At 40.2% G+C, this 66947-nt stretch overlaps 2 protein-coding genes across 2 annotated transcripts; one reads left to right on the top strand and one right to left on the bottom strand.

Moving 5' to 3' along the window:
- Nucleotides 1–14074: 14074 nt before the first annotated feature.
- On the top strand, nt 14075–41446 carry WDR48 (WD repeat domain 48). Its single transcript, XM_082281458.1, has 19 exons — nt 14075–14156; nt 22238–22378; nt 22678–22756; nt 23041–23123; nt 23239–23368; nt 26904–26992; nt 27863–27964; nt 28320–28544; nt 29892–29966; nt 30310–30412; nt 30715–30812; nt 32406–32513; nt 32899–32995; nt 33496–33591; nt 35679–35784; nt 37213–37300; nt 37843–37919; nt 38632–38824; nt 39429–41446. The coding sequence occupies exons 1-19, from the start codon at nt 14109–14111 to the stop codon at nt 39522–39524; spliced, it is 2034 nt and encodes a 677-aa protein (XP_082137584.1). The 5' UTR covers nt 14075–14108; the 3' UTR covers nt 39525–41446.
- Nucleotides 41447–44586: 3140 nt separating this feature from the next.
- GORASP1 (golgi reassembly stacking protein 1) lies at nt 44587–54576 on the bottom strand. The gene is made up of 9 exons (XM_082277695.1): nt 54486–54576; nt 52452–52532; nt 51231–51434; nt 50493–50579; nt 50024–50154; nt 49342–49483; nt 48696–48840; nt 48246–48401; nt 44587–46686 (listed from the first exon to the last, which is right to left on the bottom strand). Exons 1-9 carry the CDS (start codon nt 54546–54548, stop codon nt 46403–46405), a joined length of 1293 nt encoding a protein of 430 aa, XP_082133821.1. The 5' UTR covers nt 54549–54576; the 3' UTR covers nt 44587–46402.
- Nucleotides 54577–66947: the final 12371 nt, after the last annotated feature.

Raw genomic sequence — 66947 nt, 5'->3', positions numbered from 1 at the left:
ACTGGATCCCAGGGATCAGCACCTTATTCTCCTCAGGAAGCTGTAGAGAGCAATGAGGTCGCCCCTCAGCCTCCTTTTCCCCAAAACAGACAAGCCCAAAGCCCTCAACAGCTCCTCTCAGGGCATTCCTTGCAGCCCTTTCACCAGCTTTGTTGCCCTCCTCTGGATACACTCAAGGACCTTCTCATCTTTCCTAAATTGCAGGGCCCAGAACTGCCCACAGTGCTCCAGGTGAGGCCACACCAACACTGAACACAGCAGGACAATCATCACTTCTGACCAGCTGGTCCTGCTATGTTTGAGGCACCCAGGTTATAAAACCATCTAGAAGCACATTGAATTAGGAAAAGAGTAATGGAAAACAAACACAATAAAGATCAACTACTGAATCCTGATCTACCCTCTGCAATTCAGGTTACAGAAAAGATATTTTTTCCTTTGCCTTTCCAGCTTGGAAGCGTCAAAATCACATCTCTGTCAGAACCCTGACAATCATCTAATTGTTTCTCACTGTAGATTAAAGTATCAGCAGCCTTGCACCTCAGCTACTGTTCCTCTGTACTTCCTGAAAACAGAATTTAGTTCCACATGTCCAATCTCTAAGGCTCATCAGCTCCATCCCCTCCACTGTGCAAGGCCAACACTGAATTCGGCTCAAGGCTGTGTCCAGTTGCATTTTCATTTATTCTACTTGAGGCTTAAAACCCTGATAAAGGGGAAGGGTGGCAATGAGATGCACTGAGGTGACTGAAGGCAAATCCCTGTAAGCATTCAGTTACTAATGCCTGAATTTACCACACTACTGTAGATGACAGCAATTTACAGGACATCAGTTCTCATCCACAGAAGATGAAGAAAACTTTGACGCATTACAGGAGGATTTGTCCTTTGTGCCTCATTTCAAAACTGATTGCTCCCATTTAATAAACACTTTTGGTCACAGCCAAGTCTTTAAGACAGTCTGCATTTTTGATTGCTGAGGTCCAGGCTGTGCTACTTCTTTTTCTGAGCTCACATGTGGACTATGTTAGAGAACCAATACTCTCTTGTAATTACAGCTCTCTTCTTTAGATGCAGATATATTTATTTAAAAAGAATATGCAAGCAAGAATGATTATGCAATGATTTTGTTGGGGTTTATGGAACTCGGGAGGGTTTTTTTTTCCTCCTCTGGGACTTCCCAAGCATGTTCAGATCGGATCAGGAACCGCAACTCAGAGATCAGAATTTACCATGGTAACAAAATGGAAGTATATAACCAAAGAACTGTTACTTAGCCAAACCACACAGACCCATTTCCAATTGAAAGCTCAAAAGATAAATTGAAAATCAAGATGTTATTTTTTTTTCAATTTTTAATAATTCTAAGAAGATCAGTTTTATCTTCAAAGCAGTTTTAAGGACAACAGAGAAACTCAGCATTTAGGGAACTACGATGACTGAAATGAAGCAGAGGAAATGGTTTTAGCAAATACAAACACCATTTTAGTACTAAGGGTTTCAGAGCTGAATTTAAAAAAAAAAGAATCTGACAAAAGCAGTGATCAAGAGCAAAAAGATGCAACACATTCCCTTCAGCAACTGTGACCAGAAGTCATAATAGGACAAATATTCATGGACATTCATGAGAAGATTTCTTCAGCAGACCCCTAGCAGAAACATACCTGTGCTCACATGGAACACCAGACTTCTTCACCTTTGATAAATTGCCAAGTATTTATAGATTGTGACTCAGGTTAGGAAAACGAAGCTAAGAAGATTTGACTGAAAAATTCTTCTGATACAAAGGAATAAAATTATATTAAAAAGACAGAGTGACTACTTAGAATTCCTGAAGCTCAGCTAAACTCAACCACCACATCATATACTGCTGAATTAGCTGAATGTTCAAGGCAAGACACTGAGGTAAAGTGTTGCCCTTAGAAATAATTTCAATTTTTGATGGGACACAGAAGTTTCCCCAGTAACCAATTCTGAGAGGGAAGATACAGAACAAGTTTTCTTAGAAGTAGCCTAAGCACGAGACTTTTTCTAGAACGTGACAGAACAAACTTGGGTGTGTAACTACAAGTTAGTGCAAAGAAATTGTATGTCAATACCTACTATGTCAATATGCTGCTGAGACAGATGCAAGGCTACAGTTCAGATCTGTTAATTGCCAGTACAGCACATAAAAGAAACTTGCATTTAAATTCAATTAAGAGTTGAATAGGTTTTCATATCTCTGGTTCTGTAGTAGAGACCAGTCCATCAATATCAGATATAAATGCCCTGGTACCTTCAGTTACTAAAGTACTGCTTTCTACGGGATCAAGGATACATAAACACATCTTAAAATTCAACTTTTTATTTTAAATTAAAGTGGGAATGACTTCGTTTTCTCATCTTGAGAGAACTGCATTCAGTGTACAAAGCTAGGCATTGTTTGAGGTTAGTCTTGCTGGCTTAAGGGTACTGCGAAAATGGCACAAAATATTTTTATGTCAAAACCCAAGGAATTCCAGATATACTGATGAAATGTACTGAACAAATGATGTGCAAAGTACTAGAAAGGGATGAACAACGAGTCTTTAAGTAAAACAGACACTGGGAACTGCGAAAGTACAATTTGTTACTAAAATTTCTTAAGAGAAAGGGTTTTCAGACAATTTTCTAGAACTGCCAAAAATGAGTGTATTAATGCAATGTTTCAGAGACATGGATTACAAAACGCTTGCTGGGGTAGTGACTAATCACTAGAGATGATAACTAACAAATTTAGACTTTTAGATTGAAAAACAAAATACCAATTCAAGCCTTATACACAACTCATTGATTTGTCTCCGTTTGTGTGAATTTCAGAACTCTTTTCAGAACCCTAAAAGCACAGAGGTCCTTTTAAATGCAGCGAGGTAACAGCCATCAAACTATTGACTGTAACTTATCCAACAATCCACAAAAGTAGAATTGAAACTGATAAAACTGCTCGGTAAAATACTATCAAAGTCAGTAAGGGGCAGTTGTGAGAAGTTTCTCTAAATAGGAAAACTAGTAGGAACATAAATACAAAAATGTCCTTATTTGTGTTTCAATCTAGTTTTAGCATGGATTATAACCAATTCTGAGTCCCAAATTACTTCTATCAACACCCTTGTCAAGGGCCACCCACTGATATTTCCTGTGACCACTTGGATCTGGAAAAAATAAAGGGTAAACTAACTGTTAGTTTTGTTTTAGTGTGCATTTAGTATATTCTTTCACATGGGAATAAAGAATAAAGATGTGTTCACCTCTTCACCTGAAATAAGAAAAAAAAAAAAAGAGAAAGCAGCTCACAGCAACACGTTATGAAACAGGACAGGAATTCTCTCTTTTCTGTTCTGTGCCTTGCCAAAAGCTTCTGCTATCACCTATTCAGTTTCAATAAGCAGAAAAAAAAATTCTGTTTCTGATCACCATTTTCTTCGATTTAACTGCCAGTGATGGTGAACAGATCTAACAGATTTAAGTTCTTAGTAAAATCCAACTTGGACATTTTAGAGGACTACTGCTGTTTCTTAAATACAAGGCCAGCACTTTGTCCCCCACTCTCCACTTCTCACTCATCACCCCATTCCAAGGAAAAGTTTTGTGTTTGGATGGGTTAGATAAAAATCTAGCAGTGCAGTTTTTCAGGATGGGGTTTTTTTGTTTTTTCTGTTCTGGTGGTTTTTTGGGGATTTTTTTTGGTGCTGTTTGATTTTTTAACACGTGCAATAGACGAAGTTATTCACAACATCAATATCAAATCATATCATATGCTCATTACTTCCAAAAGCAGAAATATATGCAATGGGCTAGACTGTGCATTACTGAAGCATCCTGGAAAAAAAAATCACTCACCAGCTTCGTTGTGAGAAAAACATTCCAGATTTGTGTTGCTAAAGAAATTTCAGTATGCCAAGTTCAGTGTAACTAAGATTAGGCAGTACTACAGCCAATTTGATGAATACTATGCATAAGGTGATATAACAAAACAGAGCAGTCAGTAATTAATATGTTAATAATTAATATGACAATAATTAATATAACATGACAAATATATCAAAATGCAGTAAAATGTTTTACTGACATATGTAAATCGTAGGAAGAGCTACATGTTTACAGCAATATAGTGGTTCTACATTAATGACAGATTTTCTTAAGTAGATGCTCCCTGTACCTAAAATAAACCCACATCTAATACTTAAATACATGTAGGCATATATTTTATATATATAGACATACACATATATACATTCCCAAATATTTTGATCAAATAGACATAGAATTAAATGAAAATAATCAGCAATTGAATTTTCTCATAGTGTACTAATATTTAGCAAAACCAAAATACTTACAATATCCCCTTCAAAATAAAAAGCCTTCACACAGATTTCTGAAGGTAATGTTGGCCGGCTTTTATCTCCAAGGGGACAGAAAGTCTTGATTTTCTCACCTTCACCTTTCCATTCCCAACAACATCATTTCTCCCTAGCCAGCTCCCATGCAGAAAGTTTTCTCTTGTATTGGGATGCCTGGGGGAGGGGTGGAGGGAGGAGCTTGGTTGCTTTTCTGAAAACAGTAAATGAAATTTTGTGCTCTCATTAACAACACTGTAAGAAAGGGAAAAGTGCTTGGGCAATACTTTTGAAGAATAATCACCTAAAAATCAATCAATTATTTTCTTTCTGCTGAAATCACAGCTACATTTATTAAAAGCAAAGATGGATTTTTGTTCATTTGGAAATATATGTGTGACATGGTAAGAAAGCAAAAGGTCTCCTGTTTCACATTTCATTCCAAGTTCTAAACCATGCAGGCATGCATTAAACATTGGCATAAAATTTGCCTTTCATTAAAAGCTTTTGGTTAGAAATTTGAGTATATATTACTATTTTTCATTCCTAATTTCTACATTTAATATTCCCAGGCTCTGATGTATGTTCTTCAGATCTCATACAGACAAAATCTGAAATTCAAATATACTATCTATTATAGACAAGATCAGAGCCCAAAATACATTCAGTAGCACACTATGCCATAACTTCCATTAACACATACGAACCTTGTTTGAGCAAAATGAAAATCACAGCATTTATCCTCATATCTGAAATTACTTATTTTTTTTTAAAGTGATGCATACAGCCTGCTAGTAACAGATATTGGACAGTAACACACATACATTCATGGTAAGCCCTAATGCTAAGTACAGTTCTTCCTCTTAATTACATCAACAGAACCCATTACTGTCTAAAGTAATTTTTTTCTTTATTAAGTAGAACACAAATCTTTCCTATCATCTTTCCTGATGATAAGAGAGTTACTCTGGGTTTTGCTGGAAGAATTCTACCAAAGCAACTACGCTGTCCTTAAAAGCCAGGCAGCACTAATGCACACAAAGAAACAAACAGTGATTAAACATTTTTCTGGATAGGTACATCTGAAGATGTTTTTAAAAGAAATAAAACTCTAAGTGTTCTGTGGTGCAAGCAGCAACAAGTCATTTTAAGTTCAGTGTAAGTTATTTTGCTAGAAAGCAAGATTATGTTCTCAAGACAAGTTCAATTAAGAGAGCAGAATTTTAAAGATCACTCAACCATCACTCTGTAAAGGCATTGCTACATTTACAATCCTGTACCAGCTAATACCACTAAATGCAATAAAGACCCCTACCTGCATGTATTTATTCTGCTGTATCTTCTCCATCCATTTGTCCCTGTGAAAAATGGGGCACAGGGGATAAACACAGACTGCAACACAGCAAAAAGAATTGCACTCCTTCCGTACACTGTAATATTTAATATCCAAAAAGCGAGTGCTCAGAGAACAAGATTTTTTATCTCCAGCAGTTTAGGACTTGCAGCTAACCACAAAACACTTAGACAAGTTATTTTTCTCGTGCTACAGTGGAAAATTTCCTTTCTCCCATTAGGAAGGCAGTTTCTTACAGTGGGGAGAGGGCAGAAAACCAGCCTCAGAGTAATGACACAGTTTTCCTCCCATTTTCATTCATTATTCCTGTGGAAATAGGAGGAGGAAAATGGAGGAAATAAAAAAGCTGAAGTTTAACAACAAAAAGATAATGTTCATTATATAAATTACTAGAATTAAATTCATTATAGAAATTACTGTTTATTTATTCACCATGCTCTTGACATGGCTCTGTTTCCTCCACTAACTGAAAAGTACAGCACTTTTATTTTTCCTTTTTATTGCCAGAGCACAAGACAAACATTTCTTGTTGGTAGCATTAGCACACCACCATTAGTTTAATGACTAAGAGGGTACAGATGTCAAGAGCTGAAAAAAACAGATTTTTGCATAATTAAATGTACCCTGTAACTGTGCCATAACTCTAAGCATTAGTTACTGCTTTAAATTACAGATCAGAAATGCAGTCATTAAAGATATCAAGGCACCTGACAATTCATGCACACTGCATGACCCTCTTATCCTCAGATTCTATCCAGCCACCTCTTCCACTAGCTTCCACCTACTGAGAAATGCTCTGGGGTACAATCCCAGAAATCTCCTGTTCAGTGGGATAACAGACACACCACCCATGCCTCTGTCTCAGAGGGAGGAGGGTTCATGCAAGGTCTCTCTTCCTATTTTTCCATTTTTAGGAATGAGACAGCTATTTCACATATATATAACAAATTCAGCATGATTTACCTCCTTTTCCTGTCTGAGACTTCCCCTCAACAACTCGTTGACCACGGAACCCCTGCTGTGAGACAGTTGAAATTAAGATCATCAAAAATCTCCTTCTCACTACATTCCCCTTCAAGATGCAACTGTATTATTAAGATACTATGTCTCAAACTGGCTAAAATTACAAGCAGGACACAAGATTCCAGATGGACACAAGAGCGAATGGAACAAGAATCTCAAACAAATAAGTCATTGCCATCAGTTGATGTATCTGTAAATCTAATCCTGCAATTTACACACTGACCTATTCAATAGTCTCTTCATGTATGATTTATACAAGCACAGAAAGTTTTGAATAAAGAAGTGTTTTACAGAGACAAAATAAATACATTTATCAGAAATTTAATGGGAAAAAATCAACATCACTTTACTTAGGGGCTACAAACATCCAGTAACTTTGACCATAACAGTTGGAAAGAAAATTAGTTGAGCCTGAGAAAGATATTTCATATTTTCAAGAAATGGATCCTACAAAACAAGATCATACAATCCATAACTAGATCGTGTCATCCACTGACAAAGAATGCTATTGAATTTGATATAAAGTATCTTTTTGAGTGTTTTAATTTAGGTCAAGATTCTCAAAGAGACAAATCACAACTGTTAATTACAGAGTTTATGGTTATCGCTCACTGTCCATTAGCCAGCACCAACCACAAGTGAGTCTGAGACAAACATGGCGAGGTCAATGATCCTCCATTAGAACCAGCAAATGCAAACCACTGTTCACACTGAAAATCCCACAAAACACAGAAAATTCAGCTGTGCACATAACAGCAAAGAGGTGTGAACACAGACACCAAAATACTCTCCTAAAAGCAAAGTCTCAGACCCTGGAGAGCAAGGAATGGAAATCATGTCAGAGGGAGCACAGAGAGATTTTGAGTTTTGTTAAAGATAGCTGCACCACAGAAAGAGAGGTCACCTCTTTTGGGCATAATAAAAATAAAAACAAATCATAATCATAGCAAAAAGCTGTGATGAACAGAAATCAGCTGTTATTTTTGCTTCCTTACAACATGCAATGAAAAAAGTTTTCCAAGCAACTTTAAAATCAGAAAGTTCCATTAATGAGGAGGAGCTGTTTAGATGTTGTGAACCTGCAAAAGTGATTGCATGACAGACAGAATTTCTCAACAGAAAATCATAAAGACTTGCAGATGAATGAGACCTTTAATACTGGATGGTTCTTCAAGCTGAAGTTAAAACTAGCCAAATGCAGACCAATAAAATGGCACAGGTATTTAACAGGATGGATAATTTTGTACCGAAAAAACTTGCAAACACCTGTGGCCTTCTCAAATACTCAAAATAATTACTGTCTGATCACAGCTGACCTTTGATTTTGCATCCCCACCTTGCTTTATGTACAGATGTGCACAAGGAATTCAGAGCAGATTTTCAGAGGGCAATGATTTATTATAACAGATCTGGAGCTGTGCAACAGTTGCTAACTCTGATGCTAACAGCTCATAAATGATGTTTCTTACAAATTTATGTTAAAAAGGTACTTCACTGCTCAGCAATAAAATTTCATACTCCTTGGTAATTCAAGGATTTGTATTGGAGACACTTGCAATGAAAACTATTTGCAGAGATTTCTGTTTACTGAGGCTGCAACTTCAGAGAATTTGCAATTGTCCTTCCTGTCTGTAACCTAAACTGGCATACAGAGAGTGCAATGCCCACAATTTGGGAAGCACTATAACCTCTGGAATATCACATTAAGAGTGATCTCTAAGTAATGCACACACATTTATTACAGTGCAAACTCAAATGCATCCTTCGTGGGCTGAACTAATTCAGCTGCTGGCCAGAAGCTTCAAGATTCCCCTTAATTTTAAGGGTGACTAATATCAACTCCTAGATGAGATTCCAGGAATGCCTTATAAAATACCATAACCCTGGAACGAGAACAAAAATAATAAGGGACATCAGGAAAAAAAAAAAAAAAAAAAAAAAAAAAAAAAAAGGTAAGAAAATACAGAAATACATCTGCTTTGTTACACTTGGAACACAGATTAACTAAATATTACATATTCAGTAAAACCAGAAGCAGCACACAGAGAAAGAAATATAAAAAATCTCCAAAGGCATGATTCCAGAAAAAATGAGGGGCTTTGGCAAATTAACTGTGAGATAAACAAAAGGAGCAACTCAATCTCTCTTAGAAAATAATCTAACAGTGTAAAGTACATGCTGTATTTATCAAGACAATAATGTGCATGATTGCCATTTCCCTTTTTTCATGCTGCACAATGAAGTAAGAAATCGACAGACATGAAATTTGGTATTTGGTAAATAGCTAATTGACTTTACAGAACGACAGGAAATAGCTTTTATGGTAAGTTCACATTAAACACATTGTTACACAAAGTAGCTTTCTGCCTAATGACCTAATGCACACTGAAGAAGTCTGAAAATTATCTCAGTGCCTTAAGTTCAAGTTATTCCATCTGTTTCTTCTTAGTGTTCTGAAAAACAGTATTAGTATTTTTTGAAGCATTTTACATTTCTCCAGAGTAAGATGCTAAGAGCAAAATACTGCTGTTACAATCTCTGAAAGATTTCCAGCACTTCTGATGCAGTCTCGTTAACACAGTTTATGAAGTCTCACCTCTTATTGCATGGCCCCAAACACAACCATGAAATGAAAATGCAAGAGCCCTAGCAAAGGTTGATGTATTTGGTTTCACACCTATTTCTTACTTTACGTCCCTGAAAGATTAAAGTCTAAACTTCAACAAGCCAAGAATGCGACTCATAAAAAACTATGTAAAAGCAAACAGCTTAACAAATTAAAAACAAAGAAACCATAGAATTATAGAACAGTTTGGGTTGGAAGGCACCTTAGAAATCATCTAGTTTCAGTGCCCTCCTATGGGCAGGTCATCCAGGGCCCCATCTAACCTGGCCTTGAACACTTCCCAGGGATGAGGCTTCCACAGCTCCTCTGAGGAACCTGTGTGAGTGTTTCACCACCTTCACAAGGAAGAATTTATTCCTAGTACCTAATCTAAATTTGCTCTCTTTCAGTCTGAAGCCATTCCCCCTTGTCATCCCTTTTCCTGTCACTACATGCGACAGGAATTTCTGTACTTGTAATTACTCTCTCCATCTTTCTTGTAGGCTCCACACTGGTGGGGGAGTGAACGAGTGGCTCTGAGGGGCTTGGCTGTTGGCTGGGGTGAAATCACAACAATTACCCATTCACCAAACCATCCACTCACTGAATCCATCACTCTCCTGTTCAGAGAGAAGGATGCTGTGGGAGACCACGTTAAGGGCTTTACAGAAATGACATCCAGAGCCCTTCCCTTGTCCACTAATGTGGTCACTCCATCACAGAAAGCCACTGGGATGGTCAGGCAGGACTTGTCCTTGGTGAAGCCACACTGACTTTCCTGCATCACCTCCCTGTTGTTCGTGTGCCTCAGCACAGCTTCTCGGAGGATCTGTCCTGTGATCTTCCCAGGCACAGAGAGACGGCTGACAGGGTGGGAGCTTCCAGGGGCCTCCTTTGTACCCTCTTTAAAGATGGGCACAAAATGTTTCCCTTTTCCCAGTTAGCTGGGACTTCACCTGCCTGCTAGGACATTTCAAATACCATGGAGAGAGGCCTGGCAACTACATCAGACAAATCCCTCAGGGCTTTGGGGTGCATCTCATCAGGTCCCATAGACTTATGTACATTCAGGTGTTGTGAATCTGATTGTTACTTACACTGGGAAGCATTCGTTACAGCAGTGGGAAGTGTGTGATTTAAGACAAACGTGAAATGTGTTTATTGTTTTGGGTTTTTTTCAAATATAAGATGAAAGCTTGTTTTGTTCCGTTTAGTCGTGCTGGCTTCAGGCTAATGGTAATTGTTGAAGTGTTTCAGATGCTGTCATGCACAAAGTATGGAGTTTTATTGGATTCTGCGTTGGAGAAGAATGAGGCAGTGAGAAGTTCTCTCTGTAAATACTGAGCAAAGTGCCTGACTACATTTCAGTATGCATTAGTCCATTAAGAAGTTGATGACTTCTCTTAACACAGTCATTTTCATGCATACACTTAAGTGATTTATTGTCTTGTCTTAGAGGTATTGAAATTCTGGTATTAGTTTTGTGTTAGTCTTTGATAAAATGAAATAATTTCATTCTTAAACCCCAGCCATCATGTTATTATCCATAATCAGCAATGGATTATTCATTTCATAAAGACAATATTGTCTTTAAGAGCAGTCAGCATATTTTGCACATTTGATTTGAAATTGATTTTGCTTATAAACAGAGAACCTTTGCTTTTTACATTTCTATGCCATTTAAAAACATGGTTTCCTCTTTTTTTTTTTTTTATGTTATGCATCAAAGAACTTTTAGTGGATTGTGGCTGCTATTAATGTATATAATGCAGTGTTTGTTCAACCTGTCAGATCAACAGGTCATTAATTTAAGGTGAAAAAAAAGTACAGTGATCCCTTTGTACCACAGAACCATTGTGGTCAGAAGAGATCTCTGGAGATTGCCTGGTCCAACAAAGATCACATTTACTGAGGGCTGCTGAAAACATGAGTATCATAACAGGGATCATTTTCTGGCTTCTGTGTGTATGTTTATCAAGCCTGAACTAAAGGCAGTATTAGAGAAAAGAAACATGGTAGGTAAGGTTTTCTTTGTTATGCAGGAAACGTTCTAGCCTTTCATCATGTTTGTGTCATTTCCTAGTAGGAAAGTGGTAAGATGAGCTAGTCTATAATATTAGCTGTTTGCTTTAGGTTTTGGAAGAGAAAGAATATGATGTTTATATGAGTCTAGGGATTATTTTTCAATTTCCACGAAGATCTGATCTTCTTAGGCTAGATTGTGAATTTCTGAGAGCACTGCAGTGAGCAAACTGCTGCTGAGCCAAAAAGGAAGTGGTGGAGAACCAAATAAGTCTCAGGAGTGAAGCCAGGATGTTGAGATAAGGAGAGAAGGAAGAATGGAAATGCCCAGAATGTAAGCATTGAGCGAATGAACATCATAATAAGTAAGACCATAAAGATTATATTTTCTTAATAATAGTAACTTCTAGATTGCTGAGGGGTTTCCCAGCTTCCTCTGTGTGCTGCTGCATTCTCTCTCGTGAGGCTTAGCAGTCGCAGAATTAAAATAAAATGTTAAAAGGTATTAGAAATACACTGTAAGAATGATTTGGAGCCTGAGAAGTATGATTTTGTCCAGTGGAGAGATGATGGAAGGAAACACGACAGCACAACAAATAGTTAAGAAGAAATGTGGAACAAACTCATCTTCATGTCCACGGGGAGTGAAACAAGAAGTAACAGGCTGAGACTGCAGCTCAGAAAATTCAGATGAAGCACAAGAGAAACCTTTTTTGGCAGTGAGAACAGTGAAGCAGTAGAATATGTTGGAGATGAAGGTTTTGGAATCACCATCTGTTGCAGCTAGGGACAAAACAGATATCTCCAGGAATTACATCAGTAGAGTTCGTGCTGTTTTGGGATAATTTAACTAATTGGTTTAGGACATCACTTCCAACCCCATTTTTAAAAGACATAATTATACAACTACAAGAAGAAAATGTTTTGCATAAAGAAAGGCCTCTCTAATCCTCCAGGAAAAGCAGTAATAGGTTCTCTACTTGGGATAAGAGCTACATAAATTCAAGAAATAGACATGCATTTTAAGATCACATAATCACTGAAAAAATTCCCAAAGGACATGGTAGATTCTACATAGCTTGAAAACAAAAGCATTGTAGGCTGTATATAATTTATGGGCATGACTCAGATGCAAGTGTTTGAAATTACTGTATTTAGGCTGTGCTTTATGGGATGTGAAACTTGGTGATCTAAAAGCCAATTTAAATGTTTTGTGTGACTAAAATCTCCTGAGATATCATATTCTACGTCTGCATAAGCAAGGTATTCATGTAATACAACCCAGTATTTTAGACTCCATCATGTCCAAAATCTGCTGTAAAAGCCACAAAAATACATTCATAAAACAATGTGCAATGAGCCCAGTCCTTGCAGTGGTTCTGTGGAAGTGGTGTGTGTCTGTAACTGCAACTCTTGCTTCTGGGTTAAAGGAGAGAAATTATTATTGCAGCATTAACTTTGTCTTAAATTTGCTTAATCTAACCAGTAAATCCTGGATGACAGTTCAGATATTAGTAAGAAATTCTTCACTGTGAGGGTGGTGAGGCACTGGCAGTTGCCCAGAGATGCTGTGGCTGCCCCATCCTTAGAAGTGCCAAGGCCAGGTTGGACAGGGCTTGGAGCAACCTGGGACAGTGGAAGGTGTCCCTGCCCATGGCAGGAGACTGAAACTGAATGAGCTTCAAGGTCTTTTCCAACCCAAACCATTCCATGATTCTGTGAAACACTGCAGTTGAGGAAGGACTTTGGCCAAGGCAGGTCTCATTTCACAACCATACCCTCCATTTGCAATTGCAATGAGGGCACTCTGCATTCTGCACTGCTAGAAAAAGTGATCTGTATCAAAAGAAGCAAAGTTTAAATCAGCAGAATTAATAAATATCCTTATCTTCTACTTAGCCTTGCAGCCAGCATTGAACAATAGGAATACCTGAATGCATTGTTTCATCCTTAACCCTTTACATGTTATCTCTCACAGTATTCTTTTTTCACTAATTAACTACTAGCACCTTTACTGTTCTGCCACAAGGAAGTAACCAATGTAACAAAAACGTGTGCTAACAACAAGAGTTCTGCACACAACTTCATACAGCTCTTCACCCAGAAGATACAGGAGATACAAAAACCCCTGAATTAGAAGGGATCCTCAATGATGATTAAGTCCAACTTTTAAGAAAATGCCCCATACGGGGATCAAACCCACAACCTTAGAGTAACCAGCACAACGCTCTAACCAACATCCCTACTTCTTATTTGACAGGAGAGCAACACTGTCCGTCCCACACACAGGAACTTCTGGCTACTATTAATGAAGTACAAAACTACTGACAAAAGACCGTCTGATTATTACTGACAGCTGAAACCGCTGATTTTGTTTATTCGAGTGGGCCCTTTCTATTTCAACGTAAGCTTTTTGCTGCCACTCGGAACGAAGCTAAGCGGGACGAACACACTGCAAGAGCATCGGGAGCTGGACGGGGACAACGCAGGAGCAGCAGGGCCTGAGAGGGGACAGACCAGACCCGACCCGCCCTGAGGCACGGCTCAGGCGAGGCCTCATGAGGCGCCAACATGGCGGGCGCCGCGTCAGGGCGGGAACCCGGGGCACGCCCCCCTTGACCACGCCCCTTGGCCACGCCCCCTTGGCCACGCCCCTCCTTCTGCTCGCATATAAAAGCCTCGCGCGGGCCGGGTGAGGGGGCCGGTACTTCCGGTCGGACATGACGCCACAGTGTCAACATGCAAGATGGCGGCGCATCACCGGCAGAACACGGCGGGGCGGCGGAAAGTGCAGGTGAGGGCACGGCGAGGCCAGGACGGCTCAAGGGGAGCCCGGAGCTTCGCGGGCCACGCCAGCGGCTGCGAGGTGTCAGGTGTTGGGGGTTTCTACGGCAGCGCAGTCGCCCGCTCTCCCACAACAGCGTTGCGGTGAGGGGAGGCACCGCCGCACGCCCCCAGGGTCTCTCCCCCGCCTCCGCTGGCCGCTGTGGCGGGGGCGAGCGGCCGCCTGAGGCACCGGGGGGGGATGAGCTGCTGCTCGCTGCCGAACGGGGTCGAGTTCTGCAGCCCGCAGAAGGCAGAGATGAAGCAGCTCAGATCAAAAGCGGCAGAGCGCGGGGGGAGGTAAATTGAGACCGAAAGAGCGGTGCCCCCGGACCTGCTTTGGTGTAACGTGAATTCCCAGCAGCGGCAGAGCTGCAGGGTCCTGCCGCCGCTGTCTCGGCTGTGTCCGGTTCCAGAGTAGGTTTAGATTAGATTTTAGGAAGAAATTCTTTACTGCGAGCGTGGTGAGACGCTGGAGTAGTTTGTCCAGTGAAGCTGTGGATGCCTCTTCCGTGGAATTTTTCTAGGCCGGGTTGGACGGGGCTCTGAGCAACCTGGTCTAGAGGAAGGTGTCCCTGCCCGTGGCAGGGGGTTGGAACTGGGTGATCTTCAAGGTCCCTTCCAACCCAAACCTTTCCATGACTTTGTGATCTGCTTCAAATCCTATTTCTGCTTAGTCTGTGTAAAACACTCTGGCCCTTTGCACACACGAGCAAGGACCAGGGTTTTTTCTTCTCAAATTTCTGAAGTATTCCTTCCCTGCTCCAGGCAGCATTTGTTGAAGGAAACCCATGGCACAGGCAGTCAGAATGTCTACAGGGTGCAGACATTCTCAGCGCACTTGAGGAAGAATTAAATCCTGTGGTTCAGGCTCACGTATAGCTACGAGTAGATTGTTGTAGCCGTGGCGGACACTGGAATTACCAAAGTGTGTATAAAAAGTCAAGACTCCTTAACAGTAGAAGTCATGAAAATGGTTTTATTTTATGGTCCCCAACACTTTTGTTCTTGTTTGTGATACTGCCAGCCCTTTAAATGTTTTTACAGCTTTCACGATGGAAGAGACTTAATGCTTTATCAGTGTGGAAAGCTGCCTAGTGGCAAGTGCAAGTTTGAGCTGTACCTATCTAGTGTGATCAAATGACATATTGATTAGGCTTGAAATAGCATTAGGAGCTTTCAAAACAGAGGTCGGTTTGGTTTTTGGACACATCACTTATCACACAGAGGAAATGTACATCTCTTCAGAGCATTTAGTGTTCTCTGTGGTTAAGGGAAGCACTCTCAATTCTATGTAAAGAATTCCCTTACCTTGCCAGAAAAAAAACTGGATATGCTTTAAAATACAAAGAATCCAGAGTATAATATCCCTTTGTTGACTTAATTGCCTGTGCTATAAATGAGTTTTTGTAGGTTACACCCCTAAGGAGGGGGATTTTATTATATCTTGATATTTGTTTGATCTACTCCTATTTATGAAGTAGTATTTCCGTGACAGCAGCATGCATCAAAGAGCTCATTGTTATCTTTTCTTACTACTACATTTGTTCTCCAGGCATTGCTTAGCTCAAAAGCTTGTTTTTACAGGTGGTTTTGTGCTGGTTTACGATGTTTTGTCTGCTCTTATTGTTCTATGTGGTATTTTTTCACTTCACGTACTAGTGACACTGGATGTACATGACACTGATCTGTGTCTCAGCAGTGCATTGTGAGTTTAGATCTAGGTTGGTTGTGTTTCCCAGAGAAGCTTCCCATCCCTGGAAGTGGTCAAGACCAATTTGGACAGGGCTAGGAGCAACCTGGGATAGTGGAAGGTGTCCCTGCCCATGGCAGGGGGTGGAATGAGATGATCTGTAAGGTGCCTTCCAACCCAAACAATTCCATGATGAACATTTATAAAGCTTGGCTAGAAGCTGGATTCTTTTCTTGATTCTTACTATTTCACCTGCTTGGCTAGTGTCAGGAAATGAATTTTAAGTAGCTGTTTTATCCATCAGCTGCTAATGGAATGATAAAACCACTCATGATTTATTTTACTCCCCAATGGCTGAGCATTAGGGTGCTTCTACATAAAGTTTTTGAGATAGAGTTGGAGAAATTTGTTCCCAAGCTATGAGGCTGGAAGAGGAGGCTTTTACAAAAGACACCTCTCAAGCATGGAGGAACTTGGTTCCTTACGTGGTAGGAGAGCTGGTTGAAGTTTATGGAAATCAGAACTATTATTAGCTTGGATGCACCTGTTTTACTGGTAAGCAAAGCCATCCAAAATAGTCAGTTTAGGGTGCTTCTGCATATAATTGTAGTTTCTAAGGGTTTAATCAGAGTGGATGTTTTAGGCCTCAAAGTAAATTCCATGCATAGAAAAAGGAAAGAAGTTTAACTCTTTAAATGGGAGTCAGGCAGCTTAGCCCTGCCTTTCTGAAGGATGCAGGAGCAAGGCTGTGTGATTTGGGAAGGGAAGGAGGATGTAGAGATGTGTCAGACGCTGCTGTTGGCTGTGTGCTGTAGCTTTCAGATGTTGTCCTGGGAATTAAGTCAAGGTGAAGCCACTTTTCAGCAGGTGCCTTGAAGTAGTTGCCCTGGAGGGGTAGCGTTGTAACTGCTCTCCCAAACTTGCTTCGACCAGAATAAATTTACCCCTGCACTCAAAACCTGTTGGCAACACATGTGAATTTTGCCATATAAGGATCAGCACCCTTATGATTGGCATGAATTTTAAGGACTTTTTGTCTTTAAGTCTTGTACAGAATAAGAAAATCTTATTCTCCATCCCTGGAAGTGTTCAAGGACAGGCTGGATGGAGGCTTGAGCAACCTGGTCTAGTGGAAGGTGTCCCTGCCTGTGGCAGGGGTTGAAATGACATGGTCTTTAAGGTCCTTTCCAACCCAATCCATTATGATCTTTTTGAACTGATTTTTTCATATTTGTGCACTAATACTGCAGCTTACTAGATTTTTATCTGTTATTTTTATATTTTTTACATAATAAATGTAAAAATTATAGTTACAAATATATTTATTTAATATATAATGCTTAAGCAAACAAATAGCCAGTATGTTGATTCCATCATAAAAGGATAAAAATGAGCTTCTTAATGCCTTCCATTACTTTTATTCTAGAGCCTGGAGACCTGGATAAAAATTCAAATAGTCACCTTAATTAAAAGCCATATTTTTAGGGATGCATATGCTCCACCAAGATAGTAAAGCAATTTGTTTTGTTTTACTAGGTGCTTTACTGCTGCTTATCTCATTCTTGATGCAATTCAGATCTCATGGAACCCTTCCATGATTTTGAGAAATACCTTTTTTTTTTATTGCTCACTTAGAAACAAGGAATGAGTGTCCTTGGAGCTCAGCTGGTTCCTGTTTCCTCTACATGGTTTGGTGGAATGTTTTAAAAGCAGATTTTACCCACTATGAAGATAAAATCTGTTATAAGGCATGTAATGTAGCAAGGGTAACATGATCCCACATCATCTGATACACTCATCCATGCAGGAAACACACTGTAAGTCCTGCAAGAAATTTACTTGGCTTTCTGTGCCAAAATGTATTTGTTGGCAGTAGCTTTATCTCTGGAGCTCTTAGGTAGTCATTAAAATGGTTAATCCTGATCCACTTAGTGTACTGAATCCCATAAACTCTTTATAATGAGTGGATGTTTGGGATGTTTGTGCACGGATGCTGTGGAAGATTCTTACTCATTATGGGGGTTTCTAAAAGCTGCAGCAGTGTCGATGTGAAAGCCTTTGGTTGGTAGTAAAAGCTTACATATCCCACAAACCCTGCCCCTCCCAGACCATGGTGGCAATAAAGCCATGGTGATCTATATCCCAGCCATTATCATGTCTGTGGTTTGCCCCAGGCTCTGTGTGCCCTGAGGGAAAGGGCACAGCAGGGATGTGCTCCAGCCTGTCCTGTGTGGAGCAAATGCCACTGAGAACTCAGAGCTCTCACTTCCTGCAGGATCATCCTTTCCAGACAGAATCTGGTACTTTATCTGCAGTGAGAAAATCTGTGTGCTTCAAGAGCAGAGGTGAATTTTATCACAGCAGTTTCTCCTCAACCAAAACTTTACTGCATTTGTATTACTTAGATAAGTTTGTGTACACACATGCTTGAATATGTACTTTGTTTTTGTATTTGTTTCATATACATACTAAATCTACTAATATTTCTTAATTCTATGCTAAGTGACACTCAGAAACCCAACCAACCAAAAAAGCACTTTCTCACCATTTTTCCCCCCAAATAAGAACATAATGGAGAACCACATATGGATTATCAGCAATCTTCTGTTCTTATTAGTGAATATTTTGATTTTGTGGGCTTGGCTGCGTGTCCAACATTCTTATACAAGTGTCAGCCCTTTTAGTCAAGTTGCTCTTATTGATGTATTTTAAGTTCCCCATGCATTTCAACAGCCTTTCAACAGATTTTGTGGAGCCCTTAATTTTCCCCTCTATGTTAATATTGAATTAATGCATTTAAGTACAAGCCTGGATGCTTCTCGTGTTATACCTCCCATTCCAAAGGGTTCCATGTGGTGTGCATCAAATGTCTCATGGGGTTATTTTTAGTTCAGCCATGTGTGCTGTGTGTTTTGTTCTAGTTTTGTTAATATACAAGACATTTATTTCAGCCTCAATGACTGGTTAGCAGGAGTGGACCATTTAACACTTTATTTTGGATGAGAAAATACATTTATTAAGTGTTTTAAGGGTAAGCAACTGGCAGTTACTTGGATATCCATAGGTTTCCAAAATGAGCTGGAGAGTACATTTTTTCTGTAATCCTTTTCAGCTCATACTGTTTTCAGGACAAATGGTTTGCCTTGTCCTTAGCCAACTGCTCAAATTGCAGTGTTCATTTGAAATGTTGGTGTGGTGTCCCATCAACTTGCTGACCACAGAATAATTTTCTCTCCTTTTAATTTTCTCTTTGTCCTCATAGTATTGGAAACTTAAAAAATAAAAAATTAAAGAGACCATGCTTAACTTGGATTAGAATTACTTTTATGATTGAAAAATATCTGTCATTGTTTCTTGCCATGGAAGAAGTTATCATTACCTAATAAAATAGATATTTATTTTTCTTCTTACCAATACTCCTTCAGTTTAAGACAGTTTATCAGTACGAGTATACTATTCCTTCTGTGGACAGTAAATAACACTTTGTAAAATTGTAAGTCTGAGGAGAGACTAAAGTAACTGGTTGAATTCTGTGACCAGTAGCAGTCACTACTGGGGAATTTTGTGTCAAGCTCTTTTTGTTGTTTTGCCATATTTTTTTTTCCATCAAATATCTCTTGTATTTACTCCCAAGATTTTAATCTTGTTTAATTCAGTTGTTACAGCAAAGTTATTTTCTCAAGTTTCTCGCAGGGAGAAAGAAGAATGATGTTGGGTTTCCTGCTCAACTGCTGCTGAGATCCAGCTCAGATCTACCATGGAACAATAACCCTGAAACAATATAACCTCTCTTTGTCCCAGTTCTTTTAAAATAAAAACAATACTTGCCAAGAGATGTTTGACTAAATTAATATGTGGAAGTCATTAAAGCGAATAAAGGGCAAATTAACTTTGAATATTTCAATACTGGTGGTAGTGAGAACTGGTTGTCAGTCTCTCTTATGTCTTTGTGTGAGGGAAAAACAGCATTTGGTTGAGTTGACTTTAATTCCATCAAGATTAATGTAGAAATATGACTCAGTTTCCAAAGTCCTGTGAAAGTTTTAATCATATATGAAAAGTACCTTATTTACTAAAGTAAGCCATCATTTGGCGGTTTTTTGCATTTTTAAATATTTATGGCTGTGTTTTTCTTGAGCTCTGTTAAATTAGAAAGAGTAACATTATTGTGTGCAAAAAGCATAAGTGTTACCATGCTTAGGTGACTAACATAGTTTGACAATCTAACTTACAAGTGGAATGAAGAGCTCTTAAATTATACCTGAAAATATAACAAATATGGGAGGTGATTGGCAGAGGAGGAACAAATCCAAAAAGTGCAGATTTCTCAAAGAATATCCTGCTAGCAGTTGGGAAAACAAGAGGTGAAGGGCTGTGCTGATCTTGAGCCTGATACTGTCAGGAGAATATTGTTCTCTATAATAAGTAACATCACATTTGATCTACTGACCTCTGTGTTTGTCTTAGCTGCTCACATTTAGTATTTTTAACTGAGTGTTTTCATTGGCTTTATTCAAAGAGTTTGACAGCAGCATGAATTTGATGGCCATCCCTTTGCCTTGTGTTTGTATCATGTTAAACTGTGACTTTGACTCTAACATTATTTCATGCATATATTCTGTGTGGGTCTCTCAGCAATATAGACATGATATGATTAAGCCCAGGTAAGGAGTGGTACATACATCTTGCTCCCTACATCTCACAAAAAAATAATACCTCAAGTACTTGAAGTGTTTTAACATAACATTTCTGCGTGGTTGATGGTGCCTTCTTTCAGCAGTGTCTCTGAAGCTGTGTGTAGGTGGAAACTTGAGCATGGATAGCAAGAATGTTATGGATGAGTCTGGAATGGGTGAGAGAAGCTGAAAGTATCAGCAATGAGGGCATGATCTAAAACTGTGAGGATGAGCTGTGATACTAAAAGGGTTGGGAGTGGCTAAGAGGGTCTTTAAGAGCATTGGGACATAATATTAATGTAGTGAAGGACTTGTGGAATGGTAAATGGAGAGCGTTGAGTGAGAAGGATTCAGGAAGCTCTTAATTTTCATCATCCAGTGTTGGTCTGTAGAGCTGCTCCAGCTGTTTCTCAAACAAAGAATAGCACTGGACACGTGTTTTCTGGAAGCATTAGTTCTCTGGCTGTGCTGCCAGGGGATGGGATAATTCAGTGGAGGTGTTGCCCACATTCACCAAATGGACCTGTCAGTTCTCATGGTATGGAATCCGAGCTGCTGTAAAATATTTCTTCAGTGATAAGGACCACTGAACATCTTCCTTTGTTGGTTTTATTTTGTGTCACTGAGATCTGATCTGGAAAACGTTTTCTTTATACTACTTTAACACAGTTACTGAAGTGACAAACTGCTTTCAGATCTCTAGCCCAGGAATGCTCCTTATAAGCATTCTCAAAACACTGGCACTTGTGTATCCAAATTATTCCTGCTTTGAGCAGATTTGATTATACCAAGCATGAAATTTTATCTTGTTCTGATTATATTTTACAGAATCTGGGAAGATGCATAACTGGCATCTTCCCCTCCTTTTCCTTCAGTGTGAGGGCTTTCCTCAGAGTAGTGTGTAAGCCCTGTGTAAATGCAGGGATCAGGAAAATGAGTGCAGTAGCTCTGAAGAAACTGTAGTGTCTTAGAATTGTATTTACTGAATACTAATAATGGAGACTTCTGTGGCCTTTCAGGATCTCCTGAAATTTCCTTTTAGTTTTTCTGAACAAATCCATGAAACAACCTTTACACACAGTACTGTCAAACATGGAGGGAAGAAACTAATGGAATAATTTACCTGAAAGAGCAGTAAGAGTTTGAGTTTCTTATTATTTTGGCAGGTAGGTAGTTCTTTAAAAATTGGTTTAAAAATAATAGTGACACCTGAAATAGCTTGAATTTGTATCTGCAGTCTTTCAGTGCTTTGTAAGCCATGGTGACCGTATCCTCTCCTTTGTGAGGCTGGGAAATACTGGCATCCCAGGTAAAGAAACTGTGGAACCCACTTGGGAAGTGAGACACAGACTCAGTGTGTTGTCTGAGATCACCCAGAATATACACACACAGCAGGGAACTGAGCTGAGGATTCTCTGGGTCTAACTTAGCTTAAGTTGTAACGATTAAAACACTCTTTTGGGCTCCAGTTCTACCACTGCTGAGTCTTCTCTGTGACTCTTCCCCATTTTTGGGGCCAAATGACTTTGGTGGTGCTGGTAACTCTCAAACTGACAGACAATGCTTGTAAAACTCTTCATATCATTTACTCAAGAACCTCACAAAGATGAAATTAGATGTTCAGGTTTTATGACCAGGTCAGTATCTTAATACCATAATTGGATTTGTGCAAATGTGTTTTAGGTCTCCTATGTGATTAGAGATGAAGTGGAGAAGTACAACCGCAACGGGGTAAATGCGCTTCAGCTGGACCCAGCATTAAACAGACTCTTCACAGCAGGCCGGGACTCCATCATAAGGATATGGAGTGTCAATCAGCACAAGGTCAGTCAGGAGGGGGTTCCTGTGTCTAAACCTACTTTTTCCAAATTATCCTGCTGGTAAGCTGCCTCCAGGGCTGTATGTGATGGTTTTTAACAGCTGCCAAAATCCTTTTGATAATTGCTCATACTGTGGTATCTTACGTAACTGTATAGTTCTATCACAAAAAGGTTCTGAAATAGTGATTTCAAACAATTAGGGAACTTTGGATCCATATGCAGGTTGAAGATAATATCACGACATGGTCTGATAGTCACAGTCTTCTCCATTGGTGATGAGCTTATTTTTTGCTTAATTTGCAGCAAGACCCTTATATAGCATCTATGGAACATCACACAGATTGGGTAAATGACATTGTGCTCTGCTGCAATGGCAAAACATGTAAGTACTTAAAAGTTTCAGAACTACAGTATTCAGAAACTGTATACAAGTAAATTATCTGCTGCTTTAATTATTTTCCATCTTTTCTTAGCATGTAAAATTAATTTGTGATGTATATTGTGAATTTTTTTTAAATTATGTGAGCAGCTGTTTTAATGAAAATTGAAATGTGTATATAAATGATTGTTTTAATCTTTTTTGAAAAACAAATTAGAGTGGTTACGAATATGCCCTAAAGTAATATATAAGCCATTAAAATTTAGTCTTTATTCTTTCCAATTTAGTGATATCTGCTTCTTCAGATACTACTGTTAAAGTGTGGAATGCACATAAGGGATTTTGCATGTCAACACTAAGGACGCATAAGGTGAAAAATATTATCTGTAAATACTGTGTGTGATCACTGCCATTCTTACAATTATTGAGATGTAGACTTCAAAAGGATAACATTGTTGATTCATATTACTTTCATTTTATCGTAGGACTATGTGAAAGCCTTAGCATATGCAAAAGATAAGGAGCTGGTAGCATCTGCTGGGCTGGACAGACAGATATTCCTCTGGGATGTAAATACTCTCACAGCACTGACTGCCTCAAATAACACTGTCACAAGTAGGTACCTGGGCAGGGGAGGCAAATGCAATGCATTTTGAGTAGGGTGATCTGTGAGATGAATTTAAAACTGTGGGTGCTGTTTCTATCTGTACATAAAAAATGGGCAAGAAATTTGAAGGTGGGTTTTGTATGCAATCAGTCCATTTGTTGTGTTATGTAATAGCTGGAAATCTAGAGCAGCCAACAGTCACGGCATTTAGAATGGAGGACAAGTCTCTTTGAACTGTTTCTCCTGAACTGTGACATGCTGGTTTCTCTGCAACTTGATAGAGCTTTAACTTGAGAAGCTTTTAGCTTCTCAACCAACCTTTTATATGAATATTCCTTAGCTTATTTGCTCCTATATTTTTCTATGTATTATAATTTGGGATTTCTTTTTGTTTGTATAGATGCTGAAAAAACAGGCAGTACAGCTCCTTGATACATTTATCCAATCTGTCAGAAGAATAGTTTTGATATAAACTGGACTAAAACCATACAGAGTAACACAAAGCACTGACTAGATATAAGGATGACATACTGGTGAGATGTAACTCACTGGAGATTAAAAGGCAAGGGGAAACTGTAGATTCTCCTCATCAGGGTTAATTCTCAATGTCACCATCATCTTTTAGGAAGTCACCTCTCCTCCTTCTCTCTCCCAGAACGGCGTTACATAAATTGTGAGATCTTTCTTTATACAGCAATTCCAACACTGCCTTTTTCAGAATGGTCAGGGTAGAGCTGGTTAAGTTTCTCTTCTGGGAAGTATCACTAGCCATTAGGTTCAGTTGGATTTGAGTGAATAGCACAGATCTGGGTCATGGCATCCTGGTTTGTACTTGCTATTTTACAGTATTTTTTTTTTTTTTAAAAAGAGGGTCTAGTGTGACCACAGTGTACTTTGCTGCTTGGTTAGGTAGGTTGGAAAAATTGTGTTTACAGTGACAGACCTCTTTCATTTTACACTTTGGTAGGTGTTTAAACAATAGCAGATTCTCATATGCATTGGGAAAGAGCAGAACTATCTTGCACACTACCACATCTTAATTTTTTAAATAAGACTAGTTGTTTCATCAGTCATAGGTTAGGAATGACTCAAGGAAAATCTGCAAAACTAAAATTTGGAATTGGCACAACATATTCCTAAGACATTTCAAGAATATGTGATTCTATAAATAAGAGGCAGGCATGTAGTTGTGTTGGTGTGGCTCTTTTTATTTACTGTATTGGGCTGATTTTGAAAGGTGTGTTTAATTTTAAAGATTTGGTAGCTCTAAAACCAAAGGTGCATCTGCTGGGCAGAACTGTCAGTTTTGCATTTGTTGTCTGAAGAACTTTTTAATTCAAGTATAGCCTTGTGCTGACGTGTCTGAGTAGCTGTTGGAAGAGAGATGGCTTTAGTGAGCTGTGTTGCACTGCAGAATGGTATTGGGATGGCACATGACTAAAGTGATTTACCTTATCTTTCCCAGAAGTATAAAATCCTTCTATTTCTTTCTTAATTTCACTGAAAGTAGAATTATTTTATAGCCAAACTTTGCTGATAACTGTCAGCTTTGCTGTCTTCTACTTGAACAAAGAGTTTTTGAAGGAAGAACTTATTTGTGAGCTCACAGGAAAACTCAGTAGTGGGATAATAAAAAAACATAAAAACATTTACTGTACGCTGTAACAGTGATACAGAGACTAACTTATTCAAGTGAATCAGAAATGGGAGATGGGGAGTACTGAGGAGCTGATGCTTGTTTTGAACCCTAGATCAAATGGGAGTGGAGACATTACCTCTAAGGTGATGGGGAGAAATTTGCATTTCTAGGGTAGGAACACAAATATTTCATAAGGGGCAGGAAGAGGAAGCAGAGGAGTTTTTTCTTTCATTTTAGTGCTCCCCAGTAATAGTGTTTCTGTTGGAAAGAACACGGTGTATGTCCTCACAGAACCTGTTTTCCTGAGTCCTTTCAAGCAGTATGGATTTTTTCAGATTACAAATGAAAATTGTTCTTGTGCATTAGTTTCCTATCTGATTACCTGGAAGCAGTGTACACAAGCCAGCATTAGGAGGGAAGTCCATTTTTAAAGAGTGTCTCAGTCAGCAGGGCTATAATTCAAATTAAGTGGAGAGATTTAGCTTTTGAAAGGTAGTCCCTTCCAGAAGAGGATGGAGTTGAGCTTTGCTTTTGTTCTGGCATAAATTTTGCTTCTGTACATTTGAGATTTTCCTATTCCTGCTATCCAGCTTTTGATAACTCTGTATATTATCCTTTCCGAAATTATTATGATTGTTGAGCAGTGTGCTAACCTTCAAGAGTTTTCAGTTCTGTGTTTTGCTTTTAGCTGTTCTCTGGGGACAGTGGAAGACTCACTTTACTTTAGCTCCAAATAATAGATTTCATTTGACAGTTTGCATTTGGATGCTATAACCAGTGGCTAAGAGGACCCTGAAGTAAAGCTGCATCATTCTTCATAGTCATAGAATATCCTGAATTGTAAGGGACCCTCAAGGATCATTGAGTTCAATTCCTGACCCTGCATGGGACAATCCCAAAAATCCCACCCTATGCCTGTGAGCGTTGTCCGAACGCTCCTGGGGCACTGGCAGCCTTGGGGCAGTGACTGTTCCCTGGGGAGACTTTTCAGTACCCAACCACCCTCTGGGGAAACAAACTTCTTCATAATATCCAGCCTAAACCTCCCCTGACACAGGTTCCTCTGCTGTGACAAAATGTGATACTACATTATGATATTAGGTTACAAAGCCTGTGTTGGAAACTCAGCTCCATCATATAAATAAATCATTGTGTGAAGTTTCACGTTTTTGCTGGCCATGCAGTTTGTTGCTATTCTTAGCCTTCTTGGCATACTGATGGTATGGATTTGAGGCTTGATGAAATGCCTGATTGTGCTCTCTAAATAGATGATTTTCATTTGCTGTGCCTGTGCTTTTCCCAGTTGAGGGACTGGTACTTTAATCTCCAAAAGTGGGTTAGGCTGGATGGTGTAGAATTCCTCAGCTCTGATGGTAGGTGTGATGCTAAGGAGCTGCCATATGGTTTTCATAAATGCAGAGGTAGCATCCATACTCACCACATTTCAGTGCTGCAGTGTAACTTCTCTGCATCTCTGCTGAACTAGGAGAGGAGCCTTTAATACAAAATGTAGAATTTTACTGATACTTGGCTTGGAAAAAAAATCTCTGCCTTTAAATCCAAATGCTGTGTATTACAAGCTCACAAAGTGTCATACTCCAATAAAATAGTTGACCAAGAGTAGCTTGATGGCCCTGGCACAGAACTGTGGTGCCAAAAGGGTGCCAAGATAGTAATGACCATAAATCTGAGGGGTTATTTTGTTTTTATGCAGTAGTAGATGAAGAATTGGAATGGGGTTTTTCTAGCATTAGAAAAAGACATTTTCTTTCTTAAAGCAGTTCTATATACAGGGCAGAGTAGCACTGTTTTCATGGGTCAAAGGGTATTAAAATACCCATTTTGAGTGAATAAGTATGTTTTTCAAATGACAGCGTTAAAATGTGAATTTTATTTTGAAATAGCTTCTTCCCTGAGTGGGAACAAAGACTCAATCTACAGCCTTGCAATGAATCAAATGGGAACAGTTATTGTATCAGGGTCCACTGAAAAGGTAAGCAAAATTCAGTAAGGTTCATTTCACTTCAGTTTGATTTCAGTACAAAGAGACAATTTGATTCATTTTCAATGTCATGTCTGTAGCAGCTTTTGTGTTTTCAGTACTGAGAGCAGACACTTCTCTTAAGTGGGAGTGCCAAGTGTAGGATACAAATCCTGCCTCAGGCTGAAGATGTGATGTATCCATAGAGCTTTAATACATAGGGGAGACAATCAGATCATCTTGTGTAACCCTCTTTGTCAGAGATTGTTACATTTCCCCACAAGAGCTCTGATTTTGAGGGCACATGACTCAGATGATTATCAAGACTGAAGCAGTTGCTGCAGGTAGGAGAGAAGGTGCCAGCAATTTGTGAGATCCCTGCAGGAAGTGGGAAATGAAGTGAGCTAATGAAGCTCAAGTGTTCCCAAAAGACAGCCCTTGCTCTTTGTTGTAAAGGAAGGTGAAACAGGCTTAAGTCTCTGTGTTGTTTTCTTTTACCTAATCTAGCCTGGAGAGAATTTTATTTCCAAGACAATATAAAAATGAAAATAGGATACACCAGTGAAGCATCTTAGAGGATTCTCAGAATTGCTTTTTTTTGCCTGCGTCTGGAAACACTGTCCTGTTTCCAGTCACTTCCACTCTTTAATTTCTTTTAGATAGAAGAAACCAGAACAAATTAAATTAAAATCAAGAGAATCTGATTATTAGAGCTGCATAAGATTTAGTTGTCTGTCTTGTTCTGACATATATTTTCTGTGATGGGTGTCCACGTGTTCAAAATAAGGGTTGATTCATTTGGAAAGGCTTAATTACTGCAGGGGTAACACATTGGTGGGAAGAATGGTGTTAATGCCAGTTATCCAATGTCTATTTCCATAGGTTCTAAGAGTGTGGGATCCAAGGACTTGTGCAAAACTAATGAAACTCAAAGGGCACACGGACAATGTCAAAGCTTTGTTGTTGAACAGAGATGGCACCCAGGTATGTGCTTTAACCTGAGACTAAGGCATTTTACAGAGAGCAGAAACATCATTAGTCCATATCAATGTAATTTAATGTCATAGGTTACAGAAGGTAGCTTAACAAGTATTACAGATATTTAGTGGTTAAGGCAGTGAGGCTGGATGGGTGAAAATTGTTTTTATTACAGATTCATCTAGGTATGGAGTGGGTTGTTTACATAAAATACTGGAAATTGTGACTAGAGTTGTTACCTGTTTAGCACCATCTTAATGGAAAAATATAACCATATGAATTATAAAAGCTTTTTATGGGGAAAAAATATTTTCAAAGAGTTAAATACCTGCTTAATTGAAGTGTGCTCGTTGTTGCTCAGTGTCTTTCAGGCAGCTCTGACGGGACTATTCGCCTGTGGTCCCTTGGGCAGCAGAGATGCATAGCCACATACCGAGTCCACGATGAAGGTGTTTGGGCTCTGCAGGTCAATGAAGCCTTCACTCATGTTTATTCAGGAGGAAGAGACAGGAAGATTTATTGTACAGATCTACGAAATCCTGATATCCGTGTGCTGATCTGTGAAGAAAAGGCACCAGTTCTTAAGGTAATTGAGTTTAATTCAGAGAATTGCAGAGTGTTTGGGGTTAGAAGTGATGTCTGAAGCTCATCTGGTCCACTCCCTCTCCCCTGCTCAAGAGCCAGTTGCCTGGAACCACATCAAGATGGCTTTTGAGTATCTCCAAGAATGGAGAATTCACAACCTTGCTGGGCATCCTGTGCCAATGTTCTGTCATCCTCACAGTATAAAAGGGTATTTGTATGTTGTCTCATGAAACAGTGGCTTGAGGTATAAATTGATTAAAGAATTCACATTGGCTAACAAGGGTTTATTATACCACATCTTCAGCAGATTGGCTTCGTCTCCTAAATTACACCTAAAGTTGAATTGTCTGAAGATGATGGATGCCTGGCAGCTACTTAAAATAGGCAAATTCAACTATTACTGAAATTAAATATGCTTCAGACATGAGAAGTTGGGTTTACCAGGCTTTAGTATAGTTTTAAGAAGCTTGAGCTAGCATTGCCATGGTTTTGTACAAAAATTGGTTTTTCTTAGCAGCAGCATATGTGCACAGGACTGTGTTAGGATCTGTTACATACTCATGGGTACCAGGAGTAAAGTTGATTATAGGTTTTTTGAATGCCTAAACATGATGTTTGCCTGCACAAGTCTGAATCTTTCAAAGAGACTGTTTTTTGAATTTTTTTGCTGTCTGTAACTTTAGTGACGTGACCTTTGGAACCTGCAGGTTTATAAGGAGTGTTCAATTGAAACCGATACCAATAGATATAAACAGCCTGGCTTCCTTGTGAGTGAGCTCTAGCTTAGTGTGTTAAGAAAAAATCCTGTATATGTTAATTTAGTTCTGGAAAAGTCAGAATATGAGAAATTTCAGTTCAAAATGGAAAATGAAAGCACTGGTCAGCTGTACAGAGGTCAGAAGGGGCCTCTAATCTTGGCTGCAGTGATTCATTAATCTGAGAAATGTAATGGCAGACCCAAGTATATAAAGTTCTGCTATTTTTCCATTAGTACAGAAATTCTCATTTTAACCATATGAATTGTCTGAATACAAAGTAACTGAGAAAATACTGTACTTACCAAACTGTCCATTAGACAAGATTGCATCATGCTGGAAACAACTTTAACTACTGTGTTAATTAATTACTGTGCATCTACTATTGCCCATGTCTACAATTCATTTGTTGAATATTTGTAATAATTCCTCTAGATTTTCAGAAGTTTCATCTTTTAAACTTTGTATTTCTGCAGTAAACTGAAAGTAGTGCTGTTCCTAAGACAGTTTCAATTATGGGAGCAGATCTTTGCAAGACAATTATCAAAGGGAAAATAAGTCAAGCATGACTAAAAGTTTGTTTCATTATTTAGATGGAACTTGATAGATCGGCTGATCCTCCTCCAGCACTTTGGGTTGCAACAACTAAATCCTCTGTAAATAAATGGGTAAGTGATAGATTTCAGTTTGTGAGTTCAGTTGAGTATGGAATTTGCAGTCTTGGTTTGGGAACTGTTGGGCTGTTGCTTTCAATTTGACTGGGATGTGCTGTGATCTGTAAGCTTTCTTTAAAATAAATCGTAAAATACTAATATTGAAATTGATCAAAAGGTATTAAGCTTTGAATTACTTTTGTTGTTCTCTATTTATGGTACTTTTAGGAATAAATTATCTTTCTTGAAACTGGATTGTTAACATCTGAATAGCAGCATGAACTGGCAGCTGTTACTCACAGATAAAAGCAGAGTTTATAGCTGATTGTGAATGTTACTATTTTCCTTCTTTCTTTAGACTTTGAAAGGAATCCATAATTTTAGAGCATCAGGAGATTATGATAATGATTGTACCAACCCCATACCACCCCTGTGTACACAGCCTGACCAAGTTATAAAAGGTAAACAACTGTTTTTCAGAAGACCTTGTAAAATCTGTTATCATTAGGACAAGTGATAGAGCTTTAAGATTGACTCCATTTTTTAAAAAACTTGATGCTATGATTTCAAGCACAACAGTGTGGTTATTGTCTATCCAGTGTTGGTTACAGTTAACATTGTGTTTAAACCTTGGTGACATCCAAGCCTTACACAAAAAAACTGAAACCAAAGAACAGCGTATGTCATGCTATGCAAATTAATCTAATGTGATATTAGGAAAAAATAATGACAGTACTAACCTTAATTCTTGTTTTTTTGCCAGGGGGTGCTAGTATTATTCAGTGCCACATTCTTAATGACAAGAGACACATATTAACCAAAGATACAAATAATAATGTGGCATACTGGGATGTCTTGAAGGTAAGGATGTAATTTCAGATTTTCTACTGTTGGATGATTAATTATTTTGTGCCACTTTTTTAATGTATGTATTTTTAGTGTTGGAGATTTCTTTGGTAGAAGGTCAATCATCTTTCTGTCTCAGGACATCATGGAAAGTTTGCCTTTTGAAAAAGGAGGGCATTTCTGAGCTTTTTTGTAGCTGTCCCTGACGTGAGGCTGATACCTGCATTCACCTGAATCCAATCCAGTATGGACGTGTTTCTGTTTTGATGGGGGTTTGTTTCAAAGAGGGCTTGTGTCAGCTGGTAAGGCAGGAATGGCAGGAAGGTGAACAGAAGGAAGCCTGGCTCCTGCCTTGTGTTACCTAGGGAGACTTGGTGTGACATTTTAAGGTGCTTTACCTAATGATTGGTCAGAGGAGAGGGGAAAGAGTGCAGAAAGGAAGGACTCAAATCCCACACCGGTGGGATTTAGTCTCTGGCAAAAGCCTGTTTAAATTCTAAATATTTTCTTCATCTCGAACTATGCAGTGCACCAGCCAAGATCAATAAGGAGGTAAAGCATGCTCAGGCAACTTACTGAGTTGTTGACTGAAGCAAAAAAAGAAATTAGGTTGGAGGATATAGATTTATACCAAAAATTATCTAAATTATTTTTTTGGAGAAGTTAATAGCTTTTCTTCAGTGTGTATGTAAGTGTGCAGTGTTAGATCTCAGGACCAAAGTCAAGTGTTGATGTTAATTTTTACTTTCATTCAGGTGTTTTTTTCTTAGTAAGGCTGTGAGAAAGGTCACTTAATGTGTTTAAATACATAATCACTGTAGAGATGGGATTATTGGCCAGTTCAGAGTGTTGCCTTCCATGTAGGATCCTTGCACTCAGAAGCTGAGACTCTTTATTGAGGATGCTGGAAGAAAAGAGGGAGGTTTTCCTACCTGTAGCTGCACCCTTCAGTCTTTGCTTCCTGTAACTTTTCCTGGATTTTGAGGGAATAAATTCCAAGGTTGCAATCCTTAGAGTTTGCTTAAAACAAGTGTTTCAGGATGACTCGGCAAGTGGATTATAATAATTTGGATTTTAACAGAATTACTTTAGGAGCACTTAAAATAAAATATGAACATTTTATTAAAAATTTTACTGACATTTTTATACGAAATAAAACAGAAATTAAGCATCTGCACAGAAATTCACTCACAGCTGTTCCCATTGCAGTAGTTGAGCTGAATTTGTTGCTTGATGTGCAGCAAATACTGGTGTTTGATGGAGAGTACTGAAATATTGCTGCTGGGGAGAGGAATGACAGAGGGTATTAGAAGACAGCAGTCTACTCAGTGATAGGGAAAATATTTTCTAGTAATCTGAAGTAATATTTCCAAACCTCTCTACTGGCTTGATGCCACTACTTCAGAGATAAAAAAAGAAAAATTGCTTACCATATAAACTATAGTTCAATTTTTTGAGAAAGATTTAACCTTTGACTTGTATGGTTTTGGACTGCAGTGCTCAGGGAGGGATCATAAGTCACAATCGTTCCAAGTGTATATGAAAATCAAGTAAAAGACTTGAGGTGTTGATATGACTCAGTACTTGTACATTTCTTCTGGTGTACAGGCATGTAAAGTTGAAGACCTTGGGAAAGTAGATTTTGAAGAAGAAATTAAGAAGAGATTTAAAATGGTCTATGTGCCAAACTGGTTCTCAGTGGACTTGAAAACCGGGGTGAGATACCACTCCTAAATCTGTTGTTTTAATGTCATATTTCATATTTTTTCATATATTGTTTGTTCAAAAAGGTTTTAGTTTGTTAACTTTAGATGAACACTCATTGCTTGTCTGATGGGTTAAATTTGTTTTTAAGTAAACCAGCAAATTTTACCTCTGTTCGTAATAATCTGAATAACAGATTTTTTTAATTAACTTTTTGCTTGTGGTATAGTCCACCAATTCCAATGATGAATTAATACAGTTTGGTAAACAAAATGTGCTGTCATGCATTTAGAAATTCTTTAGTTTGTATTCCCAGCTAAGTATGGAAAAAATTAGAAATTTATAGATTTGTTTAATCCAAAACAACTATTAATTCCTCGTGGTCTTTTGCCAACAGATGTTGACAATTACTTTGGATGAAAGTGACTGCTTTGCAGCCTGGGTTTCAGCAAAGGATGCTGGATTTAGCAGTCCAGATGGTTCTGATCCAAAATGTAAGTTTTAACTAATATCAGTGTTTTATTTTAACAAAAAAAGCAGAATAAATTCTAGTATATGTGTTTTGAAGCGTTCCAGTGCCACGTATGTCAGTATCTGGTTGGATTTTGGTGCTTATTTTCTTAATACTAAATTCTGTAGCAAATTCTCCAAAGACAATTCCCTTTTTTTCTGAAACACTCATGTTCAGGTTTTACATTTAATTTTGTTTTAAACCTTCAAGGAGCAAAAGGGAAAAAGTAATTATAACTTATTGTAAAGAATGTTAAAGCACGTGAGTGATCCAACAGCAGGGATTCTAAAATCAGCTTTTCCTGAAAGACTGTAACATGCAGCTCTCAGCTTGTGACAAGCAGATTTCTGTGCCCATAAATAGTTTGCTTTGGGAACAGAACTGCTCAAACTCTTGGGGAATTTTCAGCTGTGGATCAAATGGAGATTATTTTGTTGCCCATGTTTTTTGTGTAACTGAAGTTCTGCCTCACTGTCTTGACAGTAAACCTTGGAGGGCTTCTGCTGCAAGCACTTCTGGAGTATTGGCCTAGAACACACATCAATCCAGTGGATGAAGAAGAAAATGAGATAAACCATGGTTAATACTTAAATATTTTCCTTTTTTTAGTATTTGTCCACACATTGTTTGTTTATATATCTGTTTCTTAAATAGATAACATGATTTGCTGTCTTACACCTATCTGTCTATGCATTATAGACATAACATTTTTTAGCACTTCTAAATTTGCTTTACACCAGAAAGTGTGTTGTACTTCTGAAAGTATCAGCAAAAATCTTAAGTTTGTCTGTAAAAAAAGTGAGTGAATAAATGATTCTGAAGTTACAAAAACATTATGAAAAGCATTGATGAAAAACAGTTACTGGCAAACTGAAGCTTGAGTTGGAAAAGAAACTCTAGATAATGACAGTAAAGAACAATAATTCAATTATCTAACATTAGCCAGTATTCTCTTGACATAATTCCAGTTTTCTTCTAGGTATTGTGAACAAAATGAAATAAAAGCTTTATTGTAAAAAATGCATTCTATGTAACAATACATTGAGTAGCTCTGTAGAAAACACCTTAGAATGCCTTTTTTAGGTAAGAATGCTGAGTCTGATCAGGCATTGGATGAAAACCACAGCCATGTGAAATGTAGGAAAGTGGCTGAATTTGGCAAAATAAGAGACTGTAACTCCTGAGCTGGAAATCCATTCAACCCAGGTCAGAGTTGACTGAAAAGTCTCATATTTGGTGATTAAGAAATTACTTTCTATAGATAGATGATGGAATTAAGAAAACTGTATGTTCAGCATATCTTGCTGACTTGTGATGAGACTGTGCCAAGAATTAGATGCTTGCTTCTTTCAAAACTGGTCCCCATGGAGGGTTAGAGCACTTGGCAGACTCTTCTGGGTTCAGCTGCTGATTCTCAGACTAAGTTTGCAGCTTAGAGCCAGACAAGGTATGAGAAGTGTCACCCACAGGCTTTTGTGGTGTTGGATTATTGATGCTGCACTGCTTATTCCTGTGTAGAGTTGTGGATCAGTGGAATGTTTGGAGTACTCACAACAGAATCAGTTTTAATTGCCCTTCCAAAAGAAAAAAAATTAGGGAACTGGCACTGAGCAGTGACTTAGGAAGGTGAAGTGTACCTGTTGGACACTGGTGTTTTTGTAGAGGTACAAATTTAAGTAAACACGAAATATGCGCAGTGTTGTTCCTCTCAATTGTTCAGAGAACTGTTATGAAGAAATCTTTGAAATCTTTCAAACAATAGGATTTTTCACTTGCTGTAACTTCAGTATCATGTTTACCCGTTCCAATATAGATTTTTGGTTTTGGTTTCTTTGCTTATTACAATTTCTGACCTTTCTTTGACTGCATGTGTTTCTGGTTAGAAAGCTGAGGAACCATTCATCTCATGAGTCTGTGCCATTTAAGTTTCTTAATGTTGCTTGAATTCAACATCTCTTCAAATACAGTAATGAGATGCTACAGTGTAACGAAGATGATTCTTCCCAGGTGCAAGTCAGGCATCCAAATTCTTCTGCATTGTTTCAAGCTACTTACTGATTAGAAGCTGCACTGTTCAAGAGGTGCATAAATAATGCTGATTTTTCTTTAATCTTGTCCTATCAACCTGATACGGAATCAGGTTCTTCAGTGTTTGAAGACCATGCTGCTGTAGCTAGCTATAATAAATAGAATTTATAACACAGGAGCTTCAAGGCACTGAGTCTGAGCATTCCTGGTACGCTGTTTTGATAATCTGGCAAATCCAGGTAGAAGAGCAGTGCAAACACCCTTCAGAGTTCTGTACTGTCACTGTAGAGGGAAGAACAGTCTTGTCTCAGCAGAGTCTCTTTAGTTGATTTCTAATATTAGTATTGTTCAGTTTGACAAAAGAAATGGAAAAAACCCCATCATCGGGTTTTGGGCTCCTGAGCTCTATTCTCCTCAAAGGCTTTTGAAATAGGCCTTTCACAAACCTGTATTGGTCTTGTTACTCTCTAGTGTTTCTTTCTATATGCTTGCTCTGTCTTGGAAATAAGGCTTTTCTTGTTTTTTATGAAGCTTATGATCTTAATTTACTGGATACATTTGCTCTAGGTGGAATGTGTGCCCAATTTTAAGGCCTAGTGCAGTCTCACTGCTGTTTTATGTGGGTTTTTTTCCTACAGTTAATGGGGAGCAGGAGAACAGAGTCCAGAAAGGAAATGGATACTTCCAAGTGCCACCACATACACCAGTTATTTTTGGTGAGGCTGGAGGACGCACTTTGTTCAGGTATAAAAACTGACAAACATAAATCCAGTGGCTGAGCAATCCCTTTCTTAGTGCAAGCAGGAATGCTATAAAAATGTTATTTGGATCTGTTCTGTACATTCAAGATATGCCCTCAACAGGCAAAATAAGCAGGTGTTGATAATTCGGCATTATCCAACTGAGCCTATGAGTATGAACATCAACAAGGTGTGGGGTTTTAAAGCAGTAGGAGCTGTGTGTATAGTCCTTAATTGTGTGTGATATTTTTGGGTGCCTTCTTTCTGCAAATTGATAAACTAGGAATGTGCTTTAGAATGAAGTTTTACTGCTTTGGATTCTTATGGAACTTTTCCTATGAGTGTGTTATGCTGGTCTTTGAGTATTAGTGTTACTCAGGAGCTGTTACTCACTGGAGAGTTGGCTTCTGCTCCCAAAATTATAGTTGATGATCCAGTAGAATGCTTCTTCCTGCCAGAGATTAGGACTCAGGTTCTGTATTGCAATGGGTGTGTACTGATGACACTTCTTTTCATTCTACATTGAAAAACCTAGCTATGGTATGTGATACATCAGAGACATTTTAATAGTGCTGCAGAACAAGTGCTGAGCTTGCAAACCCTGTGAATTGTTTGATATTTACTGAGATAGTGGATTTTAAATTTATGGGGTGGGGAATGTTTGATTTGTTGGTTTTGTTTCCCAGGCTGAACAGGTCCCAGAATGATGTAACTTTCAGTCCATAAACTGGTCAGTAAAACAGGGAAACCATTTTCAGCTTAGAAAACTGACTTTTTTACCTGCAGTATCAATGTATTTGCATTGTACCTAGGCCTTAGTATCTGCCTCCAGTCTGTACTGGATCTTACCTGCTACACAGCTGCTCCTCAAGAGAACACTGAAAAGACCCCATTGAAAGGAGCAAGCCATGCTTATGGGACCTAAAAGGTGGATTGCAGGACTCTGACAAAATACCTTACTGCAATTTGTAAAATTAAATGTGGCTTTTTTGCATCATGGCGTGTGCACATTTCCTAAAATTGGTTTTATTCTTTCCTTTTAGTGAGAGCTTAGCAGATGCTTTACATGAAAAGCTTGTTCTTCCCAAGGAGAAGAGAATGGCTTTATGCCAGGTGCCTTTCCCCTTCTCCTGACAGTTCTGTACTTCAACACACAAACATAACACAATCCAGAGCAAAGTACTTTTCCAAATTTCCTGTGTCATAGCCATAGTCTCCTGAGATCCTACTCCCTGTTTCTGCTCTGGGATCTATCTTCCTATAGCTCCTTCTGGTCTTTACAGAAAATAAGTTATCTCTCCCTAGTATGTTCATGGTGCTAACACAGTTCAAGCTGCCTGCCCATTAAAAAGGGCAGGACCTCTCCTGAAAGCTTTTTAATGCAAATGACAATAATTGTTGTTACAATAAAGGTGATTTCTGTGTGTCTCAGGTTGTTGTGTCGGGATTCAGGAGGTGAAACCGAATCCATGCTTCTCAATGAAACGGTGCCACAATGGGTAATTGACATCACTGTGGATGTAAGTTTTGGGTGCCTAAGTTTGGCTTTTTTTTAGTTTTTTAGGATGTACTACAATTAACTTTGCAGTATCTGAAATGACATTTTAAATTTTTGCACTGTTTGTATTTAAAATAAGTGGTCTCAAGGTCTGTAATCAAGACCCTTCAAGATGCACCGTTTTTTGATGTGTCCAGTTAAGGTATTTTTGCTCCATTTCTTTTGACATGCTGTCTTAGATAAAGAATTCAAAGTCCTGTGCATAATTGGTATCCTTTTCAAGTGAGGAACAGAGAATACACTTCATATTGCTGCTGTCTTTTGATACTAATTGCCTTTGAAATAAATGATAATTTATATTCAAAAGCTAGATGATCTGTGCATCATCTAAATTGAAGTGTCTCAGGAGTATGAGTAATTTGGCTGTGGTGGGGATGTTGATTAAGAATCTCTCATGGGTTTTGATAATTAGGAGCTGAATATACTTCACATAGCAGCTGCTGCAAATAGGAGCTGATAACAGTTCATCCTAAATTAACATTTCTGAAACTTGTTTCCTTCTAGAAAAATATGCCCAAGTTCAATAAGATTCCCTTCTACCTCCAACCTCATTCATCGTCAGGGGCAAAAACTCTAAAAAAGTAAGTAATGCAAATATGACTATCAATATTGAATATCAAAATTGTAGAAAAAAACCTGCAAGCTCAGGGAAAAAAACCACCAAACCAATTCACTGATTTCCCAGAGAATTGTTTTGTGCTTGAATTTCTAGAAGTTCTTAGTCATTTAACAGCATTGCTCTAAAGCACTAAGTTATATCAGAATATTTGAGAGAACTGTAGATTTCTTTCGGGTTCAACAGACAGTTGTTCAAGTTTATGCTAAGAAATGTCTAAGAACTAACTACTGAAATGAGTATGTTTTTTGTGGTATTTAATCAGAAAACAGATGAATTTATAGATGGTTACTCTCTTCAGAACCACAGCTTTGTTTCCTGTTGCTAACAGATGAATAACTGCTTTTTGAAAGGAAAAGGGACAAAAGCTGACAGTGGGAAATGCTAACTAGTACTACCAGTCACATGAGCTGGAACTGGGAGCTGTGTAGGTTAGAAATCAATGCAGATTTTTATCTGGTCTTTTGAATATCTTAACCACTTTTCTGAGTTTTTTGCTGTGTGACTCTGGATGAATTGCTGTTATGATCATGGTATTCTGGAGGATCTTGATAATTACTATTAGACAATATAAAGATGATCTGTGTAGTTGCATAGCTTGCTACACTAAGGTATTATGAGGGTAAGAAGTAGAGTTTCTCAAGTTTTTTCCTGACAAACTTCTCTAACTCCTATAGAGACCGACTGTCAGCCAGTGACATGCTTCAGGTGAGAAAAGTGATGGAACACGTGTATGAGAAAATCATCAACTTGGATAACGAGTCTCAGACAACGAGCTCCTCCAACAATGAGAAAGCAGGAGAACAAGAAAAGGAGGAGGACATTGCTGTGCTAGCAGAGGAGAAGATTGAACTTCTGTGCCAGGACCAGGTGAGTTCCCTGTGATCAAAACCAAGGGGTGGCAGTGAATTGATTGTGAATTTTTGAATACTGAATTTAAAATATGCTATAGAATTACTTAGTTTTAAAGGTAACAGATAATGTTTTGACATCATGTTGACTTAGTGCTGACACGAGTTTCAGACAGTTGCATATAGGCAGGTGAAAGATTTTCCATAGTAAACCTGTTTAATTTGGTCTGACTTGTGACTTTTACAGGATTACTTACTCATACTCACAAATGAACTTATTACAATTGCATGGAGTTGTATTTTTAGTGTTTCTGGAATGGTTTGAATTCTGCATTTTTAGCAGTTTTTAAAGTTGGTCCAAAACCACTAATTGCCTAATAAGTGCATGAAGATGAAGTACTGAGGAGGTGGTTGTAGTCTGAAGTTAGATGTTACACTGCTAAAATCTCTCAGTAATGCATCGGGTTCAGTTGCTAATTTAAGAATCTGAGCCTTTGCATGGTTCATCTTGGTATCAGTTCACCCCTAGGACTGTGAAAACTGGAGTGTTTGGTTTGGGTGTTGTTAGAATTTCTGCAAGTGTAGCAGACTTGTGGAGTAAAAGATGACTCTTTGCTGTGCAGGTTTTGGACCCCAACATGGACCTTCGAACTGTAAAGCACTTCATCTGGAAGAGTGGCGGGGACCTGACGCTTCACTACCGCCAGAAATCAACGTGAGGGCAGCGCAGACCCAGAGGGGTCATTATTTACTTGACCATACTGTGCTGGTTCCAAGAGTAGTTCTAGAGAAACCCACTGAACCCCTAAGGTAGATGAGACTTCTAATGCCTCAGTATGGACGGGAAGTAAACATTTAATTGAAGTGACTAATAGACCTGTAATATAGAGGAAAAAAAATCTATATGACTTAAACTAAAGTCTGTCCTAGTCTCAGTCAATGAGATGGGAGGTCCTTGAGTGGTTCGTGTTGTGTGAGGTGTACAGAGAGTGGATGATAACCCAGTGCAGACTTTTGCTTCTTCCTTTTTGTTTTTGGTTTTTTTCCAGAACATAATCCCCTCATCTTGCTCATGCTCGGTATCAAACTGATTTGTCCATATTAGTCACTGTTCACAGTGTAATTAAGAACTGCACACAAGGTATTTTTAATACATTCCATTCATAAAGTTCCAGCAATGATTCCTCATGGGTTACTTAAGCATTTCTACCACTAAAAGAAATTTGGGAAAGAAAACACCAGAAAATAAGTATTGCATACTTGAATGAATGGGCCCATTTAATTGCAAGCCAAGGGTTAACATGAGAGTTGTTTTAATTGCTTTAGAGAGCTGTTGACATGCAAATAAGAACACTAGAAAAATATCAGAGCAGGGTGAGTCCAGTGATGCTGTGCATCATAATAGAGTGAACGTGCTTTGCAGCAACTTAGATATTTTTTTCTAAATATATATAACTACTGCCTGCACTGTCCTAGGTGTTCTAAAGACACACTAGTCTAATTTTTAGTAACTGTGCTCCAAAAGTATGTGACATTTTGTTAAAACTTCAAACCATTCTGAATATAACTTCAGATGTTTAATGTTAAACTTTAGAAACTTCTCAGCAGATTTCATATTCATGAGATAAAAATACTGATTCTTCTTTTCCAAGGTTTTATATGCAGTTGTTCTTTTGTTAGAGACTTATGCAGATCTTGTTTTCACTGCTGTTTCTAAAAATCTGTGACTGTCATAGGCTCATGGTAATCTTTTATAGAAGTTTAACTTATTGGGGGGAGGGAGGGTAAGGGCCTTTCAGCTTTTTGTGAGAAAATGTGGGGATATCCCAGAAAACCATTTGTAGCCAGAGCAAATTACAAATCCTCTTAGGGAAATGGTGTAGAAATGACTCTTGTCTGAAGCAGAAGCACAAGTGCCTTCAAAGGGCAGTATATTATTGGAGTTTCTTCAGGAGACACATGCTCTTGCCCTTCCTGTATCTTGTGATCAAGATTTAGGTTGAGGCCTAAGGGAAGTCCCAATAAATTATATTACTGGGATTGTATTGGTCAGACAAAAAGTAAAATATTTTTCATCATGTTTTATTTGAAAAAATAGTCAAAATATAGTCAAATAGTCAAAGTAGTCATTCCCTTCTGCACTTTTAACCCAGCAAAACAAGCTCATTGCTTAGACAAAACCATGGTTCAGAATTAAGCTAGCATGTCTTTTCCCCTGTCTTTTGAGAGTCAGTTTCAGTTCTTTATCCCCATTTCTGTGTATGCTTAGTTTGACACACTTGTGCTTTAACTGCACATTTTTAGTGCTATTTGTGAATTAAATGGTTAAACAGAACTGTAACTTTTATTGGTAAATTGTCCTGACTTGTATTTATTAATAGCAAGGGTCTTTGTCTGTTCCAGTAGGCACTGTTTGGGTTATGTTTTGTTTCCTGGTTGTCTTCCTGTCCTATTGTATACATTGGAGTTGCTCACAGTAATTTTTTGTTTGAAATCAGCCAAGGTTGTAATTTTCCTTCTGCTTTTTCTTTCTAACCATCCCAAAACACAGTAACAGGAAAGTTTTTAATGGAAGAGTCTGCAATGCCAGAAGGGTAAATGATGTTTCACAGTTGTATAGAATAAAAGGCTTTAGTTAAAATGTTTTCAATTTGTTTTGTGTACTAGATCAATTGTGCAATTTTGGAGCTTGGATAGTTGCTGTTGAATGTAACAAAGGGCTTCAAGTGTTTTGAAGCCTCAAGTAATGCAATAGCTGAAGAAATGGCAGTGCTTTAGCAGAATCCTGTGAAGATAATCTTGTAATGGGGTTGGATAGAAGAATTTGAGGTGAGCAGACTTTCAGGTGTGAGCTCCGAGTCCTGTTGAGGGGAGACTGTCACACAGGCATTGCTGCTTTTGTACATTTGAAGGTATTTTGTGCTAACAAGTGACTTGTGTCAGTTGCTGCTGAGCTGTCTGGCTGTGAAAAGGTTGTAAGAGGTACATGGGAAACCAGGCTGGGTTTCCTGATGCTGAAAATGCCAGAGCAGAATGCTCAGAGCTTTTGCTGTAGGAATTGTCAACTGAGCTGCTCTCTGAGGACACAGTAATTTAGTGCCCAAATGTGCTCCCAGAGATTCCCAGCTCTGACTTAGATGGAATATAAAGTGAGAGAAGGGTTTTCTTGCTACTACCTTTTAAATTCTGTCACCTTTTCTGGGGTTGTACTGTCTGTAAGAGTCCTGAAGGCAGGTGGAGGGCATTGAATTAATGAGGGGCACAGCTCCTGGGACAGAGTTTCAGTTTTCCAGAATCATAGGAAAGGCTGAGGATTTGTAGAAGTTATTTAATTTCCAAGTTCATAATGGGAAGGAGTTGTGAATCTAGTATTTAGTAATGCAGCCTGTCTCCCAGAAAAGCATTTAAATTGTGTATGACAGGTGATTTTTTTTTATTCTCTTTGCATGGGGTGGGGCTGAGAACAGGAGAGCTCGTCTCAGTACTTGTAGCTGAACTGCAAGTATCATTTTAGGATGAGAAGAACTGCTTGAAGGATTTAGCAGTAACTTGAAGAAACACTGACAAAATATTCAAAATAAGCCGTAGGCAGAGAGGTTGTGGATTCCCCATCCCTGGAAGTGTTCAAGGCCAGGCTGGATGGGGCTCTGAGCAACCTGCTCCAGTGGAAAGTGTCCCTGCCCGTGGCAGGGGGTTGGGACTGAGCTTTATTGTAGAATCATAAATGGTTTGGGTTGGAAGGGACCTTAATGTAGGTCTACCTCTTGGTCTTGGGATTTATTAGTTGGATTGTCCAAGTATTCCCCAGGAGAGGGGCAGCCAGGGACTGGCAGGGCATTTACTGGTATAGAGACATAACACCAAGGTATTACTTTTCCTTTTACAGAGGTCCTGTTTGTTTCTAACTTTATCCCTAGAAATGTATTTACCTGGACATTCAGAATCAATCTTTAAGCACATGATCTTACATTGTGGATATGCTGGTGACTCCTGAACAGAGCCAGGTAGAGTCACCTCCCAGCTGTTGGGAGAACACACACTTAAATATCAAGAAAGTGGTTGACTGAAATAGCTTCCTGTACTTTGGTGGAGGTTTTCCTGTACAGAGCTGTGCAAACCCCATGCAGAGCAGAGGTGCTGATTAGAGACTGGGTGGGACATGCCTGATCTTGCTCAAAGATACCATGACACACTGTTCTAACCATCTTTTTCAGGGCATTCTGAATGCTTAGTTACATACTGCAGCTTAGAAATGTAACTTAAAGCAGTTGAAATTCTGTTACAGCAGAAGCAATGCCAATTAGTGTTTGCTTAAGGCAAAAGCCAAGAAGGAGGTTGTGTGGGCAGCAGTGGCAGTGCCCAGGAAATGGAACATATTTACACAGTCAAATCAATGCAATGAGTAACCTGTAGCTGCTTTCTTTAAAGAGCCTATTCTTGTGTAACTGCTTGGAGGTGAAAATGCTTGCCCAGTTTTGGGGGAAGATGGAGAGTGCATGTGGAAGTACACAAGCCCACCAGTATGTCAGTGGTGTGATCTCTGCTCAGCATTGCAGAGATCCATTTTCCTGCAGCATTTCTGAGTTACAGCTCAGAGAAGTTCAGCCAAGAGTGACAGCATGGATGAGCAGCCTCTGCACAGAGTGTAGAGCAGTACAGCAGGAGGTTCAGTAGATTGTCAAGCCTGCTGTGAAAGTTTAAGAGGGAAAATTAAGTCATCACTGCCTGAATTTGGTGTTTTAATAGTTCTTACCAGTAGGTGTTCAACTTAAAGACAATAAATACATCCTTTTACTCATTTAAGTTCAGCCAGAATTATTTCAGCATCCAAATTGCTGTTAATAATGAGATTTGCATGTTTATCTCTAGGCTGGTTATTTCCTCATCACAATCTTGGGGGTTTACAATCATTCCTAGTACAGGGTTATGCTGTATGCAAAGTTCCCATGGATCAAGTTAGCCTCACTTGGGGCAGGGCTTGGCCAGGTTTCTGTGGCCCTTGTTGAGCAGAGGTTTGATTACCCGGGTGGGAGGAGGTTCCATGGCTCCAAAGGCCCCTCCTGGCTCAGCCCCATCAGCCCTGGGTGCTGTGGCACTGGCAGGAGTACAGCTCAGCAGAGATGGGCTTTGCTTAATCCTCACTCTAATACTTGAGCTGCTGGGAGCCTCTGTGGGTTTAACGTCTGCCAGACCCGTGTCCTCAGGCTCAGCTGTTAATTTGAGGGAGCAGCTCAGGTCTGGAAGCTCATCCTGTTGTGTCTGGCCATACAAACCACCCTGGTGCTATAATGTCCAAGGTGACCTCCCCCTCCCTTTGTTTTACCCTTCTCCTGCTGGTGCCCAGATAATCCTTCTTGTGTCTGCAGAAGAGCTGCTGCTGTCGGGTTTAGAGATGCCCTCAAAGTTTAGAGTGAGAAAGGTCACATCCAGCTCCTGTTTACCTGGAAACAGATGTTTGGGACAGCACTGGGCTGAGCGGCTGTTTGGTTTTGGCTCTGAATCCAGCCACCCTCACGTGCTTCTCCTCCTTCTTTTAGGTTTTGAAACTAAAATTCCCATCACTCACAAGATTGGGCTTTCTGGGCTGCAGCTGTGAGGGAGTATCCAAATTGGCAAGAGAAAAGAAATTTGACCAGGAGGTCTAACTCTTCACCTCATTTAGCATTTGAATGATCAGGTTTCAGGTTTGGAGAATGAAACATCCTCCTGCTCAAGGTTTAACTCCTTGGTTTTCCAAACCCCTTCCCAGAGCCAGTTAACACACAGAGGCTGTGCACAGACTGAAGTTTAAGCCATTTATTATGATGACATTTGAAATCTAGCATGAGTTTTGACATTCCCTGCTCTTAGATTTCTAACAGCTGTTTGGGGTACAGAGTCACTTAAATGAGCTATTACCCTCTCATAGCCATTTTTGAGAAAGGTGTAAGACTAGAAACAGTCCTAAATAAACAACATGAATAAAAAACCACCTAGGTGTCTTCAGGCATCAGGCTCCAAGATCAAACCTAGGACTAGTTTAAATTACATTTAATTTTAGTGTTTGGCTGTTCACCCTTGTAACAGTCAGCTGGGTGAACAAAAGAGGAAATTTATTTTAGCAATACAGGAAATAAAATTGGGTCACAATTAACAGACCCTTTAGCAGACTAGAATCCACTGTCAATTCTACTGCCTTTAGTTAGAGCTTAATACATTCTCTGAAGCAACAGGTACTTCGACAATCCTGTTCAGAACTACTGTACTTGCAATATTTCAGACTAACAGCAGATCAAGGACACATTTTTTGTCAGGGTGGACTGATCTGAGGCCCTCGTGTGCTGTAACTTTGCCCGCACCCTTTGGCTGAAGCTGAGCTGTCACAGGCAAATCTGGGGGATCTGGAGTCCCATCCCTGCATCGGTACCAGATTTCAGCCCAGGCAGCTGTCACTGATCTGCACAGTGCAGAAACACAGCAGGAGCCACGGCAGGGAAAAGGCAGTCAGGCAATATTGTGCTAAACACCCCCCAGCCTTGTACCCCCATCTCTTAATTTACTACAGATTTTCACCACAGTAGCTGAATTACTCCCTAGCATCAGCTTTGAAGTTCCATGCTAAATCACTGCCCTGAAGGTTATAAAACCACCCATGTCTTCCATTGTTCATATTTGCCGTTACATTCAGAAGCAATTTGGAGACAAGCTGCAACAGCCAATTTCTGATGCTGCACAACAGCCCCATGTCTTAAACTTACAGTGGTTTGTATAAAAATAGTCATGAGTAAATAGAAAAGCACAAGCAAAGGAAAGCTATTTCTCAGTCACTACAACAGCCAAGACCTTCAATCTTCACCAAGAAGGTTCATCACCCCTACGTTAAAATCATCTTCAATTTGTTTCAAGTAACCATCATCATTCCCTCCCCCCTCATTGTTTAGTTAACTGCAAGGCCACCACCCCTGGTCCACTTCAAGAGCAGTGAATGACAGGACCCACCACCATGGCTTTGTCCCATTTGGGGCTGCAACTTCCAACCCCTGCTGGAATAGGTGTGGAGGAGGTACACGAGTAACTGTTACACAGAAGGGACTTAAACCAAGAACAGTAACAGTCTGCCCAGTAGTGAATAGGAATAAAAGTATCTTAGTGTTAAGAAATGCCTTGCAAGTCACAAGAACAGTCTAACCAAGGTGTACCATTAGAAAGCTTTCTAACAAATCCAAACTATAATTTTTTTTTTTTAATGCCATCAAACACACTGATAAAAATCATCACTAAGTGTCACTGTTTAGGCACAGTGCCTTCATAAATACATTCAGGAGCACTTGTAGGCAAATGTGAATTCCAGAACTTGATGTTCTGCCAGTGTCCACCTTGTTCCTGCATCAATTTTTTCCCTTGAGCTGGTAACTTTGGACAGCATTCAAAATTCTGAACATAGATCCATTAAACAGTGATTGGAAAAGACAACAGGATATGTACTTCATGTGATTTCTTTTCTAGTATTGTCTACACTAACAAAATAGAGTAACTGTAATTCTTTGAAGATCAGAAAAATATTCCAAGCTGTAGCAGTGCAGCATTCAGCAGTCTGTAAACAGCAGCAGGGTCCATTTCATGCAGGATCTTGTGCAGCTGCTTCTGCTTTCTGCTCACTTGCTGCTTCATCCTCTGGTGTCTCTGGAGCAGTGGTTAATGAGCTCTCAGTGCTGTTCACAAGCAGCTTGGATTCCTGGTTATCAGCATCAGTTCCTAGTGTTGCTTTTGAAGAAGTGTCATGAGGAAGATCAAGAGAAGGTAAAGATGGAATTGAAGGCAGGAGGTCATCCAGTGTGGGCTGCTTGCCTGATCCTTCAGGATATGGGGTTACACCTTCAATGTCCAATGTTGAGGCATTTTCTGGGAAATGGAGATAAGTTTGTAAAAAAAAGTTATCAGGCTAACAGACAGTGCCTCTGGTTACCCTACATCTAGAAAAATCAGCATGATTGAGACTCCTCCTACAGGACATGAACAGATTCACAACTGTCAAACACCTGGGCTGTTCACTCAGCTCTCCCCAAATCCAGAAAATCTGATGCTGCACAGAGGTTTTAAAAGAACACAAACCCTTTGCTCTGCTGTGTTCTTGCCCCTTTTGTTATTTTGTGTTGCAACTTTACAGTCATCCCACCTTTTAGAAGGGAAATGTGTACATCATGTCAAAGTATTTTTTATTTTTTTTAAATAGAAGAGTGTATTGGGTTTGCAGGGCCAGGCTTTGGTAGTGGGGGGCTCCAGGGGTGGCTCCAGTGAGGAGCTGCCAGAAGCTTCCTGTGGAGCCAAGGCCAGAGAGCTTCATGGCTGAACCCATCAGTGTCTGTGGCAGCACCTCTGGGATAATGTAGTTAAGAAGGGGGGGAAATGGGACTGCAAAACAGCAGCCAGAGGGTGGAATGAGAATATGCAAGAGGAAAAACTCTGCATAGCCCACAGTCAGTGCAGAAGGAGGGGCAGGAAACACCCCAGGCATCAGAGCAGATTCCCCTACAGCCCAGGGAGAGGCAGCTGTGCCCCTGCAGCCCAGGGGGGAGCCCATGCTGGAGCAGGGGATGCCCAAAGGAGGCTGTGACCTCATGGGAAGCCTGTTCTGGAGCAGGCTCCTGGCAGGACCTGTGGCCTCATGTGGGACCCAGTCTGTTCCTGAAGGACTGAGCTGGTGGAAGGCACCCGTGCTGGAGCAGGGGGAGAGGGTGAGGAGTGCCCATCCTTAGGTGGGAACAGCAGAGATGTGGGATGAGCTGACTGCAGCCCCCATTCCCAATAAATACCCCTGTGCCTCTGCCAGGAGGAGATGGAAAATTTTGAGTAAAGCGGAGCCTGGGAAGAAGGGAAGGGTGGAGCAGAAGGTGTTTTTAAAATTTCAGACTATTTCTCATTATCCTGCTCTAGTTTGAATGGTAATAAATTAAATTTCCCCAAGCTGAGTTTGTTCTGCCTGTGACAATAACTGGTGAGGGATCTCTTCTTGCCCTTATCTTGACCCATGAGCCTTTGCTGGATTTTCTCTTCCCTGCCCAGCTGAGGAGGGGAGTGACAGATTGACTTGCAGAGCATCTGGTGTCCAGCCAGGGTCAGCCCACCATAAAAAGGCACTATTGAGATGACTGCAATTTTGTTTTCCTTTTACAACTGTGAAATTGCACTGATTTTAGAAATACCTGCTTTTAGGGTCAGTTTAACCTGGATCAATCAGCATTTTCATTTAAAGAGTCCCACATTCTATAAACTTAAGGAAAAGCACATTAGATTTTTCCACTTCTAAACCTGATTTCTGCTACTTTTTCCATCTCACTTTTGCCATTCTTTCTGATTTTTATTAAAATTTGCCTATTTCCAAGAAGTGGGATGATGTTAAGCAAGCATGAGTTGGTGCCATTCCAGAAATAAGATCTAAAGGAAATCTTGAGTGCACTTACCAAAATAAGCAGAGGCTTCACTATTTGACATTAATGTTTCAGGGCCTACAGAAGCAGCTGCTGCTGGCACATTGAAGGAGGCAGATGGTGACAGGTTGGACACTTCTGTTAAGCTTGTGAGCTCAGAAACTGAAATTCCAGACATATCTAGAAATCCTGGAAGAGAAAGCAAATATCAGTTAGATACAACCCAAAATTCTAGATTCAAAAGGACATGTTATATCCAGACTGAAGTCAGTGAAGTCCCCTTCCCACTAAATGCAAATAAATTTAATTTATGTGGTACCCAAATTCTCCAGCTCTGAAATCCAGGGAAGTCAAAAACTTCAAGGAAAACTACCACTAAGTGCTCACAGTTCTGAATTTAAATCTCCAGCTCGTTTAAGACCATATTAGTTTCTTTAGATGTCCTCTAAAGAATTTGTGAAAAAAGCACCTAAGAAAACATACCTGGATCCATAACTCTCTGGAGAGGGGGAGGAGGAGAAAGGGAGCTTTCTGGTGAATAACCAGTTATTTCTTGATCTGTGGCATGATCCAAGTTCATAACTGTTTCAGAACTGTCATTCTGAGAGGTAGCTGCCAATAATGGAGTCTGGAATAAGATAGTAAGAAGGAAAAACATCTTTTTACATCAGAAGTTTCACCTGAAGCCAACCTTCCCAAGAAAGCATCCTGCCTGTCTCCATATAAACCAGTTCAGAGGGAAGCTGTGATGCTGAAAGTCAAACACCAATTAGGACATGTTCCAGTTCAGCCCTTTAAAGCCAGTCTGTTCTCAGAACTTGGTTCTTGGAGGTGTATCTTTCTCCTAGAGAGGTAGGTGTTCTAACATGATCCTCATTGACTGGCACAGCTGTAGGATGCAAGACTTGAAAATAGGGAGAGAATATCTGGCAAAAACTTCTATCAGCCACCACTGGTGATCTGGTACCTGCTCAGCAGCATCAGCTCTCATTTTCCCTTTACCCAACTCCATTTCATTCAAGCAAAATTGAATGCTGTATTAAAATACACTCTTACCGATGTCCCAAAAAGCAGAAAATTTTGAAACTCTAGGGAACATGGCAGAGATAGGAATTTACTTCTTTCCTACCTCTGTGTAACCATTAGTGGATGGCACAGGAGTTCCAGCTTCTGGCGAGGGTGAAGGTGATTTGCTCTCTGGCTTTTTCTTCGATGTTATGGACTGTGTTGGAATTCTGTGCAAATAGCCATATCCAATACCACATCCTAAACTGTACAAGAGAAGTAAAATGACATAAAAAAGGTGCTCTTAACAAAGCTAATATTTTTAATTTTGACTCTTTTAAACAAGAAGAGTTTGAGTCTTTTATCTATAGCAGGAAATACCTACCTGCAAGAATTTCCACTTAGAGCACTGAAGGAACATTCTGCCATCAACTTTTAGACATGCACAGCTTAGCTTTCAGTGAATTATTTTATATCTTTACAAAATATTTAACCTGACCTGATGTGGGTTTTGTTCTTGCTTTAGCTGAATGTTTTGACTATGAGAATGCAGATAATGAATCTGCTAATGGGGAACTCAACATAGGGGTTTTGCCATTTGATTCAACTCGAAAAGGATTAGATCCAGAACGTGCCCAATTCCTAGTTCTAAGCTAATTTTTTTTATGGAAAGATTAACAGTTTTATGTGACAAGTGTGAGGAAACAAGGCTTAAATCAGAAACACCAATAATTGATAGCAGTAATACTCTTAACAGGAGCTTATTTACAGCAAGTGTGTAACCTGTCATCGACAGGGATCAGTACCTTCCTTCTCCACCCCAAGCTCCATTGGGAGTCACAACTACCTCTCGGATGGAATCTGCTTCAGTGTTATAAACCATCAGCTTCAGCGGCTTCCCCTCATGGGATTCAATCAGGGAAAAGAAATCCTCTGACTATGAAAAAAAAAAAAAGAAAGTAGTAGTTAATAAACCCAAATGTGCAAGTCAACATTTTACATAGTTATTTACTCAATGTGAGATATTAAACACCCAGAGACAGAAAAATCACCAATGTAGTTTGATCTTTAGTGGCAACTTCTTTTTATTGTCACACGAAAAAGAAAGATAATGTTTACCTTAACAATAAAGCTTCTGTCATAAAATCAACCTTCCAAAATCCCCCAATACCATCCTCATACATTTGATTAGATTTATAAAAAAACAAATCCTACAACATACACTTGGCAGGCACAAAGATAATCACTCCCCACTGGAAGGAACATGCACCCTACCTCCTGGAGAATCTGATCAGATCCAACAACATAGTCAGTGTATGGCTGGAGACCAGCCAGAGCTGCAGGAGATGAAGGCTCAACGTCCTGTGAAAGAATGACACGAGTCATCTGCACCCACAACAGGATAAACTACCAAGATCCAAAAGAAAAGCTAACTTCCAGAGCAAAGAAGGAAAGAACATTTTGTTAATGGGATAAAAAAGTTCTTGAATAGTCTACATCTGTGTGTGATATCCTGTAAAACATGCTGAGTAAGAAAGATGAGGATGCTACCAATTTAAAATAACATCCTCTGAAGATGTTGAGAAATTGCATCTACTTAAACAACCAGAAACATAAACATTCTTTCTTATTCAGTTCTACTCTGTCAGCTATTTTGTGATGCTTTTTGTAACATTAGTATTAATTTAATGAAGTTTAGCCAATACAGAGACACCAATCAGGCCGGAATCTTTTTGCTTTTGCCATTGATTCTTCAACATAAAACAAAAAAACCCTTCCCACCTACACTGTTTGGTCCAGTTGGGATGGAGTTATTTTTGTCACTGTCACTGGCAACACTAACACCACCCACTCCTTGTCCCTACTCAAATAGCTCAGACAAACCTTCAGGACTGTGTTCCCTTCCTGTGTGTGACTGCAGCACTGTACTTTACATAACAGCTACTGCTAAACATCACAGTGTAAAACAAGGTTACATGAACAATAACGAGCCACCCAAGAACTCCTCCTCACCAGAACATGCCAGACGTGTTCATTGGCTCCCTGGAAGCTGCAGAACCTCACACTGGCTCCAAGGAGGCCTTGTCCTCCCCACATGTTACTGGGGATCACCTCCACCTCTCGTATTTTCATTGTTTTGATGTTATACACCTCCAGCTTCACTGCTTTCTCAGCATTTGCCTTCAGCAGGTCTTTCAACATATTGTTTTCCTTGTTCTGTAGAGCAGAGACACAGGACTAGCATTATTTCCAATTGCACCTGTAACATGTCACATCTGTGGCAGAATTTGAATACAAAGAACCAAAACCATCAGTGTTTAGGCTCTGTGGTTCACAAACACAGTTCCATTTTCTTTTACTAGAAAGCAGTTAGTTCTGTCAACACATGTCCCTTTCCATAAATACTTCCTATTATTCCATTTCATCACTGGCATTCCTGTCCTTCACAACTACTATTAAATAATACCAGCAGTATCAGATGCCAACTGTGTAGTCTAACCATGAGCAGCAACGTTTCACTTCATGTCTCTGAGCCCCATCCCTCTTCAACAGCCCTTCAAAGTCACTGCAAACTGACTGTGAAATAATATCTTTATTTCTGTCATGTTAGAAGATTAAATGATCTTCCCCCAAATCTGCCCTTATAATGACCACTTCCAAAAAAGATATCTGCACTCATAAAACCAAGACAAACTTAATGAATTCAGCTGGTATGTGGTTAGGGTGGAGCATACCAGGCAAAGCTTTGAGCCTTTTAAATAAAGAAACAAAACCCCAACCAAAACAAAAAAAAAAAACCCATCAAACCAAAACTCAACTCTCCTCTCCTAACCCAACACACAGGAACTGTGTTCTTGGTCTCAAAAGTATGATTCTTTTTCATGTTTTATCAAATGTTGAAACAAGCTTGTTTAAACAAATGTTGAGCTCTGATTATTGACTCACCAGTTCAGTATTCACCTTGTGGTAGAAAATCTCTATGAATAAGCAATAAAAAACACTGTGCTGACCTGTTAAGAAGTTAAGGTGAGTAAAGGCATAAACAAAACCTTTTCCTCAAATTTGGATCTAACCAAAGAGACTTTGAACACCTGCAAGTTTTACTCTACTTTTAACATCCAATGTGAAAAGTTTCTCTACTTGTGACAGTTTTGGGTTTTACCTTTCATCGCTACCATGCCCACATTTCATGTAGGGTGGAAAAAAACAACACTGAAATCATTTGAGACTTACAAGCCTCGTGTGTCCTATGGCAATGATGAAATCAAAGAAAGGTTCCAGTCCTCCTTGTTGGGCTGGGGAGTTTTCTTGAACCTGCAGAACATTTTATTGTTATTCTACATTGATCTCCAGTTACGTAAGTGAAAGTGTTAATCTTTCCACTTGATTCAATATTTACTTTTGAGCTGGCCCAGAGATAAGGCACCAAATGACTGCCCTCAAGAAGCAGTCCATAATTAGGACCTCACTTTTATAAAACTATGAACAACAGATATCCAAATCAAGCTGTAAAAAGCAGGTTTTGAACCCCATATCAGACACAAATGTTGTGATTCAGAGTTCACAGCCTGGAATTATTAAATACTGAATGCTTTGGAGAAAGGCTTGGTTTTCAACGTGCTGCTTCAGGATTTTCTTCCTTGATTCTAACAACCTGAGCACAGTGAGAGTCCCCACTTGCACCAGAGCAATTTTTCCATGAACACAACTGACAGATGGGTTCCCACCTTTTGAGTCCATTGGAACAGGAACACTTACACAAGAGCACTACAAACACACGCCTGCTCACAAGTTCAGGTCAAGAAAACTGCCACCACTTACAAAAGATTCCTAAGAAATCAGAGTTGGGACATCTCAATTTCATTATAACCGAAGTTGTCGTAGGAGAGATGTCATAAATATAGAGAATACTCATTAAAACACATTCATACCAGGAAAACCCCCACCAAAAGTTCACAGATTACATGAGAGTCCACCCACTTCAAGGTAAACCGACAAAGCAAGATGGTGTTAGGGAATCCCTGCAAACCTACTGACAGTTTGCTCTTAACTTCACTTTTTGTTAATTCAGCAGCCCTTAACCTTGGATATATTTGACTCCTGAGGGCTACCTCAGAATTTAAGCACAAAATTAGAACCAACTATCACCTAAAGGAAGTTCATTGATACATCTTATATTTGTGGTCTGGTGTTACCAAAATGCTAGATATGTAATTTTACTTTTTTTTTTTAATAGATAAAGTTGTATTGGTGCTTTTGCTAGCAGAACTGTCTATAAAAGTTATATATTTAATAGCATAGCTACTTCAGCAAAACCTTCTAAAGCAGAAATAAGAATAAAAATCATGCTTTATTATTAAACAGTCAAGACTGAGCACTGTAACCACAGCTGGAGTAGAAGTATTAACTTTTATCACAACCCTGAACTGCATCAAAAGCAAACAGGCAGCTTTGTACTGATGCTGAGAAACACAAAATGCAGATGAAGTGGAAAGCAGCACGTGGCAGTAAAGCTCCCATTCTTATTCCAGGGAGGGAAAATAGCCACGAAAGAAACGATAACTCATGCAACAGCTGTTATCAGCAACAGCTCTGCCTATCGTTAAACTTCCAGATATGCTACACCACTGTACGTGCAGGGAATCTGCTAAAGAGAGCAGTTACAACAAACTTGCATCTACATCTGGGAGAGGCAGCCACGGAGGAAAACACCGCTGGAGCGGGAATTAACGCCCTAACAAGATGCCGTGAAGATCAACGGAGAAGGGCGTAGGGAAAGGAAGGAAGCAGGGAGGGAAGAAAGGGAATAGGGAGAGAGAAGAACAGGGAGAGAAGGAGAAGAGCAGAAAGAGAGAACAGGGAGAGATGGAGGGGAGCAGAAAGAGAAGCGGCACCGGGAGGGGAGCAGGGAAAAAGGAGGGGAGCAGGGAGGGAAGAAGGGCTGTTCTACTCTTAAACTACTTCCAGTTCCCCGAGAGCAGCCCTACAGGCTCCCCCGGGCTGTTCGGCACTCAAGTCCCGGCCTCGAGCCCGCTGCAGCCGCCGGGATGGGCACCCGCTGGTACCGGGAGCGGCGCGGCCGCCCCGCCCCTGCCGGCGTGGCAGCTCCGGGAAGGAGCCAACAGGTGGGAGCCAGGGCGGCCCAGCCAGCGCGGGCGGGATGCGGGAGCGAAACCCCGCCGGACCCGCCTCAGCGCCCGCCACCCCTCGCCGCCCTCCCGCCTCCCTCTCTCCCTCTCCCCGCGGGCCCGGTGCCGGCCGCCTCACCCCGTGCACGTGGAAGCCCTCGGCGCCGCCGCCGGGGCCCTCGGAGCTGGATCCCAGCCCCATGGCGGCCGCCCCGCCACCGCCCCGCCGGGACCCGAGCGGACCCGGCCCTCAGGCGGCGCCGGCCCCGAGCATCGCCCTCACGCCCCTCCCGCAGGCCCGAGCAGCGGAGCGCCGAGCGCAGCGCCGGGACACAGCGGAGCGATGTGGGAGCGCGGCTCGGCTCCGCGCCCTGGCGCGTGACCGGCGGGGAACGCCCCCTAGCGACGGGGGCGGGGCGGGAGAAGCGAGGCGTTGCTGCGGGGGGCGGGGAGGGGGCGGGGTCAGTGCTGAGGGGGCGGGGTCAGTGCTGAGGGGGCGGGGTCAGTGCTGAGGGGGCATGGTCAGTGATGAGGGAGCGTGGTCAGTGCTGAGGGGCGGGGTCAGTGCTGAGGGGGCATGGTCAGTGCTGAGGGGCAGGGTCAGTGCTGAGGGGGCATGGTCAGTGATGAGGGAGCGTGGTCAGTGCTGAGGGGGCACGGTCAGTCCTGAGGGGCAGGGTCAGTGCTGAGGGGGCATGGTCAGTGCTGAGGGGCGGGGTCAGTGCTGAGGGGCGGGGTCAGGGCTGAGGGGGCATGGTCAGTGATGAGGGGGTGGGGTCAGTGCTGAGGGGGGCATGGTCAGTGCTGAGGGGTGGGGTCAGTGCTGAGGGGGCGGGGTCAGTGCTGAAGGGGGCATGGTCAGTGCTGAGGGGTGGGGTCAGTGCTGAGGGGGCGGGGTCAGTGCTGAGGGGGCATGGTCAGTGATGAGGGGGTGGGGTCAGTGCTGAGGGGGGCATGGTCAGTGCTGAGGGGTGGGGTCAGTGCTGAGGGGGCGGGGTCAGTGCTGAGGGGGCATGGTCAGTGCTGAGGGGGGCATGGTCAGTGCTGAGGGGCGGGGTCAGCGCTGAGGGGCGGGGTCAGCGCTGAGGGGCGGAGTCAGCGCTGAGGGGGCGGGGTCAGTGCTGAGGGGGGCATGGTCAGTGATGAGGGGGCGGGGTCAGTGCTGAGGGGGCGGGGTCGGGGTCGGGAGCGAGGGGCGGGGTCAGCGCTGAATCCCCGAAATTCGCTGAACCGCGGGATTGTTCAGGGTGGAAAAGAGCTTTGGGATCACTGCATCCAACCTCTCAACGAGCACCACCGTGGCGACAGACCATGGCACTGAGTGCCTGTCGCTGTTGGGGCGGTCACGACACACACGGACAGTGCCTCTTTCAAGGGCCAGAAAGCCCTTTATTAAACAAAGCAGCCTCTTTTATATGCCTTTTGTATGTTATCATTCGTGTTACAGATTCGCTGGCTGCTACACTACTACAGTAGACTCATTGGCTGTTATTAACTACAGCATACTACCATTGGCTACCTGTGGCATAAGCGTTCAAGCATTCAGAAAAAACGGGTGCGGATATGTTGCTGTTTTCTCCTATTGTTTAAATGTCGTGCTTCTGTTAGTACTACATTCTCACAGGTAAAAACTAAATGTTTTTCTTCTCATGGACTTTTCTTACAGTCCTTCTCTAGCCGAAGTAACAGGCCTGAGCCATAGTTTTACAAAGACAGCAAGGCCTTCATTTTATAAGGTTTTACTTAAATGCCACATGTGCCACATCCAATCTTCCCTCAGACACCTCCAGGGATGGTGGCTCCACCACCTCCCTGGGCAGCTGTCATAGGTTAGCAAGCATAGTCCCGGAAGGGACGTCCTTGCTAAGGGGTGCTTACAGTTTCCTCTGGGAACTGATAGAACCTATCAGCTGGCCAGTTTGAATATGGACAATTCTCTAAGCCACTTAAAGTTGTGAACACCTCTGTGATCCACATTTAAGAATAGGCAAACTCCCCCTCCAAGCTCTCTCTCGTTTCCGGCGCTGGCACAGGTGGCTGCGGGCCCCGTGTGGGGGCCAGCGGGCCCGGCCAGGCCCTGCTTGGGCCAGGCCGGGCCGGGCCACGGCCATCCTGGAGCCATGGACCTGTTCCAGCCGTGGAACCCCCCCCACTGCCTTGCCGTGGGCAGCCGGAGCGGCTCGGCTCTCCCCCCTCTCCACTGCGATAAGAAAAATTCAACATTCCAGCTGCAAAGCTGCAAGGCTGAGGTGAGATTAACCCTTTTACTGCTGTGAAGAGCTGAAAACCTGAGGGAAGAGAGAGAGGAGATGCTTAAAGCTGAAATTCTGTTGTGAAGCTATGATATATCAGAGTATCCTGTTGTAATTTCATGAAGATATGGGGGGTGGAGTGTTCAACTCGTAAGCAAAAGCACCTGCGCTGAGATAGGCAGATGCTGACACAGCTGTAATTTCATGAGAAGTTTGAACAAGGAGAGATGAACCAGATGAGGACTTTTGCTCCAAACGGGAAAGGAGAAAACCTCAGTGCCTAGAGATGCTTCCAGAGATAGTCTTAATGATGAAGATGATGAAGACCCTTTGCTCCCAGGGAAGGAGAAGGGCCTCTGTTTTTGTTTCTGAACGGCTCAACCTTAAAATTGTACCCCAAGAAACTTCAAGAGTGGACCCTCGAAAGCAGTTGCGGGAAAAGCTGCAAGTCGGGGGAAAGGACTCACACGCAGGCAGAGAGACTCCTCTTCCTAAATGGACTGAACAATATTTGGAAGTGGGCGGCTGTCTCGTTGTGATAATGTTTTCATAGCATGAGCAAGAAGAGACTTCTCTTTCTAAATGGACTGAACAAGGTTATTATGGAAGTGGTAAACAGACTGAACATCTTAAGGGTTGTTTTTTTCACATTGTCAGTGGGAGAAGGGAGGAAGGTGGGGGGAGGAGGAGAGTTCTGAAGGTGGTATAATTTTTTTTCTTCCCTCTTTTAGGTCTGTTAATAAACTTTATATTCTTTCAAGTTTGGTGCCTGCTTTGCATTTCTCCTAATTCTTATCTCACAGCAGATAAACAGTAATGAGTATTTTGGACCAAACCACTACACTAAATTGGTGTTTCCGCCCGGGACAAATGGAACCCGCGACAGCAGCCCATTACAATATCTAATCACCCTTTCAGTGAAGAAATTCCTCCTTGTGTTTAACCTAAAACTCCCTGGGTACAGCTTAAGACTATGGAAAAAAACCCAAAACCTGTCCACTACTGTTCTCATTTTAACAGCCTTTAACAATTATTCCCCTGATAGTATAATCCAGAAAGAGATTATTGCTATTTTTTTTACCAATATTGTGTTTCTGTTCCTCTCTGTAGGCAGAGAATTGTGCTCAAGATCAGTATTTCTACCAGCTGAGACAATTTTTAGCATTAATAGCTGAAGAAACAAATCAATAGTCCAATGTTGCTGTTTTCCAAGGTGTAGGTGATCACTAAGAAGTTGTGGTATTTCATGTCTGCCCCATTGTGTTCTACTTAAGATGGATCTTTCTGATTCTGCCTTAAGTCACGAAGGGAAAAGTTCTGAAAGTTTTTAAAGTAGCAGAATTAATTTGAAACATTACTATATTACTATCGTTAAAATGCTAGTTATATTTTCTGCATGAGCATTTTCATTTCCATATAGAAGTATTGGTTTCATTAAAACTCCGTGGCAGTACTGCTCTCACCTCCAAGATCTCATTTTTCCAAAGGATCCATCCACATAATCTCTCTGGTTCAAGTCCGATGTGTAAAAAGAGAAGAGAAAAAAAAGCTGCTTTTTTCATCCTCTGCCTTTGCTTCCAAGTGAAATTCTTGCATTCCCTGTCACTTCAGCAGCTATTTATGCTTGAAAATCCACAGGCATTGGTTCATATTTATCCAAAGAAAGCATGGGATAGTCTCAGAAGCATTTTTAGGTAACTTTTCCCTGGAGTTGTCTCTAAGCTGTGACTGCAGATCCATGTATCACGTTCATTGAGCAGATGGGAAGTAAAAGTATTCAGAAGGGAAATAAAATTATGCCTAGCATTCATCTGTGGGGTTTTTTGCTGTGTATATTTGGGAACCTCATCTCATAGTTGTGTTTTTTATGAAACTGCTTTTCTTCAGAATGTTTTTTGTAACAGGTGAGCCAATGAGGAGCTGCAGTGTTGGCCGTGTAATTGTATTTCTACAAACAATAGAAATGAGAAACCTTTCTTCAGACGTACCAAAAGTAGATGCCAGAGAAGAGAGTCTGATGCCAATACTAAATTAGGAAATACAAGACCATAACAACAAAAAAAAGGAAAATCTAGAGGAATTCTTCGCATTTGTGTTTATCACAGAAGGCAGTGAAGAGGTTTCAATTCCCAAACCTTTCTTTGCATTCTCTTATGTTAAGGTGGAGGTGAAAGAGCCCATGAACAGAGAAAACAAAGAGTCAATTTGCAGGAATAGGTGGTACTTGCCCCATCTTTCTGGAGGAGCAGGGGAAGGAGCTGGCACACCACAAGCACATGTTTTGTACCGTTTGCTCAAAGCACTTTGGCTGCAGGGGACTGGGAAGTGCCAAACACTATTTTTAAAAAGGAATTCTAGCACAGATCTGAAGGGGAGGTCTGTAAGCCTTAATAAAGTAATAGAAACTACAGTAAATAACAGTTTTAGTGGGTACCTGAGTATTACATCCCTGGGAAGAGCCAACATGGCTCTAACAAAGGGCTGTCCTGTGGAAATACACAGAAAAGAGTGATCTGCTTGCTTGGATTTCACAACTCCCTCATCAAAGCATTATCAAGGTTTTTCTAAGGAAACTAAGCAGCAATGCTTTGAGTTATATTTATTTCAATGAGTGGCTAAAATAGAAGAAATAGATAATGGGAGTGAATGATCACTGAAAGATCATCCAAAGAGCTATCAAAAAAATCAAACGTTGGTTTGCCTCATAATCTAAAAGCCTGGAAAGAGAGATATGCAGTGAGATGACAAAAGGTGTAAAAATATAGATAAGGTGGTCTTTTTTTAACTTATGCTTTCACATTTTGCTTGTCACAAGTTTCAGCAGTCTGAAACTTGGTGATCCCTTAGTCCAGTGTTTCATTCATCTCTGCAGGTTAAATTAGGAGTTGTAGAATAAAAGAAATCTAGGAGAGATTTGGTAAATGTAGGCATGTTTTAATTATTATTTTATCTAATTTACTAAAGAAACCGGTACCAAAGGTAGTGCTGCTGTCAATAAATTACTGAAAAAAAAATCTAGTCCGCCCTGGGCCACTTTTTTGCAGCAGTTTTGTTTGGAAAAATACTTTAGATCATATTTATTCAACACTTGAGCAGCACTCCCATATTAAATTTGTCAGCTTACCCAGAGCCCAGAGACTCCAATAAATTATTAAAGAGCAGCATTGCGTAGCAGGATTTGTAGTGACACATTGTGTCTTCTCACAGAGAGAAATCAAGCTTTATTTTCATGTAGCTCCCTTGAGGATGATTCTGTGCTGCACAGAGATTTGCTTTAAATGGTTGCATGGGTGCTTCGGGAGCATCAGCACAAAAATGTTTCAGACACTAAAAAAGAAAGTTATTTATTCGATTAGAGGCGATAAATTTTAGGAAAACAAAGGTCTGTCAGTGGAGAATTATATATATAGTGTGTGTATGAATATATATGTTATATAGTCAATGCGACATTTTGCAAAAATATTTAATTTTTTTAAAATATACTTTCTAAAAGAGAAAACTTACTGCTCTGCTTTCCAATCTGGCAAATGTTGAGTAATTTTGGTTTCAGCACCACAGTCCGAGGAGCCCTGCATGTGTGTTTCAAGCATTGGAAGGGTTTCACTCCGTTTGAATGTTGTTGCTGTTACATCACTTTTCAAAATTTTACACATTTAGCACATTTTTGGTTTAGTCTTTAGAATCTGAATATTTTAGTTTTTGGATTGTGATGCTGGTTTAGAGCTGGAAAATCAAAGATACCAGAAGAATACATGGATAATTAATTATATTATGCAAGAATGTTTTTATAGCTAATGGATAAAAATTATGAAGGACTCGACAGAAGGCTGGAAACATCTCCTGGATCTTAGAGGGAGTGTATCAATGGTACTTCATCCATAGCAAGGCAGAAGGCCTCGCTATTTAAAAAGTAAAATGAGATCATTAGACTTTTAGCCAAATATGAATAAGTATAAATATGTAAAAACTAATGCATACTGTACCTAAGTTTATAATTATCTAGATTACATTTCTTGTTTACTATAAAATCTGGAATAATTCATTGTTTTGTTTGGGTTTTTTTAGTGAATACTTCTATATTATTCAAAAACTTTTTCAGATGAGGAAGAATGTTTATTTGTTTCTACGGAGGGAAAATAAAATAATATTTGGGGTTAACACTGTTTTATTGTGTCTACTTTCATTTGGTTGTAACTTTGGAATTGCTTTGATGTAATTATATGCCAGAGGCAAGGAGGCTGGAATCAAAGAGCTTTCTGAACAGGTCTTACTGACTGTTCCATTAAGAGGCAAATCCTGACCTAGTGACAAAAAGATACGAGGACTTTAGGAAGATTTTCCAGCCTCTTCTCCCTGTGGCTTTTATTTTTTTTTTTTCTGTGATTATTCTTTCCTCATTAGTTGTGTTGTACAGGAAACAGTCTGCATTTAAAAGTTTAAGTTTCTGCATTTAAAAGAGTTTCTGAAAATGGGCAAAGGAGATTTTTTGGTCCCATGTGGCACTAAACAAAGGTGGTATCTTCATGTCATCAAAACTGGTAAATCCATAAATGGTGGATGAAAACTGTTGTCAAATTTCTGAGCAAACTCTTATTGAAATTTTACTTTTTAAAATTTTATTATGCTAATTGTGTATTAGACAGTGGAAATAGGATTGAATTAGTGTTAATAAATAGCTAGGATTAATATTTTAGGTATTCTCCAAAACAGTTTGTCAACAGAGGATTTTCCTGTTATAGTAAAGTCAGTCCATGATAAAAACCAGCAAACTGGTAATGCAAGGTTAAAACCATAACAACTGGTAGGTCATCAGAAATTTATTGTGGTTGTTACAGGGCTTTAAGCCACTACAAATACTGCAGTGTTATGACATTTCCACACAATGATATCTGCATCAGGTCTTTGCTTTTGCAGATACCGAATTTTGAAGGAAATGTCATTTATCATTCATGGCAATGGAACTAAAACAATGTAATCCAGAACTGGCAGATCCTGCAGAGAACTGAACACTTTAAATGCTTATTTTTCAAAGCTCTTTGTGTGCTTAGCAATTTCAGCTTGACTGTACCATTATTTTCTCAAATTTCAGTCTTTTCTAAACGTTCCTCTGTAAATGTAAGATGTGTGCTGACTGCTCTACATTTAGATATGTAGATACAGTATAAAAAGCTGCAGCTGAGTTAGTTGTAGCTTTCTTTTTTCAGTCGGTGGAGAAAGTTTCAGGCAATTCTTGGCTGTAGCTGTTTTTAAAGACTTCTCAAGGCTGTTGTACAAGTAATTTTTCAGTATAGCAGAAGGACTGTGTAGCATGAATAAAGATCTTTGGCCTCTTTCAGAACTGTTTTATGGTAGAACTCACCAGAAATTAAGGAATAAAGGTATAACCATTCAAAATCTCAAAGGATTAATGTTTTCAAATATTGACTGTCTAAAATCAGCAAGCTTCAGAAGTAAGCTTGCAACGCAGAGGAAATTCTGTGAATGAATTTAATTAGTTAAGAATGATGAAAAATATTAACAGAATATTAGTTCTTCCCTCATTATCAATGCAAAATATTTGTGTAGTAATAGGCCTATAATAAATTTCAAGATTATCAAAGAAGCTGACCCTAAACAATGTTTTGGTCAAAATAATTGGGAGTAGGAACTAAACATTACTGAGGACAATAATGTTTACAGAAAGTGATTATTCAAAATCAAAAGGAAGAGCATCTCGTAGATCAAACCAGTTTAAATTACATTTTCTTAAGGAAATTCATTTCGTCTTCCACTTGTGCAGATGATGTGCAGGACCTTTATCATGTGAACAATTGAATTTAATCCTGAACAATTATGTATCCGACAGGATTATCCACTTCACTGGCAAATATTAATAAATCTGTCACGATCTTCAGTCATATTTATTTATACCTCTTGGAAGGCAGGCACAGGATGCTCATGAATGGGAATTCTGACAGTGATTAGACAACATTTTCATATTTGCATCATACATAAACAATTTAAATGATCATCATATTGTTAACAGTATCACCCTTCAGAAGTTGTAAAGCATTGAATCTTTTAACCTTGGAGAAGCATAAAGAAAGATAATTCTACATTTAAGAGTTGCCAGGCAGGGGCAAAGATTCAGCTGTATCCAGTTTTGTTGATTTTGTTGTACTAGTGTGTTTCAAGCCTCCCTCTTGTACTCACAAAAGAGAATTTCTATTTCTTATAAATAAGATATTGATGGTAAAGGAAGTTGGTGCTTCCAAATCTATGGAGTGCAGCTACATTCAGTACAGCTGTATGGAGCATAATATGAGTTTTAACAGCCTGATTTTATTTATTACTATAAGCTTTGCAGAAACTACACAGCTCATTCTTTTGTCTCCTTTACTGTACCACTGTTCCAGTGCTATCAGACCTGCTCGGGTTGGTAGGCAAAGGTATTTCCTGTGCAAACAGAGCTCTTGGAAATGTTCCAGCATTTAAGCAGCACTGCTGGATGCAGGAACAGCTCAGCTGGGTTGGTAGCAGTCAGTAATGCAGCCATCAGCACACTGGAATAACTGGGGTTTTGGGATAAGTCACCTCAGAGTTTGGGAGTGAAGGGGTCTCCCATGGAATGGTTGAAGTTGGAAGAGACCTCGGAGGTCACCTGGTCCAAGCTGCCTGGAGCCAACTCTCCAGGGCAGAGTCAGCCTGCCACCCCAGTGAGGATGTGTTAGGCACTCTTCCCTAGAAAGGCACTTCAAAGGCTTCCTGAGACCGTGCTCAAGTGGCTGAGTCACTCCCAGGGGACTTTAAAGAGTCTGAGCTGATTAACTGTTCAGGCTCCAGCCCCTTTATGATGATTGTAGCTTTGCTGGACTTGTTCCAGTAGATGAGTATTTTCCCTTGCACTGGGGAGCCCAGAACTGGGCGCAGTTCTGCAGGAATTCTGTCCAACAGCTGCTGAACACAGAGTGGGAGTTTCTTCCCCTGACCTGCTGGCTACGCTCCAGCTGATCCAGCCCAACACATGGTTGGTTTTATTTGCTACGGGGGCTCATTGACTCATGTCCAATTAATTGTTCACCAGGACTCCCAGATCCTCTTCTGCAGAGCTGCTTTCCAGCCAGTCATTGACTTCAGTCCTCTGGTTTGGACCAGAAAAAGTGATCACAAGGTTCCCTCCAAAGGACACACAGACACACATGAAACATGAAATTGTTGTGATGGTTACTTCATTTTCTTGCATTCTTCATCATTGCTGCAGGTTTTTGAAACACAGCAGAGGACACAAAACCCTGATCCTTTGAAGGAGCCAAGACCAATTTCTTCCTGGCAGAATTTGGCCGCAGTGATTAAAGTCCAGCACCATCAGCACCAGGACCATGTACGAGCTGCTGAAAGCTATAAAGATGCATTAACCTCTACTCCAACAGATCCTAAAGAAAGTTTTTTTAAAAATCTCAATTGGCATCTCCCTATACAAGGTCAGAGAAATTGTTCTCTTGGTGTCACATCCTCAAAAATATAGAAAAGGAAATATTGCTTAATTTTTCAAAACCATGGAATTATCATGGTGGAATTTTAAAATAGTATTTCTGACATTGAAATGGAATAACAACCGAAAAGGAACATGAACATAAAAAGGAAATCCAGCCACGTTAGCAATTTTTGTACTTATTTATTCATTAAATAAACTGCATCAAATTAAAAAATATTTTAAAATTCATATGTAGCACAGTAAATCATCAGAAGAGAGCATCATATTACAAATATAAAAATAAGGTCAAACTCAACAAAAAGGAAAATTGCTCAGGTATAATTTTCTACTCACAGTTAAAGCCAGTTCTTAAAGCCCATGAAGTATTGGTTTGGAAAAACTCTCATTTACGTTTGTGAATGTTTGATTCTCAGGGCCATTAACTGGCAGAAAATTGCATTGAATTAAGTATGAATTCCATCTACTCTTTTCCTGAGAATTAATGATATGCAACATATCACAAGCTTTAATGTCTTGCAGCTTCATTTAAATAGAACAGCCATTAACATTTTGCAGGATTGCTCTGATTTTCAAAGAGAGGCCATCTCCTTGTTATTTGTACTTGACTTCCTCCGTGTTTCCTCTACTTGTTTATTCATGATAGAAATTATGTTAGGCCTGTCACTTCAGATAATTAATGATGCACAGGAAAAATCAGTAAAGAATACCCTTGGTTGATTATTCATAATTACTCAGATACTGTAATAGTTGTGCTAATGGGGAAATCTATCTTTGATTTAATTATAAAACTAGATTGAAATTGTTTTGGGAAAAAAATTGATTTGCTCTATTTCTTTTATGATAGAACTCAGTAGAAGGAAAATAAGAGGCTCTTGATACTTACTACAATTGTTATCTAAATACTTCATTTTTAATTACTTGTTATTTTCTCAGACAATAATGAAGTTGGCTTATTTTAATTTGGGTGATTGATTGTCAAGATGCAATAACTGTTTCTCCAGTCTACACACCAGCACACTGTTTTTACATAAAAGCAGTAAGCAGGAAATTGCTCCATGAGTTAGGTTGGCATCACTAAATTTTTTTCCAGAGAAAGTCAGAGAAAAGGAGTAAAGGAATGAAATTATGAAAATGAGAGATCGGTAATCCCCTAAATACTGTCTCTGTAGGACAGAAAAAATACTTATTCAATACGCACACCTGAAAATAGAAGAAATGTTTGGGTTTTGTGGGTAATTGTCACCAAAGTGGTGACACTGATACATCCATCCTTTCTTGTGTGACATCTAATGATAGGTTTGGAACTCTTCCTAAACAGGGGAAATGTTCTACATGCTTTGGGGATGGTAATACTAGTTCTTTTGTTATCTATTCTGATAGTATTTAAAATAAGCAAATTTGGAATATTGTTTAATGCCAGTTCATGTGTAGGGCTTTTTATTTGTGCATCTCCTTTTATTTTCACAAGTTTTTGTATTCTAGATGAGGAGCGATCTCATGTTCAGGAAACAAAAATATGAACAGGCAATAAACCTGTTGGGGTTTTGGGAGGTCTGTTTTCTCTTCTCTCTCGAGGAATTTTTCCCATATATGTTGCTGAGGCGACAAATTGCTGGGTGCTTGTGAGAAACAAAAGACCTGGCCACAGACGGAGGGGTCCAACGGGCTGCTCTCTTTCACCTGGGCTTGTGGGGTGTTGTTCTCGGCGTTCTGATGGAGAGAGAGGCTGCCATCGTGGTGGAGGGAATTTGTCAGCACTGCAGGCGTCTGCTTTCGGCTGCCTTCCTTCTACCATGAGTGGAGCCTGCTCACTGGAGCAGCTGTTGCACTGCGACCCTAACACCCCACCTCACTAAAAGAGGCACCTTTTCACCATCTGCTGGGGTGCCTCAGGGAGAAACCCCGGGATTCCCAAGCCCGCCTTTCCCTGCCCCGCTGGGAGCTGGGCTGCAGCCGCCCTGCCTCTGCTGTTGCTTGGAGCCTTCGCTGCTCTGTAGCCCCGCTCACCCTGCCTGCCCAGACCTCCGGGGGTTCCCGCTGCAGCTCTGGAATTCGATACATCTCATCTGCCACCCGGGATTTGTGCTCGTCCCTGCCGTTCCAGCCTGCTGTTCCCGAGGGTCTGGCCGGACACCGGGATCGGCTGCCCAGGGGTTTGTGAAGCCTTTGTCCCATCCCTTCCCGGGATCCCGGGATCGGCTGCCCAGGGGTTTGTGAAGCCTTTGTCCCATCCCTTCCCAGGATCCCAGGCCGCCAGGGCCGCGTGCTCCCCGAGCTCGCTCCGGAGCGCCCCCTGCAGCCGCGGGGGAACCATCGCACCTGCCCTGCTCACCGGGAGCCGCCAGCGCCCCTGCCGGCTGCGAGCGGAACTGCACCCGAGGGGAAAGGGCCCGACAGCCGAGAAGGCTGGGACTGGGTTTGTGGTTCTGTTTGCTGTTACTGCCATGGTTATTGTTGTTTTGTTTGACTGGTTATATACATACAGATATATAATAGTAAAGAACTGTTATTCCTACTTTCCACATCTTTGCCTAAAAGCCCCTTGATTTCAAAATTGCAATAATTCAGAGGGAAGGGGGTTACATTTTTCATTTCAAGGGAGGCTCCTGCCTTCCTTGGCAGACACCTGTCTTTCAAACCAAAACAAAACCTTTACCAGAATGTTGTAGAAAAATCATAGGTATATAATGTTAAATAAGCTTAAAAATTTTGATTTCATTCAGATTTCCATCCCAAGTTTTAAAAAAACAACTCGTGAAAATATGAAAACTCTGTTTTCTTAATTTCACCTACAAAATTTTCCCCTTCTGGGTAAAATCCAGGATTTCACAGGAGTGTCTGTAGTGTGACATGGAGAATTAATAGATCTGACAGG

Source organism: Coloeus monedula, assembly GCF_965178545.1.
Source record: "Coloeus monedula genome assembly, chromosome: 1".
In the NCBI taxonomy this organism is placed as follows: Eukaryota; Metazoa; Chordata; class Aves; order Passeriformes; family Corvidae; genus Coloeus; species Coloeus monedula.
The sequence above is the reverse complement of the archived record's forward strand: the minus strand, read 5'-3'. Positions and strand labels throughout refer to the sequence as shown.

What these genes read in the sequence shown, in the direction of transcription:
- GORASP1 (XM_082277695.1), bottom strand. Translation starts at nt 54,548, where the DNA reads ATGGGGCTGGGATCCAGCTCCGAGGGCCCCGGCGGCGGCGCCGAGGGC. An exon ending in AACACGTCTGGCATGTTCTG is followed by an intron (nt 50,580 to 51,230) that starts GTGAGGAGGAGT and finishes ATTCTTTCACAG; the next exon opens with GACGTTGAGCCTTCATCTCC. An exon ending in TGAAGCCTCTGCTTATTTTG is followed by an intron (nt 46,687 to 48,245) that starts GTAAGTGCACTC and finishes TCCATTTCCCAG; the next exon opens with AAAATGCCTCAACATTGGAC.
- WDR48 (XM_082281458.1), top strand. Translation starts at nt 14,109, where the DNA reads ATGGCGGCGCATCACCGGCAGAACACGGCGGGGCGGCGGAAAGTGCAG. An exon ending in TATCAGGGTCCACTGAAAAG is followed by an intron (nt 26,993 to 27,862) that starts GTAAGCAAAATT and finishes CTATTTCCATAG; the next exon opens with GTTCTAAGAGTGTGGGATCC. An exon ending in GGAGGACGCACTTTGTTCAG is followed by an intron (nt 35,785 to 37,212) that starts GTATAAAAACTG and finishes TGTGTGTCTCAG; the next exon opens with GTTGTTGTGTCGGGATTCAG.